We start from the raw sequence: 72089 nt of genomic DNA, 5'->3' as shown, positions 1-72089 counted from the left end.
AGGAAATGGGATACTGGGCAAGCTTTTTGAATAGGCAGTAGCATCATCAGATTGGGTATTTTATGTTTTTTTTTGTTTATCATGTTTATGTGTGTGAGTGTCTGCTTCCATGTATGAAAGCATGTGGTGTGTGCAGCACCCTCAGAGGTCAAAAGGACTGTTGGATCCTCTGGAACTGGCATTATAGACAGTTGTGAGGTTATGAACCAAACTTAGGTCCTCTGTAAGAGCAGCAAATGCTCTTCACTGTTGAGCCCTAGATTGGGGGTTCTATAATCCAATCTAGGTATTAGAAAAAAGAATTATTTTCTTTTTTTATGTATCTGTTGGCTGAAGTTGGTGGAAGCCTAATGGCTCATAATTAGAAAGGTTGCTGCTTTGTCAGAGGCACCTCTTTCTTTGCAAGAACTTAGAGCACTTTGCATTCAGCAGAGAAGCCCATTGATCCCCAGTTTCCATAGGAACAGCGCAGAGGAACCAAATGCATCTGTAGGGCCCACAGTATGGACCCCAGGAAATGACATGCTGGCGGTGTAAGTGACATGCCAGAAGAATCCCAGGTTGCATCATTTGTCAGCCTTACAGAGAACCCTGGCCCAGTGCTACAGGGAGAACCCAAGCAGCATTCCCACCCCACAGTGTCAATCAACATGTTGACTTTAGCCTCCCGGGATCACAGCTGCAACTTGTGAGCATTTTCACCAGTTCCCACAGAGTCCAATTGTCAGCTGCTTTGACCAGCTAATGCCCAGGTTTGCAAGTGTTAACAAACAGAAAGATATCCAGCTTCTATTCTGTGGGTTATGAATACTGTTGCTGCCTCATGGTACTGATAATTAAACCTGAACCCCTCGTCCCCAGCTCCCACCCACCCAAACCTCTACCCTCCTTTTGCTTTCCCTTTCTGCCATTCATTTATTTGAGACAGGATCTCACAACGTAATTCTTAGATTCACATTCACGATCCTAACTTGATAGCGGAGCAGCAATGGTTTGAATGAGAAGCCCCACAGGCTGATGTTTGACTTCTTGGTCCCCAGTCAGTGGAATTATTACAGAAGGAGGTGTGGCCTTGTTGGAGGAGGTGTGTCACCACGAGCGGGCTTTGAGGTTTCAGAAGCCCAAACCAGGGCCAGTCTTGGTCTCTCTCTGACTGCAACCCGCTGATCACCATGCTCCCTGCCATGATGGTCATGGACTAACTCTCCGAAAGAAACTGTAAGCAAGCCCTCAATGAAATGTTTTGTTCTATAAGTTATCTTGTTCATAGCATCTCCTCACAGTAAGGGAACAGTGACTAAGACAGGAGGCAACTCAGATCAGTGTGCTCTACTCCTGAAAACCCTGCCCTAGTCTGGGATGGGTTTAAGGGCAATCTCGTTACAGCCAGTGAGACACCCTGCGGGGTACAAGTTGGAATGGGGGTGGGACTTGGAAGTGTTTCCTGGACTTAGAAGGGCATTTGCTCCTTTTCATATTAGTCACCATTTTTGTCCCCATGCCTGGGAGGAACACCTTAAAGGAGTGAAGGTGGGCTTGGCCTCATAGACTCTACTCTGTACCTGTCATCTGGTTCCTGTCTCCTTTGGGCCTGTGATTCACAGCTTAGTGGCAGACATGTGAGGGAGATGAGGTCTGTTTGCATCATGACAGCCATACAGCAAAGACCAAAGAAGGGGCTAATGTCCCACTGTGCCCTTTGAGAGAATACCTGCAATGACTTTGTTTTCTTCCATGATGCCCCACCTCCTGAAGGCTCCACATTTGCCCAGAGCCACAGACTGGCAACCAAGCCATTGACTTTTGGGCCATGGAACGGGCATCTGAAATCCCAACCATAATACCATCCATCTTAGTTAGGGTCCTGTTACTATGAAGAGACACCACGATCACGGCAACTCTTATAAAGGAAAGCGTTTAACTGGGGCTGGCTTACACATCAGAGGTTTAGTCCATCATCGTCATGGCGGGAAAAGGAAGCATGGTGGCACACAGGCAGACATGGTGCTGGGGAAGGAGCCTGGAGTTCTACATCTGAATTCACAGGCAGCAGAAAGAGAGAGAGAGACATGGGCCTGGCTTGAACAACTGAGACCACAAAGCTCACCTTTAATGACACACTTCCTCCAACGAGGCCATGCCTACTCCAACAAGGCCACACCTCCTGGTAGTGCCACTCTCTATAAACCTATGGAGTCCATTTTTATTCAAACCACTACACCATTTTCCTCCAGATGTATATAGTGCTGGCAACAGTGGAATTACCTTTCAGGCCTGGGAAGGGTGAAGCCATGCCAGGACTCTGAAGACGGCAGGGCCAGAAGGTAAGAGGAATGATGGTTTTGATAACGTTACGAAGTCACCAACTTACCCAGCCTAGAGCTCTTCCTCACCAGAATCTCCTCTGTGTAATGATTCTTTTTTTTTTTTTTTTTAATCGCATTTTTCCCCTCCAGCTGGCCAACTTGGAGTTCATTTGTTTCTTGCAAGAGAAACACTACAACCAAGACAAATGGTCATTTCCTCACCGCCCCAGTGAAGGCAGCAGATGGGCGAGCCAGAACCTTCCCTTCACACAGCTCTTGACTCTGACATGGGGAATCACAGTGTCCCTGGAGTTGTGTAAAGCAGGTTCCAGAAAACAGGCAGTGAGCACCAGCTTGGGCACACAATAGAGAGTGAGGAGAAAGCCAGGAAGGGGTAAGCTCAGAGCTCAGCCTCTTCCTATAAGATAAGCTGACATTGCAGCCAACCTTCCTGCTCCTTTGCTGAGCAGCTGTGGGCACCTCACCCAGTGCTTCTCGGGTTCAACTGTCCTCATTCCGAATGTACAGAGTCGCAGGTCGCTATGAGAACACAGAACAACACATGCTAAATTATTAATTATTTCCCTGGATCCTTGACTGTGGCACAGAGCCTCTGGCCCATTTAGCCTGTTATTGGCACTTGGCACCACAAATGCAGATCCATTACAAGGAAGTCATTAATTCACGCCCAACATACAAATCTCATACATGTGAAAGTTCACTTGGGTCAGGAAGGTTCCTGAACCCAAACCTGCTGACCCGGTTTCTCAAATGATATTGCCATTAACAAATTCAGGGAACTGGGTCTACAGGAGGCATTTTAATTGAGTGTTATGCCGCTTACAAACACTCCTCATTAATTTATTTTTTCATAGCCACTTGTTAAGCTCCAGTTTGAGAGGAGAATAAAAAACCCTGGAATGTTCTTTCTCAGAATGATAATTGCTCATTAGAACTCTATTTTGTTATAATTGTACGATTCATTATGCTGAACACTTCATTAGAAGCATTGTAAAAATTCTGACAACTTGAATATGCTACGTTGAATATGGAAATGGATCCGATTTACAGCCTTCCTGCATCTTTAGGGCAGTTTCTAATTAACAGACATAGGAGATGCTAGGGAAGTGAGAGTCTCCATATTTTATTCTGGGGGCCATTACTGGAGATACGTTTTATAAAAATGCAACATTATTTTGAAATAGGAGGCTTTCTTTAGATCAGGGGGGAAACCGGCCCATAAATGTGGAATTGTCACAATGAGGCCACATCTGTCTTTACAAATTCAAGTGGTTCAGAATTATCTGCAATTAATACTAAACCAAATCTTTTTATAGTTCTGGTACAGTCTTTGGGGTAAAGATAGCAGAACGGGCGCTTTCATTTATCTTCTCCTCTCGAAATCCAACTCAAATGACAGTGACAGGAGCTTAAGTAGGGTAGGGATTCAAGAGCATCAGAACTCAGATGGAGAGCAAGAAACTTTTGGAAGTTAGCGGCAGCACAACAAGAGGGCTGGCTCTACACGCCCAAGGAAGTCTTAAGGCAACGCACTAAAATGTGAGAAGCTGCTGCTAGCTCCAAAACTGGGGGTCAATGTGAGGCTGTAAATGGGTCAGCTTGGATTCTGCTTAAGAATCTTTGCCGTTTCCAGACCGCCTCCCTAAACTGCTAGCTGAGACTGATTCTTGTCCACCCTTGTATAGGTTGGGAGTTATTAACACTGGAGAAGGTCTCTAGAGAGACAGAAGAGAGGTCTCTGAAGTGAGACCCTCTAAAGAGGGTCACAAGGACACCCTCAGAAAGCAAGGGGGTCAACAGGATAGTCACAATAGTTATCAATAAGACCTTCTTTCCAAGTCCCTGGAGGCTGCCGGAATCCTAGCAGCCAAGGTTAGTAGAGTCTATGTATGAGATTGAGAGACCCTTCATGGGATATGGCCAGCCCACAAGGAAATAGCTGGAATGATTTTCCACCCATAGGCTCATACTCTCAGGTCACTTGCTAAAATTCAAACTCTGGCACACTGCTCCAAATGGGAAGAATCAGAGGCACTGTGTGGGGGGGGGGGGAGAGGGAGAGGAAGGGGGCACACTGAAATCTAGCTCAATAAGTACACACTAAAATTTGAAAGTCACTGGATGTTTGTTTGTTGTTTTTTTTTCCCCCAGCAAAGCCCACCCTAGGCACAAACTTTCTTTCCCTTGTAAATATAAGCAATTAAGGTGAAGTAATATCATAAGAAGTATGAAATAAAATGTAAAGTAAAGATCTTAGAGGAGAAAAGAGGCTATGTAAGAAAAAAAGGGAACTTGGACAAAATGCTAACAATACAATCAGCAAAGCAAGAAAAGATCCATGAAGCCAGAGAGGAAAACTATTGTGTTAAACAATAGCTGATAAAGAAAAATATGATAGAATTAACAGAGAATTCAACAAAAAAGAAAAAAGGAGATAAATGGGTTGAAAATAGTAGAAAAAGTCTTAGGCTTCGTTTAGGAGATGATTGGAAACCACCAGGAGTAGGATGGAGGGGGTGGGGGAAGTGGAGGGAGTGGGGGGTGGAGGGTGAGTTCTCAATGAGACAGGTAAGAGATGTCATCTAGTGTTGACAAATATGGATTCTCAGATTGAATCAGCCCCCACACATACTCCACACCTGCCAGTGGCTGCCAATGGGTGAGAGTAGATTTGCATCTAAACACATCACTGTCAGGTTCCTAACACAGAGTAAACCAAGAGGATCCTGCCAACATCCAGAAAGAAAAGAGAACAGGCCAAGGAGGTAAAACCAGAATGGGTCAACTTCTCAGAAGACACAACCTTAAGGAAGTGATTTTGATCAAATGTGAGGACAAAATGAACAACCAAGCGTGAGGGTAAAGACATTGAACATGAGCTCAAGAGGTGACATTCTATAATAAGAATTGACACTCTTATAGTGCCAGCAACTGCTCAGAAGCATGAGCCAAGTGTATCAACCACAGACTTGGTGATGCTGTCCACATCTTCTTGCCTCCCTACAGCTGCACCTGAGACCTGAGAACCTTCTAAATAAAAGTTCTGTAGTGGTTTGAAAAAAAAGTGGCTCCTGCAGACACATAATTGAACGCTTAGTATGGAGCTGATGGATGTGTTTGGGAAGGATTAGAAGGTATTGCCTTGTTAGAGGAGGTATGTTACTAGGGGCTGGTTTTGAGGTTTCAAAAGCCCATGCCATTTCTAGCTGATTCTCTCTAGAGACTGTGGTTGTTGCCTCAAGACATGAGCTCTTAGCTATTACTGCTTCAATGCCATGCTTGCTTCCCTTCTGCCAGGCTCCCTGTGGTAGTTTGAATGTAATTGGCCCCCATAAGCTTATAGGGAATGGCACTATTGGGAAGTGTGGCTTTGTTAGAGTGGGTGTGGAAGCATTGTGTCACTGTGGAGGTGGGCTTTGAGGCTCAATTATGCTTAGCCACACCCAGTATCTCAAGTCACTTCCTGTTGCTTGCTGATCAAGATGTAGGCATCTCAGCTCCAGCATCATGTCTGCCTACATGCCACCATGTCTAAACCTCTGAAACTGTAAGCTACCCCATTAAATGCTTTTCTTTCTAAGAGTTGCCATGATCATGGTGTCTCTTCAGAGCAATAGAAACCCTAAGACTCTCCCCTCCACAATGGTCATGGGCTCTAATCTTCTAGGACCATGAGCCACCAGTTCAATGTTTTTGTTGGTTGCCTTGGTCGTGGTGTTTTGTCACAGCATTTGAAAAGTCACTATGACAAGTTCCTTCAGTTCTTAGCTCCTCTCAGAATGGCAGCTCTCCACCTTCATCTGGCCCTCAGCATTATCTCCTGGCAGCCTCTTCAGGTGGCATTCACACCTTCCTTATCATGTGCTTGTTAGCCTTGACACTGTGACATACATTATGGTTTCATGAGGTCAGCCATCACACATGCTCCCCACCCAGCTGATAAAAGTAGCAATAAGGAATTGTCACACCCAACAGGAAATGGTTGTCCCTGTGCTGCTGTCCAGTCTGCGGTTCCCTCAGATGTGGGTCTTCTGAACTTTGAGCCTTTCAGCTCCTCCAAGAAGACTAAGCCACAGCATAGACATTGTCTTCTCCCATGTGGGATCCTCGAGGACTGCTTTAGTATCTAGTAAGGTGCTGGCAAATGATAGGTGGCCACTATGAGCTTCGTGGATGCAGGAGCCTGGTGTACTTCTTTAATGGGGTATGCTGGAAACAACTCCCATATGGTTGTCAGAATTTCCTTCATCAGTACCTGAGTCTAAGAGGCAATAGGCCGTGATTCGGGTTACAGACATCATCTGATGCTGTAGATATGGCAGCAGAAAGACAATCAAGGAAGACAATCAAGGAGGTAGAGGCAAGCCTTTGATACTTTTTTTTTTTAATGCCAAGAGCATAATGTGGGATATACAGAATATGGCATCAAACGCTGGTGTTGGCAAACAGGTCCTCAATTTGAAGGGGGGAAAAGGTGATCGATTCAATAAATGCAACATCTTAATTATGAGTTTCCTTGTTCACTTTACAAACAGTTTTAAAATAATTTCAGACCTTTGTTATTTCTGCCTAACTCAGTAAACACGGCTCTTGATTACCAGGGTTACTCTTGCAGGAGTAGATGAGCCCTTGATTTCTGTGGCTACACTGGTAAGACAAGGAACAAAGTTCCCTCAGATGTGGGTCTTCTGACCTTTGAGCCTTTCAAAGGGTAGGGGATTAGAGACCCCACAACTCCATATACTGGCCCCCTACTAAATAAATGTATCCCCATAAAGCCCAAGTCAGTAGTTATTGTGAACCAGAGTCCTGGGCATTGTGGAGCATCCTGTGTGCACTCTAGGCAGATGAACATTGTAAATTGTCCCCTCTCAACTCTTAAGAATCCTTTAGTGTATCACTTGTTCATAAGGATCTTTTCAGTGTCTTCAGTAGCCACATCTAGACTTCTGAAATTTAAAAGGTTCGATTCATGGATAACTGATTGTCACGAAGTGTACACTTGTTCAGAGAGTTCAGCCATTTCAGAGGAGGCCGGCATACAAGTTCCCTCCCCTGACCACCAGGCCCTTAGACAAGTTAGTCACCTTTTGCTTACTGTAGCAAATGCCCTAGAAAAATCAACTTAGAAGTAAAGTTTCATTTGCTATGAGTTTCCTAAGTTTTGGTCCATGTTTGGGGTTGCTTTAGGCTATGGTGGCACTGTACATCGTTCTGCATATGTGGCAGAGGAGACCAGTCAACCATGTGGCTGCTGGGCAACAAAAAGAGAGAAAGAGGAACAGGCCAGGGTCTCGATAGCCTTTTAAGGACGGGCACCTCTTCCCTCTTAAGTGTTCTAGAGCTCCCAATAGCACCAAAGATTGGTACAATGAGTTTAACCCCTTGGTTCTTGAGGGTCACCTATGAATCCAACTGCAGTACATATTGTACACATAGGATTTCCTTCCCTGACCACCAGGCCCTTAGACCTGCCCCTCGCCTGTCTTGTCTTGGGTGTGTCATGGCTAACTCTGCCCTTTCTCTCAAGAAGAGCCAGGCTTGGGTATGCGATCTGCTGGGAAGGGACTTGCTCTCTCCCACACGAGGAGGGAGGGGAGAGAACACAGCAGAGCCAAGGACCGCAAACCCATGTTCCTTGGTTTCCTTCTCTTCCCAACCTCTTTACTAATGACCATTGTATCCATCTCTGCCCTTTCTTTTTAAAAGCTGGTTTGAGGACTTAAAGAAAATGTGTGAAAGGAATGTGCATTCACACTTCCCCAGCCCAGTGCGCCCAGCTGGCCTTATCTCTCCTGGAGTATCCAAGGTGAACATAGGTCTCTGTCCTGAATTTCTGGCCTAGAAATTGAATCAAGTCTCTAAATGAGAACCTGTTAGTCTCTGTCCTGGAAGTCTTGTCTCTTCAGCAGGCTCCATATGCTCTTGGGAGCTTAAGCCAAACTCCTGTTCTCAGTGAGGCTTCATCTTGACCGTCTCCAGAATTTCCACAAAGGAACCGAAGGACCAGCTGAGGGGTCATGAAACTGCTGGGACACAGGCACCAGGCATGAACAAACCAAGTAGGTTCTTACATTGCTTTAAATGAAAAATTTAGAGATGATTTTTATTTACTCTAAACCAAAGACTAGAAAGATACTATCTGCCATTATCAAGATACAGTTTCATCCTCTTAATTGGGGGTGGTTTAAAGGACTGATGGCTAGCAGAGATTGTCGAGCATATTGGGGCAATGGCAGCAGAGGCCATACAGATACCACAAAGCTGTGTAGATGTGCCTTCGTCTTTCTAGGAATGAACCTCTTCAGTTTTAAGCCTTAGTGAACCTCCCCACTAAAGGCCACTCTGGTGAACTGCCAATTGGATCCTTGGTGATATCTTACTGGAGCATTTCTTGATCCAAGAATTGCTCAAGAAGATTCATTGTAGGATACCTAGATCAGCCAGGGTGGGCATCCTGTGACATATTACCAACCCCCATCTCTGTCTCTCTGTCTTTCTCTCTCCCCCAGACTGTGCTTCAAACAGGCCACAAATCAAACCTTCCACTGACTTGATACTGAGTTTGTAGTTTGGCACAGAGGTTAGGAAAGAGCTTGTGCTTTAGGGTAAGATGAAAAACTGGAATCTGGCTGGGTGGTGGTGGCACACACCTTTAATCTCAGCACTTGGGAGGCAGAAGCAGGTGGATCTCTGTGAGTTCAAGGCCAGCCTGGGCTACAAAATGAGATCCAGGAAAGGCGCAAAGCTACACAAGGAAACCCTGTCTCGGGGGGGGGGGGGGGGGGGGGGACCCAAAAAAAAAAAAAACAAAAAAAAAAAAAAAAAAAACAAAAACCCAGAAAACAAACAAACAGACATAAAACTGGGTTCAGATCTGGCCTCCCCTGGTTCCCTGTAGATGATATTGGGCGAGCCATCCCAAGACTGGAATACGTTAATTATTCTGTCTCTGTTAGTACATGTGAGGATTAAGGAACACAATAAATGCAGAGACTAAACACCTTAAATTCTCAATCAATGGCATGTGGTTTAAAAAGAAAACTCACCAGAGTTCTATGAAATTTCCAGTTTCATCATGAATTTCCTCCCAGGGCTAACTCTAAGCACCCACACTTATTCCCTCTGAACTTAGGTATCAGGAGGGAAAGGCAAAACCTTCTTAATGATTTTATTGATATTCTCTCCTTCTCCTTTCCCTGGCCCCCAGATTGAGACTGGGAACATATCCACAAATTAAACTTCAACTGAACAAGGGCCATAAATACTCCAGAGCCTGAATTAGAAGAAAGTCTAATAGTGAAAGAAAATTTAAAAGAACAATCAAAATGTTCCCCTCCCTCTCTATTTTTTTCCCAGAAGTCTGTCCCTAATTTGTAGAATGATAGTTTCCATAACAGGTCTAATTTGTTGAGGGCTTCCTATATGCTGGGGTCTTTTCTAAGCAGTTAGTAAGTTATCTCTTTAGTCATCACGGTAATCTTATGAGGTGGGAACATCCCCTATTCTTATTCTTGCAAATGAAACTGGAGGTTATAGATGCTAACTAACTTACTTACACAGACAGCAGCTCACCACGTGGAAGCAGATTCCAGTGGGGGGGGGTGTGTGAACATGCGGTCAGCCTCCTTTGTTGACTCAACACTTCGTTTTCCTTCATGGCTTCTGAAAAAAGCTGGAGGAATGGCTAGTTCTCTTCCTACTTCAGTGTCACTCACAGGGAACATTTTATAAGTCCAGGATGTTTCTCTTGCTTCAACATCTAGGCCATGTAGCCTTAGTAGAGCCATGGGAACTTTGAACCAGAGTATTGGAGCAAAGTTATCTGACTTGTCTATACCCACTTTCCCACTCCTCAAACTATTCAGAAATGAGGACTTAGTTCAAGTTATTATTACTATTATTATTGTTATTATAGTTTTATTATTCCAAAAACCTCCAGTTTCTTCTTGTAAGACCATTCTATGAATCCAACAAATGTGTAAGCAGAGGAAACTGGAAGTCCCCAAAACCCTTTATGGTTACTGTTGCTAGAAAACTTGTAACCTAGAAAAGATAAATGGAGACACTGCATATGTCCAGGGAATCTGGAAATGTCATTGGATAATAGGATTCTGTAGAATTCATTTTAGGCATTGATACTAGGGGTCACCTGTCTATAAAACTGAGGAGAAATTGGGAGGACATGGCCTTGAACTAGCCTCTCTTAGGCTTCCCTATGGTGGGTTGAGCATGGCTTTTGGCTCAAGCCTTGAAGGTCCATGAATAGGGAGAGATATGGCCATCCTTACAGAAGATGTCATGAATAAAACACAAGCTTGCAAGTAAAATCTACTCAGTCCAACTCTCTGCTCTGCTACTGCCTTGGAATGTCACCTTGAGCTCCTGTTTTTCTCATGTATAAAACAGGAGCCATAGGGCTGTTGTGGGAATAAAATTCTTCTCTTACATGATGGCACATGTATGACGCCCACCTCACAGTAAGCACTGGCCCATTGGTAACTGCAATTGCCATAGTTAACGAAGTCAAATTGCCCTGCCGCTAATAAAGGCTCATGGTGTATAATGAATACATGAAGGGCACTCTCATGGACTTGGGACTTCATTCTTACCATCAATGAACAGGACTAATTTGCAGGAAACAGAGTAAGAGTAATTCAGGCTGTACCTACTGGTATATAGAAATCATATTTAATTTCATAAATTGAATTCATCTCCAATTTGATTAATTATTGTAGCCATAAAGAACTGTTTGGCATTGTGTGATGTCGCATGCCTGTAATGCCAGCATCTAGGAAGATGGAAGCTGTAGAATCATGGGTTCCAGGGCAGTTTGTGTTACATCATGAGTTTCAGGTCAATCTGGGTATAAGATCCCTGTTAGTGTCCAAGTTATCAGTGAATAATTTCCCATCCACATAGGAGGGGGAACGGATGATTGCTAGGCCTGTGCACTTAGTGGGACTGCTAGGCCTGTGCATTTAGTGGGACTGCTAGAGATGTGCACTTAGTGAATCAATGCCAGTTCCAGGCCTCGGGGGACTGTACTCTTAGATGCTTCATTTGGATTGCTCTAATATTGACATGGCCTTGGAAACGTGGAAAGTGAGCCTCTTCAAAGACTGGAAAGAAACAGGAGGTTTAGAAGAACATTTACATGAAGCATTCCCTTGGGTCCCAGCTGCCCAACTGCATTAGCATCAAACCCTTTCCCTGGTGTAGGGCTGTGCAAGTTGATTTTCCTGGCCCCACACAATGACCACAGTCAATATGGATGCGGCCTGGTTTTCATCTGGAAGAAATTTACATTTGATCCCACGCCTCTGCTTGACTGGATCAGTGAGGCCCACATATTTGTACAAATGCCTCCACTGTTCTTTCCCCTGATGGCTTGGCCATAAAATTTCCCTCCCTCAACATTTCTTCCCTCCCATGTAAACCTCAGTTTTGAGTTCAAACTTGGACCTATAAGGAGTTTGGAGGAAAAGGCTGAATGGCAAGAACTCGTACTCAAGAGTGAACATCTGATTGGTAGATGATGGTGTGGTCCTAGCTTGTTTGTTTGTTTGTTTGCTTGCTTGTTGTTTTAATATGAAGTCAGTCATCATAATAGCTGGGCAGTTGAGGGTATAAAGGTTAAATGAGGCCAGCAAGATAAGTCAACAGGTATTGACACGGCCTTGGAAATGTGGAACGTGAGTCCCTTCAAAGACTGAGAAGAAAAAGGGGGTTTTGAGGAACGTTTTCATGAAGGTTTTCCTTGAGTCCCAGATACCCAACTGCATTAGCATCAAAACCTTGCCAAGCTTGATGACCTGTGTTAGATCCCCAGGACTCATATGGTAGGAGGGCGGTGCTGATGGTACCGATTGTCTTTTGATCTACACACACACACACACACACACACACACACACATAAAATAAATAAAATTTAACAATAATCTTTTGTTTCATTCGAGACAGGGTTTCTACATAGCCCTGACTGTCCCAGAATCCACCATGTAGACCAGGCTGGCCTCGAACTCACAGAGAGCCACCTGCCCCTGCCTCCTGAGTGCTAAGATTAAAGGCATGCACCACCATGTCTGGATACCATTTTTTTCTTAAGGTTAACTGGCTAATTGTTTGAACTGCTTCACTATGACTGAGGACAAGGAAGACGGGTACAACTCGTAAGAGGTGCCTTCTAGCCCTTGTTTGTTACACTGTGCCAGGGAGGGAACTGCTTGGTGGTAGGAATGATTGTGCCTAGAAACAACAGGCAGCATTATTAATCTCCAGATGGCCCTTCCAGAACGTCTATAAAAATGGTGGTATTGGTACTGTCCCTGTGGGCTAAGGCAGACTACTACTCTCAAGCCTGGCACAGGGCTACCTCTGATTCAGTCAGTGTTACAACTGAAGGCTGGATATGTAAAGGCTGTTGATATGCATCATGCAGATTTGTGTTGAGGCTTTCTTGGAGGACAAGATAGGCTTCAATGTAAACAATGTGTCTGTCCTGTCTAGCTATAACCATCATGAACAGTGGCTGTGCCTACTGTCATTGGTTACACACAAGTTGGGTCTGCCCAACAGTCAGCTATGGATGGCAAAGGGGCTCACAAGGTCTGTATTAGTTAGGGTTCTCTAGAGAAGCAGAACTGATCAAATGAATATATATATATATATTAAATTTATTAACTCAGCTTATTCAATATAGTCAAAATAGTATCAACAGATATCTCACATCTGAGTGACTGAGAAACCAATAATAGTTGCTCAGTCCTTTGTAGCAAGTTTTCTTGTTGGACTATCTTTGGACTTCCAGGCTGCAAATAATGACCCAGAGACTTACTATTAATTATGAAATCTTGGCCTTTAGCTCAGGCTTGTCTCAACTAGCTTTTTTTGTTTGTTTGTTTTGCTTTTGTTTTTTGTTTGTTTTGTTTTTTGAAGCAGGGTTTCTCTGTGTAGTTTTTGCACCTTTCCTGGAACTCATTCTGTAGTCCAGGCTGGCCTTGAACTCACAGAGATATTCCTGCCTCTGCCTCCCCAGTGCTGGGATTAAAGGCATGCACCACCACCACCTGGCTCAACTAGCTCTTAGAATTTAAACTGACCCATATTTTAAAAACCTATGTTCTGCCACATGGCATTACCTCTATTTCATCTTGCACCTCCTGTCTCCTCTCCATGACTGGCTGGTGACTCCACCTTTCTTCTTCCCAGAGTCCTTTCTGTCTCTGGAAGTCTCACCTAACCTCTTCCTGCCTAGCTATTGGCCATTCAGCTCTTTATTAAACCAATCCAAAGGAGCCTTGGCAAAGACACATCTTCACAGTGTAAACAAATAGTCCACAACAGTCCTTGATGCTGGATACCTCAGTAATCTCAATGTGGCAATGGAGACCTGGGAGTTTTCTAGAGGGCTGCTGGTCTTCTCAGTCAATGATGGAAGCTTGGAAATACTGGTTCTCATATCAGTGAAGGGAATCAGCACTGACAGAGTAAATTAGCTTGGTGGCAAGAGAGAAGGTCAGATAAGCAAAAGGCAAATAATCTTCCTTTTTCCTTGTCCTAATCTGGGCCACTGCCTGAATGTGCTGCTGGCATTAGGAGTAGGTAGGTCTTGCCACATCAGTTAAGGCAATCAAGACAATTCCGCAAATGAAGGATCCTGCTCTGGTGATTGTCAACTCTGGCAAGCTGTTATCTAAAACCAGCAGCCACAGGGCCCTGCTACTTACTGCTGAGCTGGTGGCTGCTAGCAGATTTGGGGAATGATTGAGACATAGTATCCAGTCATAAGCCCACTGGTAAACCCACTTACCTCTAATGGATATTTCCAAATCCATCGTCACACAGATGGCCCTATTTATACCATGCAGGACACAAAACAAAACAAAATGTCATGAATGTGGGAAAGAGGTTAAGGAAGAAGAAAGGCTGGAGGAGGAAGAGGATGGAGGAAAATAATAGAGGGAGTGTGTGTGTTGGAGGAGTAATGAGAATGCATTGTATATAGAGAGGGAATTTCCAAAGACAACATTTATTAATAAAGCACAAGAATGTTTCTGTCAAAGATGTTCTTTGGGGCAACATGCTGGTATCAGCAGAAATGATCTACCAGTCAATGGAGGTATCTGGCTTCACTGCTCAATGACTGTATGGAACATTCCAGGCCAAATCAGTGCTGCTGTGACCCTGTGCTGGATTGCCACACAGCTCACATAGCCTGCAAGTTGGCTGAGTTGAAGAAGGAGATGCATCACCCTTCAGATAAGACACTGGAAGCTGGCCCTAAGTTTTGGAAATCTGGTGGTTCCTCCATCATTGATAATGTTCCAGGCTAGCCCAGATACATCATGAACTTCACTGGCTATCCTCTGGGTCATTCTGCTGTTCATATTAGACACACAGTAGCCATAGGTGCTATCAAAGCTGTGGACAGGAAATCTAGTGGAGCTGGCAGGGTCATGTTTCTGCTCTCCAAAACCAGAGCGTAAATGAATCTTAGCCCTAAGACCTGCCACCCTAGTCTGACCAGCAGAGGAAGAACAAGGCTAAGCCATCAAACAGATTGGTTCATGGTAGCAATGCACTATAGAACCTCCAGAAAGGATGGAGAATGCTCTATGGACGAGTGTGTGTGTGTGTGTGTGTGTGTGTGTGTGTGTGTGTGTGTGTGTCAGTTTTAAGTTATTAGCTTTTAAAATCAGTACTTTTTAATGAAAAACAACTCTACCAAAAATCTGCCACAGAATTTTGAAACTCATTAAGACAAGGTTAATGAGAAAAAAAAAAATGTTACCAATTGTTGACATTCAAAGTCACCATGGGAACTTCAGAAAGGACATATAAGAAACGCACCATTAATGTTACATATTCTTGGTCTGCCTCTTCCTGCTGCTGGAACTGGGCCTATCTGGGTCTTGGGGATTCTCAGGAACACTCCCCACCCCAGACAGACCTTCTATTTCCTCAGCTTTCTCTGCCTCCTACTGCCAGTGTGGATTAGGAGCTTTGTGCTCTGTGAGTTGGAAGGAAACTCCTTTAGGGTGGAGTTCTGACATATGAACAGTAATTGTGAAGGTGTCTTGATGTCTTCTTATGTACTATTACTGTTCTGAGCATTTCAATACATGTCTATTGAGGGCATCCTATGTGCCTGTCATTTCTGTCAAGTATTGTTTTAACTGCTTTCAATCATTCATTCAGAAAGAACTTACTAAGTGCCTCCTATGTGTTCGGTGATATTTGTCCCATTATTAACTTATTTGCCTTTCAGTGGGCATTTACTGAGAGTTCCTGTGTGTCATACACAAATTTAGGATCTGGAGATAAAATGTGAGCCAATCAGAAACTCCGTCTTTATGGAAATGGCACTCCATTGGAGGTTGCCAGGCAATACAGAAATGAAAACAGAAATAGTCTATAGTATATTAAATGTGATTAAGTTGTATGGAGAACAAAAAGGTAGATGAAGGGGAACACAAGTCAGACAGTATAAGCTGCTAGTAGTTATTTGTTTGTTGAGACAGGGTCTCACTGCATAGCACAGACTGGCCTGGAACTCACTAAGTAGCACCAGCTGGCCTCAAACTCAGTCTTCCTGACTCAGTCTCTCAAGTGCTGGGATCATAGTCATGCCCTCCTTGCCCGGTTAGTCCTGCTGTATTTAGGCATCTTCAATGAAGTGGCATTTGAGTGGAGACCTGAAGGAAATCAACAAGCAAGCCAGGGCAAAATCAGGTTCAAGAAACAGTTTGCACAAACCTGCTGAAGTGTGGGCACACCAGGTATACCTGAGAAAGAGCAATTGAGGAAAGTGGTCATGTGACCAAGGGGCCATGTGGAGCATGAGAACAGGCACAGCTAGGACAGAGATGGTGGTAGGGCATGGAAGACTCTAGAACACAGGCTTTTATTCTGAGTTGGATGAGGAAGACACACTAGAGAATCGTGACCCTAGGAATTAAAAGCATTTTAAAAGCATCCACTAGTGATGGGTATGTTAATCATCTTGATCAATAATTTTACAACAAACCCATATATACATATATATATTAATATACATATATCATGAGATTGTATCAAACTCATCAATGCATGCAATTACTCTTTGCCAATAAAACTGTTAGCTAGTCTCTTGTTGCTGTGCTGCAAATAGACTATGGAACAGCAGATGAACACCAGGGAAGCAGTTAACTAGCCACTGCAGTGATGGTGATTCTTGGCTTTAATCACACCAGAGGAGAGACAGGTGGTCAGTATCCAGTCACACTCTGAAGATCCGTATTTGCTGATGGGCTGGATAGGGTACATGAGTGGTAAATGGGAGTCAAAGATGGCTTCAAGGATATCGCCTGAATAATTAGTAAAATAGAGTTGATATTTCCTGAGATGGGAAAACTGCCAAAGGAGCCAGTTAGGAAAACGGGAGTTCAGTCCAGTACATTATTAAGACCGAGGTACTTCTGACCCGTCTGCAAAAGCAACTTGAGGCAGACATAAGCCAGTCCATAGTTCATGAGAGAATCTAGGCTATACAGAGGTGGGTATAACATTCGATGTCTCAGGACCAACAGATGAACCAAATTTGGAGTGAGGTTGAAGACGTGCCAGCACTGAACTCTGAACTGACCCCAAGAACAGAGCTAAAGATGGAAGACAGCCGCTATAAACTTGTTCTGGAAGCCAAGTGCTGTGGTCTCACTGGGTTGTCTCTGTGTTGAAAACTTAACTCTAAACTCATGTATTGATGGTATTTGAAGGTGGGGCTCTAGGGAAGTAATGAGTACTAGATGAAGTCATGAGAGAGAGGTCCCACGGTGGCATTGCTGGGTCTATAATTAGAAGTGGGACCCTCAAAAGCATCTTTCTGTCTCGGCATGTAGTGTCCTCCAGCATGTTATAAGGTAAGTTTCTCCCCACGTGTTAGGCAGGCTTTGGTGTCATGATCCTGCACTTTTCAGCCCCCAAAACCACAACCAAGATAAATCTGTGTTCTTTAGAAATTTCCAGACTATTGAATTATGCTCTTCAATAACTGCAGCAGAGATTGAGTGGGACATCAAGCAAAGAATTGAACAAGAAAGAGCAGGACAATCAACCACACCGAATGTCATGGATAGCCATTTCCAAACTGGCAGTAGCCTTCACAGCTATTCCAACAAGTGATGAGAGGAAAGATGGGTTATGTCATGTTGGGAAAGACACAATTTATGTCCTCAATTCTCAGGGCTGGTTGTCGGGTGAGAGAAGTGTGGCATAGGAAGGGCTGAATGCCCCTGGAGTTACAGGATGTGGCTTTCTTCTTCCATTTTTCCCTTGTAGGCTTATCTTTCCCAAACAATGATGTAAGAGCTGGACTTGTGGCTGAAACCTATGATGACCTTAGCATCCCCATGGTCAGCAGCAGTCTGCCAGAGTCAAAGCCACCTTTATTCTGGATTTGCCAGGACTTCCGACAAGATGGGGGCACCCGGTATACTGGTGGTCACTTACCTTGCAGACTTGGGAGACAGGTACTAGCTCAACAGAGTCCTTAGCCTGGGCCCCTCAGTCCAGAGGTATTGGCCTGGAGTCAGTGAGTTCTCCCTATGATAAATCAGTCTGGCGACCTGAGCAATTGATGAAAAAGTTCCCACGTCATTATAGTGAAGATGCATGATAGTTAACCTCAGCCGTCAACTTGACTGTATCCGGAATCAACTGAAACCCAAGCTGCTGGACACTCATGTGAGAGAATATTCTAGATGGGATTCTTTGAGGCAGAAAGATCCACCCTAAGTCTGGGCCACACCTTCCGGTGGCAGCTTCCATACAAGGACACAGAAGAAAGTTTGTCTCTCCTGCTGCTGCGGAGTGAAATCCAATTTCTTCGGGATTCCGGCATAAATGGAAGACTATCACAAGCCCGGGAATCCTCCAGGCCCCCAGCACCAGACTGAGATTGCTCAGACAGGCAGCTTCTTCGTGGGCTGAGCCGCAACCTTATTCTCCACCCTCTGTGAGACAGCCATCGTTGGACCGCCCAGACCCACATCCTGTAAACCATTCTAATAAACCCCATTCCGTGTGTCTATCCATCCTGTCTGTTCTCTTCCTTAAGAGAACCCCAATATCACAAACACGTCACTGTGCTTTTGTAGAACAGTAAGACTGGCCACTTATGCAAATTATGGACCTTAGATGACAGGATGTGCCAGTGAGCCACTCGGTGGGGATGTTGTTGAAGTGATGAGTTGGAGGTTGGAGGGACAGAGAGGGTAGAGAAAACCTCAGTGCCTTCTGCTCGATTTTGTTAGGAATCCAAAACGACTCCAGAAATTATAGGCTTAAAAAACCTCTTCACCCCCAGCTAAGGAGCTATTGGCGGTTGATAGCTTCGGGGAGAGGGAGAGCCAGCTTTCTTGAAGAATGTAACCACTGGTAAGTCAACCACACTCCAGTGGACGACCACATGGCCAAGAATATTTGGGCAGCGCAAATTGGGCTTGATTTTTTTTTTTTTTTTTTAAGGACACAAAGTTGGCTAGGTAGGGAAGTGGGAATGGGTATGGGAGGAGTTGGGGAGGGTGCACATGAACAAAACACATTTTAAGATGGTCTCAAAACTAGTTTTTCCAAAAAGTAAGACTAACCAAAACAGACAACATCTTTTGGAATTTACCCAGATGCTCTTTTTACTGTTTAGCCTTAGCTATCCGGCTCAGTGCTCATCCTACACACACACACACACACACACACACACACACACACACACACACACACACAATGTAAAGATCTTGCTTTCTTCATCTCCTGCAAGAAAAACTTTTCAGGAAAGGAACATAGTTTCTGAGGTCATTTTGAAATCATTTCAGTTGTTAGGTAAGTATTAATGATGCACACAGAACACCTCCAGGAGTCAAAGTTAGTATAAAACCAGGACTCAGGGCTGGCAATACAGATCTGTTGGTAGAGTACTTGTCTACTAGCATGAAGGAAGTCCTGGGCTTGATCCCCAGTACAGCATAAACCAGCCTCAGGCCTGTAATTCTAGTACTCTGGAGGTAAAGGCAGGAAATTCAGAAGTTCAAGGCCATCTTCAGCTACCTAGTGAGTTCCAGGTGGCATCATCTCAAAATAACAAAAAGCCAGAGCATTATTTGAGGCAGTTGAGGGTTCTACCAACCTTTCTCTTCTCTGTTCTCATCTATACAACATTCTCAGGAGGGTTTCAGCCCCACCCGAGTACTCTAAACCAGAGCTCTGTAATCCTCAGCACACAGAAGAGCCATGTACTCTGCCTGCTACTCTGTGGCTGAGATACTTCAAGTCCAGCGCTTCTGCTGGCAGAGAAAGAAGCAGTAATGGCGGCTGGGAGGAACAGTCAGACTCGCCATCCGTCATGGGGCTCATTTTAGGAAAGACTAGTCTTCCTTACCCCAAGATATTCACTTTTGCTGCCGTGTACCTCAGATCAATGGCTGACTGTTCTTTATGCAGAAGCCACAAATGAATGAATGGGGGCAGAGTTCAGATCACTAGCATCATGTGAACATGTGAATCTGCGCATTTAAAAGTACTGAAAAGCTGGTTTCTGAAAGTTAAGAGAAGGGAGAACTTGCTTAGACCTTTAAGAAAATGTGGATCTGGTCATTCTAAACAGCAGTGCTGGGGACTGCTAGTTAGGAGAGGCCCAGGGAGGTTCAGGAGACCCAGCAGACCCAGACCTTTATTCCATAAAGCCCTGCCTTGACAAATCAGTTATTCAAGGGAAATTGTTGGAAGACAGAATCTGTTCCTGCTGCTTAGAATCCCTTGGTTATTTCTTCTAAAAGACATTCTACAATGGGCATAAAGATTTGGACGTTGTAACTTACATACCTGTAGTTCAGGAAATGGCCAGTGTGTCATAGGCCCTAAAGTTTGTGATGAACTGATATACTAATAATAAATTTAAGCGAAACCAAAAATCTTCTAGCTGCTATATTGGGCTAAAATAAATGAACTTGATTATAATTGTTTATTCAGTTAAAAGAAAAATCAGTTGGGGACAGTAGGGCAGCCTCTCATGCCAATAGCTTTCTGAAAAAGTCTTGGGAATTTTAGTTTGTAAATTCACTAAGAGCCGAGTGGATGACACGGAGACTGTTTTAATAGATTTATTGGTCCTCTCTGGGCACCATTACACTGTGTATTCTTAGATGTTCATATTAGCCACCTTTACGTCACTGTGGCCAAACCCGTCAGAGGTCCCTTAAAGTGGATAGGCTTCTTTGGGTTCCAGATTCAGTCCATTGGGAGGAAAACCACGATGGAGCAGAGCTCGTCACACTGTGGCTTCCAGGAAGCAGACTATAACAGGAAGTGGCCAGGAATAACACCACCAAGGACCTACCCCACCCCACCAGTGGTCTACTTCCTTCAGCTAATCTTCAGAAGCCGTTCCAGAAACTTCCAAAAGAGTGTCACCAAGTGTTCAAAAATGAGCCTGTGAGGAACCTTTCGGATCGCAGCAGTTGAAACCTTACCCGAGTACCATAGCTCATAATTAGTTGTCACACTGGAAGAGAAACAGCAGCAGATGGGAGCAGATTCATAGGATAGAAAGTGGGTTGGTTAACTGAGGGCCCATTCTTCCTCTGCTTTCCCACCTTCCCCTTCCTTTCCCTTCCCACTTCCCCTGCTTCTTTCCTCCCTCAGTCCCACATCCTCCCCTCCTTCCTTCCATCTTTCAGTTCATCTCTCTCTCCTTCCCTTCCTCCCTGCTTCCTCCTTTCCTTCCTTCTTCTCTCCCTCCCCCTCTCTCTCCCTCTCTCCTTCCCTCCCTCCCTCCCTCTCCCCCATTTCCCTCCTTCCATCCTTTCTCTCTTTATTTAAAGCTCTGTCCAGACTCACTTCCACAGTCCCGACTGACCAACTCTTTGTTTCAGAGTCTACCCTTGGACCCTCCTCAGCCTCCTTGGCCCCTACCTTGTCCTGTCTCATGGTTCCCATACACCCTAAGAACTCAGGGATGAGGCCCCTCTGCCATCGACCCCGCAATCTCAGGTTGACCTCACCTCACTCCTATCCTGGACTTGTCCTGACCTTCTTTCCCACACTTACACACATTCCTTCATGGAGAGAGAAGCTCTTGGAGTGACCCTGGACATGCCATTCAGCAAGTGAGAGCATTTTCAAACTGTGAAGAGCCTGCCTCTGTCCAGTAACCCTATCATTACAAAATAGTCTCATTTCTAAAAATGCAATATATTTTAAGAGAGTATAAAACTGAAGACATTATTTTAGGGGAATATAAGTGATGTACCCTTGGATTTCAAAAGTATTAAAATGTTTTCTAAGAAAGAAAGAAAGAAAGAAAAAAATGGTCTCCAGGCATACCACCCTCAGTGAACATGATCTGGTCTGCTCCTGGAAGCTAAGCAGGCTCGGACTGATTAGGACTTGGGTGGAGAAAGAAAACTGTGTCTGAGAACCGAAGGGCTGCAGCTCTGTTTTAATATGCTTCCCACCACCTGCCTACCCATCCACTGGCCCCCTGCCACCTCTATTGTACAGATCATTGGATAGCCTGTGTTTAGTAGGACAAAGAGGAAATAATGTTGTTTCTCCCATGATGCCCTCCACCCCAAACCCATTCCATCAGTACTCCATTCACCGGCGCATGGTCTCATTTGGGACAGTACTTCTGGATCTCTGGTCACTTTTCCATGTTGTAAAGGCCAATGGGACCCAAAGCAAAGCTTTGCTCTGTCACATAGCGCAAGGTCTCCTCCCTCTCCTACCTGTCAGCCAGCTCCAGTCAGATGCACTCAGTCTTTCTGGCCCTGCCCTTGCCCAATCTCTCAGCTGAGTCGTCCATCAGGCCCTGGCCTTATTCTGGTAAGTGTGGATTTCTCCGGTTTTGAGATCCTCTCTCTCTCTCTCTCTCTCTCTCTCTCTCTCTCTCTCTCTCTCTCGGCTGGTATACACATACTGGAAATTTCTTATGGGACCCTATTTTAGATTCCTTATGGACACCTTTTCTCCATCATTACTCTCTGTACATCACTTCCAGTTCACAGCTCTTACAAGCATGTGTATTCCTGCATGAGGACATATCCTCAACAGAGACGGTACAATTTTAAATGACATCTTAGGATGCTGCCCAACTCTGCCTGTCTGCAGTTAGCTCCTGGGCTCATGCACTCTCTGTGGGACTTCCTAGCTGTAATTCTTTCCAAACTCAGGAATTAGAGGATGCTCACACAGCCATCTTCCTACCTCCCCTGGCCACCAGTGAGAGATTTGGCAGCTCTCTGCCTTCGGGAAGCTTGTGTGTGTGTGTGTGTGTGTGTGTGTGTGTGTGTGTGTGTGTTAAGGGGGTGGCATTCACACCCCTTAGGAGAATCTCCCCTGGGTCTTTGTAGTCTGTATAGCTCAGCCTACCTCTGGCTAGTGTGTGAGACACCATCTTTCCTTTACAGAAGTCAATGTTTGCAGAGGTCCTCATTCATCTGTCCTGACTGAACTGTTTGGGAGGCACCCAGACAGTGGGACCAGGATCTGTCCTTAGTGCTTGAGCTGGCTGTTTGGAACCTTGGGCTTACACAGGGACACTTTGCTCAGCCTGGAAGGAGGGGACTGGACCTGCCTGTACTGAATCCGCCAGGTTTAAATGAATCCCCAGGGGAGTCTTGGCCCTGGAGGAGATGGGAATAGAGGGGAGGGGGTGGGGGGAAGGTGGGGTGGGGGCAGGAGTGGGGAGGACAAGGGAACCCATGGCTGATGTGTAAAATTAAAACACAAATATAATAAATTTTAAAAAAAGGAAAAAAAAAAAAGAAATCAGTGGAGTTCGGAGACAGGGGAAATAAGAAAGGCCACAGTGCTTAGTGGTTCTACATGTTTGGAAGAAATCTGTCTTTTTGTCTAAAAGCACAAGCCTCCTATGCTGGTTGGTTTCTCCCCAAACCTGGACAGCGCTCTTCTGCCTAGATCCAGGCGTCTGGGTTCCAGGTGACTGAGCCCAGCCCTTCTCAATAGAATAGGGAAGATACCTTTCCTCCATTATCCCCAAACAACACAACACTTGCTTTGCCTGCTTCCCTCAGTGGGTTCTACAGACCGACTGACACGCTGCAGTTACAAAGATGAACAAAACCTACTCCAGACATTCAAGAGTCCGAGCTCCTGGAAGAACTCCACAAGGATGAGTTAACCATAAGTTAGTGGAGTGCTGTGGTTCAAAACCAAGTCTGCATCCCCGGTGATGGACTCAGAACTCTCCCTTAGCCATTTACTTACCGTCTGACTCTGGGAAAATTAATTTAACTCTCTGCACCCTCCTTTCTTCATCTGGAGTGCAGGTAGTTGTATTATCTAGGTTTTGTGATGACCAAGAGTTCAAACATAAGTGCTGAGGTTGGCGCCCTACACACAGCACAAAATCCTTGCAGCTTGCAGGCTGAAGCTAACCTGAACTTCACCTTCACACACACACACAAACACACACACACACACACACACACCCCTCCCTCCTACAGGCATGTGGTCTTCTCCATCTGACTCATATTCATATCCTTGTAGCACCCACCTTCACACAAAACATGACCACGGGGCTCTCTTTAAAGACCTGCCCCTTTCACTTTTGTGGACCCACCCCTATCACTTTTGTGGACCCACCCCTTTCACTTTTGTAGACCCACCCCTTTCGCTGTCATATCAGCATATTTGCCAGGAAAGTTCATGTTTCTAAGTGCTTTGAACTCTGCCATTGTGCTTTGTCGTCTGAAAGTTCATGTGGTGTGGTAGAAACTTAATTCTTCAACTGATGGGTACAGGATGTCTGAGTCAGCAGGAGCTCATAAATGGCTTCATGGCTTTTTCCTGGCTAAGGATGATGAGGCATCATCTTTGCTCTTTCGAATTTCCCCACTTGCCTTTCCACTTTCCACCCCTACTGAAGCAACACAGGATTTTCACCAAACATGGCTGTCCAGTCTTGGACTTAGCAGTTGTCACAGTTAGGTGTCTATTGCTGTGATGAAAACGCCATGACCAAAAGCAACTTGTAAAGAGAAGCGTTTGTTTCACCTTACACTTCCACAGCACAGTCCATCACTGAGGGAAGTCAGGACAGGAACTCAAACAAGGCAGGAACCTGGAGGCAGGAGCTAATGCAGAGGCCATGGAGGGTGCTGGCCTGCCCCTTGAGGTTTGCTCAGCTTGCCTTCTTATAGCCCTCAGGACCACAACCAAGGGGTGGCACTGTCCAAAATGAGCCAAGCTTCCACAGCAGTCATTAATCAAGAAAACACACACACACATAGACACACACACACACACACACACACACACACACACACACACACACACACTATAACAGTGGTTCTTAACCTGTGGGCTATGACCCCCTTGGGGATCATATGTCAGAATCTTGAATATTAGATATTTACATTACAATTCATAACAGTAATGAAATTACAATCACGAATTAGCAATGAAATAATTTTATGGTTGGGAGTCACCACAGCATGAACTGATTTAAGGGGTCGCAGCATTAGGAAGGTGGAGAACCACTGCCCTATAGACTTGTCTACAGGCCAATCCTGTGGAAGCATTTTCTCAATTAAGATTCCTACTTTGGAATGACCATAGCTTGTATCAAGCTGACATAAGAATGAGCCAGCACACCTGCCTCCAAAACTATAAGCCAAAATACACCTTTTGTAGTAAATTGCCCTGTCTCAGTCTGTTTCTGCAACCGGAAACAAATGCACACAACTGCCTTCCCTTTACTGTCTCCCTGTGGATGTATCTTAAATGTATCCTTCACCTTTGGAAACCATCACGCCTAACGTCCAGAGAGCACATCTGAACATGCCCCGGGTTTCCTACTGAGTTCTCCTATGAGGTCCAGAGCAGTTACCATCATGCCACCACCGTCCTCTCCTAAGAAACACCCTTGTGAGTAAACTCATCAAACGGTAACATATTTAGAGTTCTGGATGCTCGTCAACCTCAAAGGACTCTCCAACATTGCCTAACTTCTCTGGCGGTCCCCTAAGTCATAACGGTGAAGGTCTAGTACAACCATCATTCTTTCTGCAAAGTTTAGATGAAAAGCCGGTGAGCACTCAGAAGGAAGTGACTGAGCACTTTTGTGGGGCTGCAGGTGGCCCACAACTTTTCTGCCACCCACCTCAAGAGTTCAACAGAAGAGTCTGGGAATTTATTACTAAGGGAAGCAGCTTGGCAAGGGTTAATCGAAGAGGTTGGCAAAAGCTGGGTGTTCCCACTGCTTGCTCTCACTACTCTGGCACGGGGGAAGGGTCTGGAAAGGGTGACTTTCTGTTCACTTCAAGCAAGGGGAGGAAGGAAGGCTTCAGAGGTCACTTCAGAGAGCTTTACATGTGTGTATGAGGGCGGCGGTGGGGACTGGCACCTGCCTTCCATTTGCAAAGCCTCAGGTAAGACTGTGATTGGCACCAGGTAAGAGTGTGATTGCCAGGAGCCATGCAAAGATGAAGGCACCTGGCCTAGGGCACCCCTGGAGCCCACAAAAGTACTGCGCACAAGGAAGAATCGGCCTGTCACCAACTGGCATGGTGACAGCCAGGTATGTTCTGTTTTCATGCTCACTTTTCTTCTCCTCACCCTTTCCCACTTCTGGAAGATCTGGAAGTTGGGGTTCAGTGAAGATAGGGATGAAGCCAACTGTGACTCCCTATCCCACCGCTAGCGCCATGGCTTGGATTGGGTCCAATGTGTTAGGGCAGAAAGGGTTTAAATTATATGATGAATCTGAGTTCGGGACTAAACTGGACATTTTTATTACGTGATAAATGAGGCTATTTGTTAATTTTGTAGGACCTGCCTGGGAATTCATCCAGGAGCCAAGAGGCAGCAGCATTGGACTTAGCACAGAAAAAAAAAAAAAAAAAGTAATAATTGCTTTTTGCTTGGACTGTATTGGGTCCAACTCATTTAATAGGGCAGAAACTCAGTTATGAAGTAGAGCCTGTAACCTCCCTAGACGGGCTGGAGACCCCTGGGGTTGTTGCTTTGAAACAGTCTCACTATGTAATCCAAGCTGGTCTTGAATTCACGAACCTTCTGCCTTGAGCTTCCAAGTAAACTGGGATGACGTGCTACCACGCTTAGCTAGACACATAATAACCTAGTATTCCTTGACACAGTTTAATCCAGTTCTCCGCGAACCCCTGTGCCTCTTTCTTCTGACTTTCAACTTGATATACAGCCCACAGTGACCTAGAACTCAGCCTCCGGGATGTTGGGAGCATAGGCATCCATAGATTTGGAATGTGGGGGTTGGGGAGGGAAGAGAGGGGGAATAGGAAATAGGGAAAATTAAGCCTGAAAAGCTAGGAGCACTCTGTGGAGGGTTTCCTGACCCAACAAAGCTGAGCGGTACATGGCCGGTCCCCCTTTGCTTTTTCCAGCTACCATTCCCCCAAAGGTCTGTTAGATGGGGAAAGAGGGGCAGAGTATCATTTGCTGTTCCATCTAGTAGAGTTATCCGAAATGAAGAGAAGGAAGCTGTGGACGTAAAGGTGTACACGTGAATCCTAGAGAGAGAGAGAGACGCTTTGACAATACTAAAATGGATCCGCTGTTGTCGCCAGGAGACTCAGCTATGGCAAACATACTGCATGCTTTAGGGATGTGAAGGTCACGAGAGATGACAAATTTATATTTCTTGCTTTGAAGAAATGTGGGCCTACACCAGGATGATTGAGTGATTAAGGCCCTGGACTTTAAAAAAAAATATGGCTTAGATAGACTAGTGGAAAGCATATTAGAAAGTAGGAGCATTCAGTCTTTAACTTTTGAACCAAATAATCAGGGTGAATTTATTCTTGGTGCAACACATAATTTTAAGCTTTTATTATGCAAAGCTGACAGTTCAATTTAAGTCGCCAGAGTTTGTTTGTGTGGCACAGTTAATTTGAATGATATTTACCATTTGCCAGATCTCCTTAAATGCAGAGCATCTTGCAAAATTTGCTCAAGTTATTTCAACCCACTCTTGAATCCTTATTGTCCCAGAAGAGTCTAGAAGCCATCAGCAGAGGCCTTTGGAAAACTGACAGGCACGGTGCTGAGGTGGTGGCAGGGACAGAAGAGACATTTTCCCATCAACAGACTCATGGGCTGATAGAAGGAAGCATCTGCTGCCATCTCCTGTGTCCCATCACCAACACCTCCCAGCTGTAACCATGGGAAGCCAGCACCAGGTACGTCCTTACGGCCACATAACATGCCTTGTTTCCTCAGTGTTGGAAGGTGTAAGGTGATGTGTCAAGTAGGGCCTTCATTATCCCCACATTGTGTCCCTTCTCAGGCGAGCTGTGAGCACCCTGAGGAATAATGTTGAGTGTTCTCTGATAACAGGGATGAATAAATCAATAAACATTCCAGAAACGCTGGAGTGAAGGAGGGAGGGAAATCTATCCCGGGCAGCTAGACAGAAACCGGAAGCCCAGACACATACAGATTTTCACAACATGGGTGAGACAGGCTGAGAGGGATTCCTAAGATCTGGACCTTGGGCAAAGCTAGATTTTGAGTGAATCTTAGCACCTGATTTCAGAGTTCAGGTCCTGCTTTATTTTGATATAGAGTTTTCTGAAACCCGGGGCACACCTTCCTTTCGTTGGCAACAGTTCCTTAAATTTTAAGATCTTGCATAAAAAATAGTAAAGGTTGATTGCTTTTGAAATTTCACACTGGGAGTCCCAAGCCTCTGGCTTTTCACAACTCCAAAGTCAGTGGGGGCAGTTCTCTCTGTGGTGGCTTTGTCCAGCCTGGCCTGCTCTTTTCTTTGTTTGTACTCCAAACCCTCTGAAGTGGGGCAGAGTCCGTCAGGTCAGGAGAGCAAGCCTTTCTCTTCACCCACACGTCTTCCTTTGGAAGAGACTTTCTCTTTACCCACACGTCTTCCTTTGGAAGAGACAACGCCTTTCTCTCTTCTGCTTGGGACCCCATGTCAGGTCAGGAGCCCACCTTAGCCCCATGCACCAGCCTGGGACAGAGAGGCCCCGCGCTAGGAAGTAAGTGCCAACAGAGGCGAGGGCCATTTCTTCCCTTACAGTGACACGTAGATCTGACGTTTGTGAAAAATCTAGGGTTGGAATCCTAATGTGAAAGAAAATAACAGGATTTGTAGGTGGGGGAATTGGGCTATCAGGTAAAGAACACACCGGCTGTTGATCACCTCCTACACACACACGCACACACACACACACACACACACACACACACACACACACACACACACGCACATGTGCACACAGGCACGCACACGGGCTCACTGTGCTGCCCAGAGAGGACTCCTCACTACTCCCTGCAGTACTCTGGGGGTCATTCACATTCCTGTTTCCCTGTTTGGTTCCCCTCCTTCTCTCCTTCTTTCAGTCTCCGTGACTGCTCTTACAGTCTAGTTAAAGGCTGGATCATGCAAGCACATGGGGAAAGAGGTAAAAATATGAAAAGAATACATCAGAATTCTTCTTCCATGCTGTCCCTTCACAAAAGCTCCTCTCTGAAGAGCCAGCCAGGGTTTCATTTCCCGGATATCTTTCCAGAAAAGTGACGGCCCGACCCCATCAATAGTGTCTGTGTTATCAGTAAATACAAGTAAATGCTTGCACATATTAATAAACACTGCATGATATCGCAGCCCACACTGAGGCTGCTGTATTTCCAGCACTGTCTTAAGGAAGTCCTTTATACATTCAGATGTACTATTACTATCCCCATTCTCTAGGGAGAGTGAGGTCCTGAGTAAGGAGGAGGCAGAACTCTCTCCAGGTAGAGACAGAGTTCCTACCCTGGCAGTCTGGTTTGGAATTCATCTTCCCAAACATCAGGCTCCACCACCACTCCCCAGCAGCAATGGAGGGATCTTCAGCAAGCTCATTGTCAGGGCCAGGAACGGATGACTCACTGTCCCAGAAAGCACGCTCACATATCAAAAGCTGATGGATGATAGGCAAATTCTCGTGCCTGGCCTGCCCTTGGCACCCTTTTGTCTGGAAATAACAATTTGCAGAGTTTAATTAACAGCACACTTGCAGGAAGGCCAAGAACAACAGGAGCTCCATGGGTACATGCCTTGGGGTTGAAAATCAGAATTGAAGGCCTTTGTTGCCATCTTTCAAACTACAATGATTAGCAGCAGGCGGAGCCGGGCTAACTCTGGGCAGGAGAGGGGTATAGATTAATTACACAGATGGATCGCTTTGCTCAGAAAAAGCCAGTGATGGTTTGATGGAGTGGCTTCTGCGGCCGTAAAATCAAGAGATAGATGGCTCGCTCTGAGCCAAATGGGAGCCCTGAAGAAATTGACCTTATGTCCAAAAGCAAAAATGAGCTGAATGAATTTCACCAGGTGGAGGGAGACTCCTCCTGATGATCTCAAATAGTGATTCCTTGCCAAAGTTGCTGGACCCAACTGTCAAACCAGGAAAGAGTTCTCTTGACAGACTGCCTGTGGAGCTGTGGGAGAAGCGCTGGTTTGGGACACACAGAAGATTAAAATGAGGGGTCAATACCTTGAAAAAGACCTTGGTGTACCTGAGTCTTAAAGGAGAAGTCTGTGGAGGGTGTCTGTTTAGTTTCTAGTCAAGATATATCCTCAAGCCGATTTATCTCATGTCCTTTTCCAGAAGCAAGCTGTGATGTGCTCTGTCCATGGAGGATATGAGGAGACCCACTGGGGATGCAGACAGGCTACTGTCCCTAAGGCTTCTCTCTGGCATTAGCTGTAGGTAGAGTTTTCCTGTCCTGGCAGCCACTCTGGAATAAACACTCAGCATCTTAATATTAATTATAAATGCTTGGCCAATAGCTCAGGGTTGTTACTACCTAACTCTTACACTTTAAATTAAGCTGTATTTCTTATCTACCCTCTGCCACGTGGCTCATGGCTTGTTACCTCATTTTCTACATGCCCTGTTTCCTCTTCTTCTGCTGCCATCTCTCCTGACTCCACCCTTCTTCATCCTTAGTTTGGTTGCCCTGTCTATACTTCCTGCCTGGCCACTCTGCTTTTTATTAAACCAATTTGAGTTAACAAATCTTTCCAGAATACAAAAAGATTATTCCACAGCAATTAGCCTTACCTGGATTGCTGGGCACGTGCTGCGATTTTTTACAGTGTGTGTGAAGGACACTGAAGTTGGGCATCAACTAAGATGCAGCTCTGTGCCAGTGAGGACCCGGGTGAAGGCCACAGCTGGCTCTTCTACTTCGGAATGACAAGAACTCAATGAGTCAGAGTCTCCGAGCCTCATTTAAGTCAGGTTTTAGGAGCGCTAATAATCCACCCCCCAAAACATGATATAAAGATAGAGACAGAGATTGGATGGTGTTTGTAAGCCACAATGCATCTTGAGATGTTGGCAAAGTCATTAGCACAATGCTGGGGCATAAAATACCTGATATGCATCTCCTGCCTCTGGTCCCACACATACTCCTTCTGGATTTATTGTTTGATTTTGCTATGCTAATGAACATAACATAATATTTAACACTGTGACCACCTTTTCATCCGTGGCCCAACCAGGTCTTGTCAATTCTGAAAAAGGTCACATAGAAACTCTACTTTGTAGCATTCCTGTTACTGCATTAAAAATTATTAGCCTGTGTTATGGCTTGACTATGGAACAACCTTGGTAGGCTCATGTGCTGAACTGCTGGGCTCTAGCTGATGGCACCGTGAAAGGTGATAGATAGTTTAGAAAGTGAGATCTGGTTGGAGGAGGTAGGCTCCTGGGGGAGGAGCCTTTGAACATGGTTGTCCACAATCCCTACCTCTCTCTGCTCACAATATTCTGCTCCAATGCACGGGGCCAAGAACCAGGAACTAAAACTTTGGAAACCATAAAGCAAGCCAACTTTTGCTTTTTAAAAGTTTGTTCTTTAAAATGAAGTTTAAAAATTTATGTGTGTGTGTATGTGTATGTCTCTGTGGGATATGCCATGTGTTGCACATGCCCACAGAGGCAATCAGAAGGCATCAGAACCCCTGGAGCTGGAGTTACTGGCCTTTGTGAGCTGTCTGATAAGAGTGTTGGGCCAGGGGGTGGTGGCACACGCCTGTAATCCCAGCACTTGGGAGGCAGAGGAAGACGGATCTCTGTGAGTTCGAGGCCAGCCTGGTCTCCAGAGCAAGATCCAGGACAGGCTCTAAAGCTACACAGAGAAATCCTGTCTCAACAAAACAAAACAACACCAAAAAAAAAAAAAAAAAGAAAGAAAGAAATGCAGGAAACCAGATCCAGGTCCTCTGGAAGAGCAGCAAGCACTCTTAACCACTGAGCCACATGTCCAGCCCCATAAACTAGTTCTTCGAGGTATTTGGTCATAGAACGAGAAAGAATGACTGACAAAGTGCTTGTTAATTGTCTAAAACAATGGTTTACATCTGATTTCAGGCATGCACTTGGGCTATGTTCACTGGCACTTCATTCCTCTCTTTCCTTCCTCCCCTCTTTAACAGACTCCGTTCACTTTCACGTCATCTACGTTTATCTACTTTTCCTCTAGATTCCACATATGAAATAACATTATAATATTTATGGGAGTCTAGCTTACTTTGTTTATATGAAGTCTTCCAGTCTGATCCATTTTCCTACAAATGGAGCGATTTTATTCTCTGTTGCTCAATAATGCTGCGTTGTCTGCCCATTCATCTGTGGATTTCGTCACTTCAATATTGTGCATCGTGTCACAGTAAGTGTGGGTGCTGTCAGTCTCTCTGCTATCTTGCTGATTTTGAATTCTTTGGGTATACACCCAGGAGCAGTAGAGCTGAATAGTACAGTAGTTCTATTTCTAGCTTCTTGAGGAACCTCCCCATTGGCTCCACAGTGGCTGATGTACTTTACATTCCAACCAACAATGTAGGACAGCCTCTTTTTTTTTTTCTTTTTTCTTTTTTTTGAGACAGGGTTTTTCTGTGTAGTTTTGTGCCTTTCCTGGAAACTCGCTTTGTAGACCAGGCTGGCCTCGAACTCACAGAGATGCGCCTGCCTCTACCTCCCGAGTGCTGGGATTAAAGGCATGTGCCTCCACCGCCCAGCAGGACAGCTTCTTTGAACCCCCATCTCCCACAATCTTCCAGGATTGGTTGCTATTTATTTTCTATATTTTAAAATGATTGCTGGAATGTGTGCAATGTTTAGTATTTCAAGAATCTGTATCTTCAAATATTTATTTTTAATTATGTGTATGTGTGTATGGCTGTGTGGGGATATGTACTTGTGATTGATGGTACCTTCAGAGTCCAGGAAAAAGCATTGGATCTCTTGGAACTGGAGTCACAAGAGGTTGTGAGCCACCCAGTGTGGGTGCTGTGAACTAAACTTAGGTCTTCTGGAAGAGCAGTGTGCTTTCTGAACTACCAAGCTATCACTCCAGTCCCCCATTTCTTTCCTTATGACAACTATTTTAACATGCGACATGGAATCTCAATTTAGTTTTTATTTGCATTTCCCTGACAGTTAAAGAACTTGAACATTTCTTTACAACAGTGGTTCTCAACCTTCCTAAGGTGGTGACCTTTCATACAGTTGCTCATACTGTGGTGACCCCAGCCATAAAGTTATTTTCATTGCTACTTCACAACTGTAATTTTGCTACTGTTATGAATGTAACGTAAATACCTTAGATGTGGGATAACTGACATGTGATCCCTGTGAATGACTGAGAACCATTGCTTTTAGATTAGTAGATTATCACTGTGTGCTTTTTTTGAAAACAACTTAATTCAATTCATCAGTTCATGTGCCCATTACTGACTAAATTGAGGGTTTTTGTTTTGTTTTATTTTGGTTTTTTTAATACTGTATCTAACTCTTTATATATTTTGGATCTTAAGCCTCTGTCAGTTGAATAGGTAGGAAATTTTTCTCCCACCTTTTAAGCAATCTTTCCACTCTGTTGTTTTATCTGCTGTGCAGAAACTATTTAACTAATGTAACCCTAGTGACCAATTCTTGCTATTATTTCCTGTGTTACTGGAGTTCTACTTAGGAAAATTTTTCCAGTGCCAAAATCTCGATGTGTTTATTATTTTCCTGTAGCACTTTCAAAACGCCAAGTTGTACATTAAGATCTTTGACCCATTGAGTTGATTATTGTGCAAGGCAAGAGTATGGATCTAGCTCCCCTCTTCTATGCAGATGTTCAGATTTCCTACCACCATTTATTGAAGACCTCCAGTGTGTGTTTTAGGCACCTTTTTCTACAGACACACTCATGACTGTAGGTGGTGAGTTTTCTTTTTTTTATTCTATTGTATTGCTTTAAATGTCTATTTTTGTGCCAGGACCACACTATTTTTGTTATTACCACTCTATAATTTGAATTCCAGAGCATGAAATGCATCCAGGACTATGACTATTTTTTTCTCAGAATTGCTTTATCTGAGTATTTATTTATCTTTGTGTCTTTTATGCTGCAATGTAAATTTCAGGTTGTTTTTTCTCCAGTTCTGTGGAGAACTTAGTGGGTTTTGAAGGATCTCACAGAAGCTGCAGGTTGCATCTGGTGGTGTGACCATTCTAACAACAGTAATTCTGACAATCCATGAACATGGGATGCCTTGCTGTCTCAGATTCTTCAAAATCTTTCTTCAGTGTCTTAGAGTCTTGTAGTGGAGATCTTTTCTCTCTTTAGATATGCTTGTTCATAGGTATTTTATTTTAGAAAGGAAAATGGTTATACTTGGGGCTTTTAAAAGTTCTCAGTAATTTCATGGTCAGTACAATTTTAGAAGTTTCAGATTTTGTAGGTTAATGCTGCATCTTACTGCTGACTTTACACAGCATTTCCAGGAGTTTCCTCTCTAAGTGTTCATAATCATCTTCTGTTCATAACACCATATCATCTGCAAACACGGACATTTTAACTTCTTACCTTTGTATTTGTATCCCTTTTGCCTGGTTCTCTTGCCTGGTATCTCTGACTGAATCTTAACTCCATAATCACTGTTAAGTCTACAATTCTAGTGTATTAGCTGTATTGTGTAGACATTACTGTTATCCATACCCAGAACCCTTCATAATTCCCAACTGAGACTCTGCATCCAACAATAGCTCCACCTTTTTCTGTTAGCCACTATTGATCCATCTGTGACAATTTTCCCATGCAAACTTATATATTAGTGGGGTCATATAATATTTGTTTTTATATGCATAGTTTATTGCATGTATTGTTTTTTTTTTCAAGAATTATCCACGACATAGCATGTATTGTAATCCCCTTTTAAGGCAGCATAATATTCCATTGCATACACAGGAATAGAGATACACCTGTGTGTATACATGTGTATACTTACATACACAGACATTTTTTTTCCAGCTACTCAACTATAGCTGGACATTTACCTTGCTTTCACCTTTTGACTACTGTGAATAATGCCGTTAGGAACACAGTACAAGGAGTCTGCATGCATCTCCCTCTAATTCTTCTGGGTAACCAGGAGTGGAATTGCCAGATCATATGCTCATTGCTAGATTCTATATTTAACTTTTTGAGGAACTGCCAAACTGTTTTCCAAGCAGCTGCACCGTTTCACATTCCTGCCAGTGATGCACAACTTCTCCATACTCTCCAGACCAGTTGTTATTTTTCTTTTGAGAATAGCCATCCTAGTGGGCATGAAATAGCAGCCCCATTTGTTTGGAAGGATATCAGATCTGTCTCTGTGTGCTGAGGCTCCAGAGTAGATGAAATGGGATGCTTACAGATGGACCTTGTGCACATTAAGAAGTAGACCTGACTGGAAGTTGTTTTTGCAAGACCTTTCTACAGAATAAAGTTCTTTTCCAGAGAGGACCCGGGCCCTGCACCTGGGAACGTACACACTGACAATTTTAACTATGTAGCCAATTATTCATCCATTTATTCTTTCCCTCATCAATGAGTCCACATTTATTGAGCACCTACTTAGGGTACTAAGAAGTAGAAGGAACTTTATTAAATACTGTGCCAACATCATTGCCTGGGTTCCTCCAAAAGGACCCTTAGAAATGCTCTTGCCCGACATCTGCCCTATCTGGGGATGTTTTCTAAATCTGGAGAAATAGAAATAGGTTCCAGGCTTCGAAATCAGCAACCAGTCAGAAAGGATGTAGCCCAAGTCAGGAGACAAAGCCCCTCTAAGTCATGGGGGGATGAGTTCAAAACAAGGGCAAGCTTTTGCAAGGTGGCTTTCTTTTCTTACAGCTCACTCCATAGTCCAGTCACTTGGTCAGACAGCAAGATTTGAACACAAGGAGAAAAAAAAAGTATCAAGTAGACCTGTTTAGATACTCCCAGAGCACTTACTCAGTCCTTTTCCTGAGATAACCTCCCACAAATATGCGACACATAAACATGGGACTGTGTGGGAAGGGGGATACCACTGACTTGGAGTTTGAGAGCTGTGTACAAGTATCTTTGATTTCATGTTGTGGAATAAGCTTTTTGTATACTGTGAAGATGTGTCCTTCTGACTGGTTTAATGAAAAGCTGAATGGCCGGGGCTGGGCGGTGGTGACGTATGCCTGTAATCCCAGCACTCGGGAGGCAGAGGCAGGTGGATCTCTGTGAGTTTGAGGCCAGCCTGGTCTACAGAGCTAGTCCAGGACAGGCTCCAAAGCTATAAAGAAACCCTGTCTCGAAAAACAAAACAAAACTGAATGGCCAATAGCTAGGTAGGATTTCCAGGCACAGAGGATGCTGGGAAGGAGAAGGGTGGAGTCACAAGGAGATGCAGAGCAAGCAGGGTGGGCAGTCCTGAGATGAGGTAATAAAGCCTTGAGGCAGAAAGTGAACAAATAGAAATGGGTTGATTTAAGTTCTAAAAGCTAGTGGGACGAGCCTAAGTTATAGGTTGAGCTTTCATAATTAATAATAAGCCTCCATATCATTTTTTTGGTGAGCTAGAGACCCAAAGAAAAATCCATCTACAATTTCATTCTGGAAAAATTCCAAAGGACAGAATTTGGAGGATTTATGAATACCATAATGTCTTCGCAATTGGATTTCATCTAGAAACACAGACTCATTTTCAGGCTCACGCTGGGATCTTTCAATTATATTAAGAGGCGAAGAGAAGGAAATGGAAACGGTAGCTGGAGAGCCATTTAGAGATAGAATTTCCACATATGTTTACTTTTTTCTCTGGTTAGTGCTCAGACCCGAAGTAAACTGGACTGACAAGCAGCTCCATTCCCCAATGTCACTTTCTCTTGTAATGCCTGGGAACATTCCAAAGCCACACAAGAGAAGAAGACAGGCCCCACCCACTGCCATCAAGGGCAGAGTTGCATTTTCCTAGAGCTGGGTGGGGATCTGCAAGAATTCTCTTTCTCTCTCTCTCTCTCTCTCTCTCTCTCTCTCTCTCTCTCTCTCTCTCTCTTTGCGTGAGCCGTGCCAGCATCTGAGATGACAGCTGGAACATAAGATTAAGTACAATTGCACTGAGCTTTCTGTAACTTGGATGCCAACAGTCTCAGCTCCCATTCCATCTGTATTCTGGATGCTCTATCTCAATCCATATTTTACTGTCACATTATGTACCTGCAAGTACTTTGCAGAAGTAGTTAATGTCTTCAATATATGTAAGGGCCTCTGCATAAAGAAGATTTTTTTTCCCCTCAGAGTGCTTTAAGACCCTAGCAGTGTGCTAGGACCATGAAGGGAAGCAACGGGCTGCAGATCGGTCAACAGCCAACATCCAAGCTAACTAAGTGCATCACACAGGTCTCTCTGTGTCAGAGTGTCCTGCATCCTGGCTCGGGGCCCTGTTTGGAAGCCTTTCCCATCTTCCATCTTGTTCCTTTCTTAGCAATCTGGATCTGTCCCTCCAGTGGTCTCTACCTGGCTTCTAGATGCAGCCCCAAACAGCAGCTTCATGTCAGCCTGCTCTCATCAGCTTAACCCAGTCTCAGGTTGATCCCACTGCAAGGGCTAATCAAGAGCCCAAGATGCCTTCTTTTGCACAGTGACAGAGCTTACATATTTCAGAAAGATTTGCAACACACGGGCATTTTAAAACAATGAGTCTGCCAGTGGCTAAGCTTAATATTAAATGAAATACAACCCTGATGGAAAACACCCAGCCAATTGAGATCACTGTCTTTCAACTAATGCAGGATTCAGCTGGCTTAGTAGAAAGCGGAGCAAACACATGAAAGCAATTGGTAAACAGATCTTGCAGGAGAGTTGGAGATTGTATAATGTGACCTAACTAGGGGTCTGATGCTTGCTATCTCTTTCAGGATCAGTAGCAATAGGAACAGTTATGATCTAGCTCGGCCAGTTTGCAGCATGCAAAGGCAGGTGGGCCAGTCACTGAGCCTTGCATACAGCTGAGCCCAGGGCCATTCTGAGAGGTACTGTGCATGGTTTAGGAAATTTCTGTCCCTACCTGAAATAGAGGTGAGTCACTCAGGAGCCTGTGACATGCCTGAAGACCTTTGGGGTGCCCTCTTGACCTGCATAGGCAGGTTTCTTCTGGTTTTGTTTCTCAAGATTTATCTCTGAGCCTGGAAAACTGAGTCCTGTGGCAGCAGTGGGGACAGTGGTATTTGGAACCTAATCTATGGACTCTAACTGCTTTTTGCTTGTTTGTTTGTTTCTTTCTATGCCTCTCAGAAGCGTGTATTTTACAGCCCAAGAAAAGATCCAAGTGGTACCTCTAAAAGGAAAGAGACTAACTCAGAAAAGATAAGATTGATCTTTCCTCTTCTGGATGGTTCTGTGGGATTGGACCTGGGACCTTGAACATGTATGAGACAGGTACCCTGTTATACACAGCCACACAATGGCTAGCGCACATGTAGGCCACACGGAGCTAGACACACAGACCTACAGACTCATTCAGGCAGGTTAGTGATGGTTAAGGCTCGGGCCTCTGACCCTGAGGCCATATTTATACAGAGTCACAAAAGAATGGCACTTTGTCAGGAATAATTTCACAATAGATTACATCACTCTTTACTTTGGGAGTTCCCTAGACATTTCATGTCAGCCATTTTGTGCTGGCTCAGAGCCCCCCTCCCCCCAGCCTATGTCAGTCACATTTTAGCTGACTCATAGCCCATCTTTGCATCAGCACCATGTGGTCTAAACATAAATTTGTCCTTAGGTCCTCTTGTTTCTACAATATGTGAGGCAAGTGTCCTCCCACTGAGCAATGGGAGGGTTCCATGCTTTGTCCCTGTGTTTATATTCCATGAGAAGAAAGCTCACTCAAAAGACTCTCTCTCTCTCTCTCTCTCTCTCTCTCTCTCTCTCTCTCTCTCTCTCTGCCAGCCTCCTCTGTCCTCGCTCTCGTTCTAGGGGGAGAGTCACCTGTCTGGTTACAGCCTAGAGAGGAACATCTGGCTGGATTGGTTTAGCACCAGATGGTTTCTTCTTGCTGTAGGTCAGCCTTCAGCAGACCCTTCCTGCTGCCCTAGCGCTGAAAAGAGACCCAGCTTTGTAGAGGAGGATTGGCAAGCTCTGGCTTTGCCTAGAACCATGCCAATCCTGAGGGGTGGCATGCTAAGCTGCAGATCTAAAGCCACACTCCCTAGCTGGCGGAGTGTTCGTAAAGCCAATGTGTTGACTGCCAGCTGTTGGCTGCTGGCTTCTCCTCTCTGTATTTTGAACTCAGGCAGTGGGGCTGGGTGTTGTATATAAGCCCCCTAAATGCAAAACAGCTTCAATATTCAGAGGAAATCATGTACCCTTCTTTATCCAAATCAGCCTGTAATCTAGTGCAGTCACACATAGCATATGCAGCTCTTGGGCCCCTACCAGGTCGAACTATATGTGACCCGTGGTGGCTCTGGGCTTCTTCACACTGAGGGGTAGGATGTCATTGCTGTGGCTGCCGTGAATTATGTCCCCTCTCTGATAATAAGGTTGTGAATTCCCCCATTGCCCAGGCAGACAGACTTCATGGAGCCTTGCCCTCTGCAGAAGGTCCAGGGCTTTCTAGTCACACCCTCTCTGTGAGGTACCTGTCCTCCTTTCTATTCAAGCCCTGTGGGCCAGTTACCTTAAGCCTTGGTGCTGGAGCTCTGATCTGCCTGGGGAGCACAGGGCAGCTGCTCATAAAACAAGTATCTCCTGGCACGAAATTCAGCACCTAGGAAACAAGACTGGCTCCTAAACCAGGTCGGTGTAGGGTGAGATAATCACAGCCTGGAATTTTCAAGTATCTCCCAGGTGGGTGCCACGGTCTTGTCTGTTTTTCATGCCGAAGGAGAGGCTGGGGCCCCATTAAAGACAGGATGTTAATACCGAGTTTATCTCCACCTGCCTCCCTCCCACCATGATGGCATGCCCTGTTTACACATGCCTCCTGACACTGGGTTCTGCTGCACTCCTTCTGATGTTGAGGCCCAAGGGACACCTGGCCTGCATTTCCTTGGTCCCTGGCAATGAGAGCTGCCAAGAGCTCCTGAATACACGGATGTTTAAGTAGAAATGCATCAAAGGGTTTCCAGATGCACTTGTACCTGTTGTACTAGGTGGTGATACTCACAGAGTGTGCAGGGCGACAGCCCTTGGGTGATGCAGGGAAGCCAGCTGGCTAGGGAACACTTTCTTGAGGAGTGGCTCCACAGGATGATTTTGGCATGGTTGTACGAATCACCTGCTTGCAATGTTTAGCCACATTGTCAGGAGAATAGAGACTTCCCTTTAGTAAAGAATCCACTCTAGCTGTGCTCACATGGGGCTTCTGGAACTAAAGGTGAGAAATATAGCAGCCACTGGACGTGGCTGATGGGTGCTAAAAATTCATACCCCATGATGTCTCTAGTTCTGGCAATCCTTTTACAGGTAGTCATATTGTCCTAGTTAGGGTTCCTATTGCTGTGATAAAACACCATGACCTAAAGCAAGCTGGGGAGGAAAGGGTTTATTTGGTTTACACTTCCACTTGGTAGTTCATCAATGGAGGAAGTCAGAACAGGAACTCAAACAGGGCAGGAACCAGCAGGCAAGAGCTGATGCCGAGGCCATGGAGGGGTGCTGCTGACTGGCTTGCTCCTCATGGTTTGCTCAGCCTGCTTTCTTATAGAACCCAAGATCGCCAGCCCAGGGATAGCACCACCCACCATGGGCTGGGCCCTCCCCCAGCAATCATGAACTAAGAAAATGGCCTACAGCCAGATCTTATGGAGACATTTTCTCAATTGAGGTTCCTTCCTTTCAGATGACTGTAGCTTGGGTCAAGTTGACATGAAACTAGCCAGCACACGTATCTTCCTCTCCCTCCCCCGACTTCCTTCTCTCTCTCTCTCTCTCTCTCTCTCTCTCTCTCTCTCTCTCTCTCTCTGTAGGTATGTATGTATGTATGTATGTATGTATGTGTGTGCGCGCACACACACGGGTGTGTACAGATTCAAGCCATAGGACATATGTGCAGGTCAGAGGATAAATTTTGGAAGCTCTCACCTTCCCCTTGTTGAGGTAAGATCCATCTTGTTTTTGCTGCCGGGTTGGGTTCTCCAGACTGGCTGGCCTGTGAGCTTCCATCTGCTGCTTAGTTGGGTTCTCCGGGCTGGCTGCCCTGTGGGCTCCCATTGGCTCTCCTGTCTCTGCTTCCTTTCTCACTGTGGAAGCACTAGGATTGTAGATGAGCATCCCCACATGGGCATTTTACATGGATTCTGAGTATCAGAGTCGTGTCAGCTTTCCTGGACAAGTGCTTTTACCTACTACATACACCATCATCTCACCAGCACCCACACTCCTTCTTAAGACCCCATTCTACTGTGTCTTTCAGGGCTCGAAGCTTTCTCTCTAAGGTAATTTCACTTTTCTCATCTTGATTAGACTAAGGGGATGGATTTGTTTGTTTGTTTGTTTTGTTTATTTTGTTTTGTTTTTGAGAGAGCGTTTCTCTGTGTAGTTTTGCGCCTTTCCTGGAACTCGCTTTGTAGACCAGGCTGGCCTCGAACTCACAGAGATTCGCCTGCCTCTGCCTCCCGAGTGCCGGGATTAAAGGTCTGCGCCACCACTGCCTGACCTCTAAGGGGATATTTTATCATGCAATTTCAATCTCAGATTCTCTGGATGGCTTTGAGGGATCCAGTTTAACACCCCAAAATAGGGAAGGAACTGCTAAAGTCAACAGCATCCCTGATTGCCCCCACTGACCACAAAGAGTGAGCACCAAGTTCTCCCCATGTCCTCTTCATTGACAAATGTTACAGCCTCCAAGGCATATTGCAAGCCCCTCCCCCCTCCCTAAGGAAACTGTGCTGGACCACAGCACCTCCAACTGATGGCTGAGGTTCTACAGTACTTTGAAGTATCTGTGACAGCTTAAGGTATTAATTGGATGTTGATCAGTATTAATAAATCATCAGTTTTTGTAGGTCCTTTTCCATCAACTGAACTGCAAGACTCTAGAAAATATATTTCTCTAACTCCTTCTGGCCCCATCAGGTCTAGTGTATTGAAAACACTTGAAGATATTAGATAGGAAAATGTGTATTAACAAGCCTTAGAGCCATGTGTGATGGCTAATGCCTCTAATACTAGGATGTGGAAGCTGAGGCAGAAGGATTGCCATGAGTTCAAGGTCAACCTAGGCCTTGCCTTCTCCAAATACTACCTGCATTTTCTATGTATCTCAAAAGGCTGCCCTCTAGGAAATCTTCCCCAGCCACTGTGGCTCATATGGATTTCTTCTGCCCTTCATGACCACCCCTGATTCTCTGAGTCATGAAGTCACCACTGAATTATGCCTTGTCTGAATTCATACACTGTTTCATACATAAGAAGTCTGTAGCCAGAGTTTCCTGAGTTGGCATGGGCCAAGGCCCTACCACAGAAGTCTTCACCAGTCAACCTGAATGCTACACTCCACAAAAATCTGGAAAGAAAATGGCCCCCAAAGGGAGCGGCACTGTTAGGAGGTTGGTGGAGGAAGTGTGTCACTGTGGGGGTGGGCTTTGAGGTCTCTTTTGCTTAAACTTCGCTCAGTGTGGGGGCCAACTTCCTGTTGCCCGCAAGATGTAGCACTTCAGCTCCAGTACCATGTCTGCCTGCACGCCACCATGCTCCCCATCACAACGATAATGGATTAAACCTCTGAAACCATAAGTGAGCCCCCTCAATTAAATGTTTTCCCTTATAAGAGTTGCCTGGGTCATGGTGTCTCTTCACAGCAATAGAAACCCTAACTCAGAAATCACCTTTTCCACCATGGCTACTATTATCTGTTGAAGGGCAGACCTCTGTATCAGAGAGATCTAAGCATGAGTCTTAGGCTGTCATTTATAAGGTTCCTTCACCTAAGCCACCAATGGGGACAAGAATAAAGCCACCGGGCAGAGAAACATCCTCTGTAATGTGGAGTAGGGGATAAGAACGGATCCTCTGGCATCACACTATGTGACCTTGACCCAAGGTAACTTCGTTCCCTAATCTAATCTCCTTATCTGTAGAACAGGGACATGGGGGTGGGTGGGTTTCGTGTGATTTCCATGGAAGTTTTATCAGATGACTTGTCTCCCCGATGGATGCGGATGTAATGACAGTGTTCAGGTGACCCCAGTCATTTTCACAGGGCAAGTGCCCAGTCAGTGTCACCATGCTGGGAGTTTGGGGTCTCTTTGTCTCCTTTGCAGTTGGTGAAAGTCTTTTCCCACATCTGCCGTCTCTACAGAGCACAAGGCAGGATTTGCAGCCACATCAAATTCTTCTCGAACCTTCCAAGGCAGTCCTAGAAAACAGGCCTGAGTCCCTAGTGAGGTAGCTTTCTCTCAGTCCTCCAGCCCACAAGTTACCCTCATCTCTAGCTCATTAATCCTACAGAGGAGCCATGATAAATTCTTGCCTGAGAGTAGCATGTAACGATTTATAGTGCTATTAAATCTGCAAGCCTCCTCCCATAGCGGGGAATTTTGACAGCAACACCTTCCCCAAAGCACTGTACAAGAAGACACCTATGCTAAAAGAAAACTCCACTCTCTGAGAGAAATTCACTCCAAATCCCACAAAGCTCAGCTTCCCAGATCTGAACCCAGGAGCCACCAATTGTTTTCACGTGCTAATGGTCACCTTGGTCTTCACACAGATAATCCAGGTGATTCTTCAGAGGATGACAGACTCTACTCTTTGGTCCTGACCTGATTCTAGAACATTCTCTGACCTTTTAGCTCTTTACAGTGTATAGCCAACAGGGACACCCACAAATCAAAGTGCTGCATTCAAAGCCCTTAGGTTGAGCCCTGTGGTATTTAACATCTGAAATCTCCCTTCGGCTCCTGTCTCTTCTGGTATGTGATTTAATTAGTACTGGAGCCATTTAAACTATGATTTTAATGCAACTAAACAGGTGCCGTAATTTACCCCTCTAAGAAGCCTGGATTTCTGAAATGATAAAGAGATTCTGCCCTATTCCACATTCATCACATTACTGCATGCTCCAGGTGAAGAATCGGGGTGGGCAGCTATTATCTCATTGGAGCTCATTCTCACCAATTTGGCTCTTGGATTTTAGAGAATCAGGACCATTTACTTATGTCAAGGGCACAGAAAACTTCAACAAGGCTGTAATTGACTCGGCAATGGGGAGAAGCAGCAAGCTAGGTTATTATAGGGATGACGGTAGGACGCGCCCCTCCCCGCCTCCCCGCCTCCCCGCCTCCCCGCCTCCCCCGACCCACGGCTGAATGTAAGCACTACAAATCCAGCGGGAAAAGGTAACTTTTTAGATGTCACACATGAAGCCATGCTATTGAATGTGATGTCACCATAAGTCTCAGGCATTTGAATACCTGGTTCCCAGTTGGTAGCTCTTTGAAGATGACTGGGTCGTGTAGCCTTGGTGGAAGAAGTGTGTCACTGGAGGTGGGCTTTGGGGTTTCCAAAGACCCATGTCATTTCAAGTTAGTCCTCTCTGCCTCCAGCTTGTAGTTGGAGATGTGAGCTCCCAGCTGCTGCGCCAACCACCTGGCCCTGCTACTCCTTTCTGCCACCATGAACTATTATCCCTCTGGGACCATAAACCCAAAGTAAACCCTTGCTTCTGTATGTTGCCTTGGTCACGGTGTTTTATCACGGCAACAGAAAAGTCACTAAGATGCATGCTTAGCTGTAAGTAGAGGAAGGGACAAAGATGACATTGATTCCATAGATACTCCAAAACACATTTACATATGCCTGTGAAATACAGTCATGGGGTCCTTAGAGCCACAGAGTAACATTCATTGCTCGAAGAGGTTTCTGTCATCCCAAATGTATCACTGAGCCACAGTCAGCCTTGCAAGTGGTGTGGGAAGCTGGTGTAGAAAGTCTGGGGTGCCTCCCCCCATTTCTGAATTTTAACAGACACCTCAAAGGGTCTGCAGCAGATGGTTTGTGGACCACACTCTTTGATGCTCTGGAACAGATTATGCCATGGCCTCTTAGCTGTATAGTACATATACAACCTCAAAATTTTCCCTGTTTGTATATATTCTGCATGCCTAGCCTGCGCGTGTCTGTGCAGGTAGACTATACACCATCTGTCTCTCTCCTGAATATATGGAGTCCACATGTGCCTCATTTGTAATAGAACAACTGAGTTTTGTGTTTTCAGCAAAATCAAATAAATACAGTGTATGGTTTTGAGTGTTTTCATCTCTTACTTGGCCCGGGAGAATAATTTAATTTATAGGAGATGACAGGAATCCATTGAAAACTAAATACAGAAGCATGGGCTTGACTTCAGCTACAAACAAACATGGGAGTCTTTTATTTTTTTATTATTTTTTTTGGTTCTGATGTCTCCCCCATCCCCTTTCCTTCTTAAACCTGGGCTTCAACCTTCAAAGTCAACCCCTTGGTGAGGCCTTTAGCACCAGGAAGTTATTGAGCTTCTTGGCCTTGCCTCTACTAAGTAAAAACTGATCCTTGTTGTGCTCTGTTCATCGCAAACCTTTAGGGCTAACAAGGCTCAATTCACAGTGAAGTTGAAGCTGTAGCCGCAGGAGTGGGTGGGCGGGGCTTATAAAGGGCCAAGTGGCCTTAGATGAAGGGACACTCTCTAGATCCCTGTGGGGTGGAGGGACATTGCTTCTCTGTCACCTACCTGCCCGTCCAGCCCTGGCTCACTCCTATGAAGGTGTACTCTCTAACAAATACAATTTCAGAAAGTGGATGTTTGAGAGCAAAGGGTTAACACTCCTGACTTCTGGCTCCAAATCTTACGTTTGTCTCAATAGCGTCATTCATAATAAATCATCCATCCAAGTGGGGCTTGCAGCTGTTGGTGGATGCAAACATGTCACCCCCGAGTCTCATTCTTCCAGGTGGCCTGTTCATATTTACAGTAGAGCCCTTTTCTGTCTAATCCAGATAAGCCTTGCTAACACTAGTGTCTGGGATGGGACATGAAAAATTAGGAATCCTGGGCCAGGTGGCTGGGGCCCTTGAGGAGCAGGCAGGCCATGCCTATCTCCATGCTACTCTCTCTATCTCCCTCCCTCCCTCCCTCCTTCCCTCCCCCGTCTGTCCGTCCGTCCGTGTGTGTGTGTGTGTGTGTGTGTGTGTGTGTGTGTGTGTGTGTGTGTAGAGGTCAAAGTCAAAGTGAAATCTTGCATGTCAGTCTCTGCCTTCCACCTTATTTGAGACCTGGTCTCCTGTTCATCACCACATGCACCAGACTAGCTGGCCAGGGAGCTAGCAGGGATTCTCCTGTCTCTGCAGCCTGTCTCACCATAGACATGCTGGACTCCAGGCATAGTCTACCACATCCGGCTTTCTATGGGATCTGGAGATCCACAGTCAGGTGTTTGAACAAGAGCTGAGATCTGAGCCCAAACTGAGCCATCTCGTCCAGCCCTGTCCCTGCTTCTTGGTGACATTCTCAAGCCTTCAGTGACTTGCACACAGAGATGCCCTGCTTTTGGTGGACCTAACCCACACATTTGCCACATTTGCTGACTCTAAGTTTTATACTTAGAGTATAATGAACTCTTGTGCACGAGGAAGTGTGGGACTCTTGCTCGCATTATGAGAAGCCTGCTGGGCACAGATCACCCGAGGGATCTCAGACTTCTTTTGGCAGGAGGAGGGGAAAGAAGGAGGCTTGAGGGAGGATGAACAAAATGGAAGTGTATCCTCTGCACGGCTGGCACTGAACTTCTTTGATATCAGACAGGCTGACAGGACGGTGAGAATCCAGATGATGGTGTAACATGGAAGACAGCGGGCATGGGAAGCAAGCGCCAGCTGATGGAGCTGAAGCAAAGCAGTCAGTTGCCAGACTGATCTCCAAGCATTCTTGTTGAACTATTTTGCTGTAGAGAAGAATTAAGATGAAGACAATGCTTGGAGTTTTTAATTTAGTGGATCTCATCTGAGACCAACTACATCCGACAGCAGCCTGACTTTTTAAAATGCAGACGCTGTGCTCAGATTTATTAATTTTTATGTTATGAATATTTAAACACCACCATCCCAGTGGTATCATTTTACATGGTGCGAATGCACTTACATTTTTAATGAAATGAGTAGTCAACCATTAAAGATAAAATATGGGTGTGAACTGTTAGATTAATTGATTGGAGGAAGAAAGCTTTTGTGCCAGCAATCAGAGAATTTAGAAAAATGAATCGAAGTCAAATGGCCTAATTATTGATGGCCTTTGACATCCAGAAAGGCACTGTCCAGTTCATCTCCGTTCCTTCCTGAGAAATTGCTTTTTAACATCTCCAAAGAAAACTATCACTATAAATCAACTTGGAGGAAGTGTGAGCCCCAAAAGCCAGCAGGAGGAATTAACTGTTCAGCTCCCGCTGCAAAAGAAAAAAAAAAAAAAAAACATCAGAAGTGGATTATTTTCTTTCCTTCAGGTCTCAAACCTGATGTTTTCAGGGTTTCTCGACAAAATGCAGTAATTTCAAGATATGGGTGTGCTTCTCAGGATGTGAAGAAAAGTCATTGTAAAGTCTCCTTCAAGATTCCCAGCTTAAAGACCCCCTTGAAGTCTTTCTAAGTGGAGGAATTATGGGTAAAGCAAACCCTGGCATTCATTTCCTGAGTGTCGTTTTCTGTGTTTGATTGTCTTAAGTGAGGCACACACCTTCCTTGACATCAAAGGCTTAGGCTTAAGTAGTGAGCCCTTTTTGAAGCCGGTAGAGCCGTAAAAACTGTCATTTCCTATCTGCTGTTGGCTAACAAATTCCTTCCTTCGGTGTTGAGTGAATTGATCAAGAAGAGAAAGAGCAGATAGCACTGTAGCACATCTGACAGACAGCTGAGTTCATTTCTTTCTGAATATCAATCCCATGGCAGTTTGATGTGCAAGACACATATGGAAATCCTTCGAAGAGGAGGCTCCATTGTATGTCCGCGACACGCACAGTGCCAGGGACTCAGAGAACAGCAAGGAAAGGGTAGAGGAGGTGAACCATTGGCACCTTGTAGGCAGGAATGGAGTGCAGAGGAGAAAGAGGATTGAGGACACAGAACAGGAAACAGTTAAAGCAATGCACTAGGAAAGCTGGGGGATGCAGGAAGAGGCAGGCATACAGGAAGCAAGAACGGAGGGCAGAGGGAGAAGGATGAAGACTGGACCACTAATGTCACTGACCACGCCACTCTCCCGACTCTGACACCATGAATCATGCATGAGGATGCAGAAGTGTGGCAGTGCAGACAGATTCAGTGGGCCCAGGACTCGGCCTGTGAAGTCTGTATTTCCACAAAACTCTTTAAAAGGTGGTGTTGCCGCTTGCTGGTGGGCCGGACCACACATTGAGTAGCCAGACCAGAGGATCCTGGTTTCATCATGTGGGAATGTGAATCACGTCTGCAGCAACAAATGAATGATTTATTCTCGGTTGTGTACCTAGCAATCTGCTCAGCCCTATAAAGAGTTCAAAGGACTCTGCACACTCTCTTGTCCAGGCACTTAGTCCCTGACAGGAGATAAGACATGCAAACACAGACCTACTAGAGCGAGACCGAGAAGGCTGTGTGTTATAGAGTCTACGTGTGGCCAGAAGGTTTGGGGAACAGGGGGTGGAGGGGGGCCTGTCTAAGCATGCCAGAGCTTAGACATGCAGAAAAAAGATGGGAGTGGCTTTAAGCCCAAATTGAACATGGGGGATGGTAAGTTCAGGCGCCAAAGAACTCAAGAGACCTATGTGAGCCTTGTGTAGTCTGCCACAAGCTATACAAACACCTCTCTGGGGCTGAAAAGGTTGTGTGTTGTCGTTAGGCATGTGTTCTGTAGTCTCAGCACCCGGCACATTGCTAGAGAGGTAACCCTCATTCAGTGAGGGATTGACTTGTCAGAGCCATCCAGTGTGTTAGCTCTTCAACACAGCCACTTGGGTTCCAGAGATGAAAAATTTAAAAATAAAATAAAATAATAAAACAGACTCCACATATAACTGTGTGGGGGATGTAATCATGACTGTACCATGAAAATGTGTGTAAGATATTCATTTCTTAATACTCTTCTTGCTAAATGGATCCGGTTTGAAAGTAATGCTTCCCTCTCCCACTGTCCTCTTAAAAGAACATGATGCTAAGTTCAGATTCTGGATTGTGGAGGTTGTGTAGAAACAAACCTTACCTCAGCTTTGGGAAGAGTGAACCCACTACTGATTACTCAGAAGTTGCCAGCGGAGCTATGGAGTTATATCAGTCACATTATAACATGACGTGTTAAGCATGGCTGTCCTAGTCAGCATCTACTGCTCTCACAGGATGCTAATTTATAATCAGAAATTTATGTGGCCTAGGGATCGAGAGGCTGGGAAAGCCAACATGAAGGAACCATCCCTAGGAAAGGAGCTTTTTACATGGCAAAAGTGTCAGTGTGCGCTCCCTGCAGGGAGAAAGGGGGAAGGCCAAACTCACTGGCATAGCAAGCTCACTCTGGTGATGAGGCCATTGCCTCTGTGACCACTGACCCATCGGCATAGCAAGCTCACTCTCATGATGACCACTGACTTTCAACCTCACTATTGTAATCTCCGCTTCTGAAGACAGATGTCTCAGGTCAACGGTTCCTTTGAAGAAGGATCGGCAAAATCAGCTGGATCTATGATGTGTGTCAAAGAAAGCTTCAGAAGACCTCAAACCTCACTACAATCTGATTTTCATCCTAAGGGCACACCTACCAGTGCCCATAACAGAAGCCCCCCAACTATAAAAGGAGCAAAAAGAGGTGTTGCCTGTGTTCCAGAGACTTGACAAATATTCCAGGAAAATCCATGAACATATTCCCCTCTCTCTAGCCTATCCTTCCAAGCCCATTTCTTTTGCTCTGTGCCTAAGTTCCTCACTCTGAGAAGTTGATTGGCAAGCCAGAGGTCCCTAACTCCATTCTTTGGCTACCAAATAAATGCTTCCTGTTGGTTTCCAGCCTTGGTTTCATCTTTGGCTAAAGGCCACCAAGTGCAAAAATATAACAACCTTTTTAGGAGTTCCTTTTTTTTTTTTTTTTTTTTTTTTTAGGGGAGGGGCTGAATGAATTCTGTTAAGAATGATGACATCAATCAATACCCAACAGCAGACTTCTCACGCCCCCCTAATTACCTCTAGATGGGAGATCATGCTTCCAATAAAACCAAACCAGGGCACTTAGTAACTCAGCCAGGCCTGGAAGTAATAGATATTTCTAGAAAGAGGAGACTCTTTTTATGCCCTCCCCCACCCCAAGAAGAACAGATTCCTTAGCTGGGCTTTGAAAAGCCAATAGGAAGCTGACAGGTGGCCCCAGGAACATCTTCTAGGAAGCAGCAAACCCTGTAGGCTTATGGGAAAATCCTTGTTTTGAGAAAGATGTGCAGCGACTCTGTGGTTTCACACAAAGTCTCATAGTTCACCCCTGTAGTAGCTAGTCCTTTGTATTTTAATCGTATTTGTAATTTAATAATAAGTTTAATAACAATGAATTATATTTATTAATTTTTCATACTCATTAATATTTATCACAAGATTTTTTGTTTAATTGAATAGTGAGTGATTGATTTATTCTTTAATTAAATAAACATTTATTATTAAAGAAATCATTAATGTTTGTTAAATATCATTATAAAAAATGAATAATAGCATTTATGATTTAATAATAATTGGAAACATAGCTTAGGATTTCTTACACATCCATTTGTTTTCTCTTCCTTCTGGTGAAGATTGTTCCTTCTGTTTCAGTTGTGATCTCAGTATCCAGATGTCACAAGGATGTTGAGATAAGCATCACAGGTGCTTCTCAGAAGCCTGGACACAAGCAGACATTGAGGAAGTTGACGGACAGGTTCTGCTGGTTCGTGTGAAGAGGTTGTCTTAGTTAGGGTTTTTTAGTGCTGTGTAGAGACATCATGGCCATGGCAACTCTTATAAGGAAACCATTTAATTGGGGAGGGGGGCTTGCTTACAGTTTCAGAGGTTCAGTCCATTGTCATCATGGGGGGAGTATGGTGACTGGCAGACATGGTGCTGGAGCTGAGACTGCTACATCTTGCAGGCAACAGGAAATCAATTGACATAGTCAGCAGTATCCTGAGCATAGGAAGCCTCAAAGCCCACCCCACAGTGACACACTACCTCCAACAAGGTCATAACGACAACAAAGCCACACCTTCTAATAGGACCACTCTCTTTGGAGGCTGTTTTCTTCCAAACCACCACATTCTACTGCATGGCCCCCAAAAGCTTACAGCCATATCATAATGGGAAAATACATCCAGTCCAACATCAAAAGTCCCCATGGTCTGTAACAGTCTCAATGTTGTTTTAAAGTCCAAAGTCTCTTCTTAGATACACGAAATCCCTTAACTATAATCCCCCGTAAAATCAAAACAAATAAATAAATAAATAAATAAATAAATAAATAAATAAATAAATAAATAAATAACAGACCACATACTTCCAACATATAATGTCACATTACCATTCCAAAACATAGGGAAGGGAGTATAGTGAGGAAATGCAGGACCAAAGCAAGCCTGAAAACCAGCTGGGCAAATTTCAAACTGTGCAGCTCCCTATTTGATGTCCAAACACTCTCCACATCTCCAACTCCATTCAGCTTTGTTGACTGCAACACACTTCTTTCTATTGGACTGGTTCTACTCCCTGTTAACAGCTCTGCTTGGCAGGTATCCCATGACTCTTGAATCTCTAACACCTTGGGTTCTCCAAGGCAATCCAGGCTTCAACTTCATAGCTTCACACAATAGCCTCTCTACTAGGACTCCATTCAGGGACACCCCTGACATATGCCTGGCCTTGGTGGCATTCCTAAAGCGCAGAGGCTATTTCCATAACTCATATCTTCTATCCTTATCTCTAAAGCCAGAACCATGTGACTGAAGCTTTCAAGTTCTGCTGCTCACTGGGGCTGGAACATGCTCCCCTCTTTCAATTACATCTTCACCAGCTTTCTGTCTTCCACCTTCAGTTCCTAAGCTTGGCTGTCCTGAAACTCGCTTTGTAGACCAGACTGGCCTCAGACTCGCAGATCCACTAGTCTCCGCCTTCCCATTGCTGGGATTAAATGTGTGCCTCACCATACCCAGCTCTTTTTCTTTAGTTCCTTTTCACAAGTAGGGAACTTAGCTGGGTGGGATCTTACCCTGAGGTCACCACTCCTTTATTCCATTTCTTAATCCATTTATTTCCTTGAACACAGAATTTAGCTCCCTTCCACTTCCTGCTGCTCTTTTCCTTCTCAAAATTTACATTTTGTGACTTACACTGCTCAGCTTGCTCCTTTTCGTTATAAATCTTCATTACAGTCACCATTAACATCCACATGACAGAGTCTATACCGGGCTGTTTTGAGATTTCTTCTGCCAACAGAATTAATCTCTTCATTTTAGCCTCAAGCAGATTCTCTAGACAAGGGCAAAAGGCAGCCATGTTCTTCACCAAAATATCACAAGAACAATCTCTAGGCAGCATATTAAAATTCCTCTCCTCTGAAACCTCTTGAGTGGGCCCTCAACAGTTCAAATAACTCTTAGCATCTCTGTCTTCCATGCTTCTGCTAGTATGGCCCATTAAGCAGTATTTAAAGCATTGCACTGCTTTCATAACCCAAACTACCAACACCCAAATTCCTCCCAATAAATACATGGTCAGGTCTATCACAGTAATATCCCAGTCCCTGGTAACAGCTTGTCTTAGTTAGGCTTTTTATTGCTGTGAAGAGACACCATGACCACGGCAACTTGTATAAGGTCTTTAATTGAGGGTGCTCACTTATAGTTTCAGAGGTTCAGTCCATTATCATCATGGGGGGAGTATGGTGGCCAGCAGATGTGGTGCTGGAGCTGAGAGTGCTACATCTTGCAGGCAACAGGAAATCAACTGACACACTGGGTGGTATCCTGAGCATAAGAAGCCTCAAAGTCCATCTCCATGGTGACATACTTCCTCTAACAAGGCTACACCCACTCCAGCAAAGCCACACCTCCTAATAATGCCACTCCCTTTGGGGGCCATTTTCTTTCAAAACACCACAGAGGTTTTGACATGTGTTTACTTTGGGAGAAGTGTTAGGGAACTTTGGGGTCTCTCAAGATTAAGTTATAAATGATATTCTTTAAGAGAAAGTCTGGTGACCTTAAGCCCCCAAATAGGCTAGTATAATGTGGTATCAAAAATCTTAAAAATTATTTATACTCTTTAATTTAATAATTTACTCCTAGGAATGCACTTCAGGGATACAATTTTTATATAATTTATTTAATTTTATGTTATACGCATTGGTGTTTTGCCTGCATTTGTGTCTGTGTGAGAACATCAGATCTCCAGGGGCTGGAGTTACAGACAGTGGTGAGCTGCCGTGAGGGTGCTGGGAATTGAACCCAGATCTTCTGGAAGAGCAGCCAGTGTGCTTCTAGCCACTGAGACATCTCTCCAGCACCTCCAGGGATATAACCTTAAATACAGAAATAGAGGCATGAGAATGCTCACATCCGCATTCCTTGTAATTATTTAAAAAGACAAAAACTAGAAATAATTTGTTCAAACCTTAGGGGAATGTTCACGAAATAAAATATTGTAGAGCAATTAATTATTGCTTGTAAATGACTTCAGTGGAACAAGGGGATTGTTCATATAACTTTGATGGGAACAAAGTTTGAAATAATTTAAACAGTGTGATCCCAACACTTTAAAACTGCAAAAAGGATGGGAAAATACACAAAAATACTGACAGTATTTTTCTGTGAAGAGTGTTATTGTGAGATTTAGAATAATTTTACCCTTTTCTCTAAATTACCTTTGGCTGCCAGCCTACAGAGTAGAACGAACACATGCCTGCCACTCCAGTACCTCAAGGGGCTAAAGCAAGGGAGTTGAAAGTTGGAGGCCAGCCTGGGCTACATAGTGAGACCATGCTTTGAACAAAGAAGAAAACAAAGTTCTTTGAAAGTCAGTCTACTACTAAAAACTAAAATATTAAATCAGGAGAAAAAAAAATTCGTTAACTAATGAAAGGAAGGAGGGCATTGTCCTGGTTGGTTTTTGTTTGTTTTGTTTTGTTTGTATTTTGTTTTCTGTTTGTTTGGGGTCTTTTGTTTTGCGTTCGACAACCTGGCATAAGCTAGAGTTACCTGGGGAGAGGAACTGCAGTCAGATGGCCTGTAGGCAAGTCTGTAGAACATTTTCTTGATTAATGATTGATGTGGGTGGGTCCAGCCCACAGGGGGCGGTGTCAGCCCTGGAAATGTGTTTGGTCCTGGTGCATCCTAAGCAAGCTGAGCAAGGCAGTGAGCAGCATTCTTCCTTGGTGTCTGCTTCAGTTCCTGCCTCCAGGTTCCTGATTTGAATTCCTGCCCTGACGTCCCTTCGCTAAGGACTACAACCGGAAGATGAAGTGAGCCCTTTCCTCCTCTGGTTGCTGTTAGTCCTTGTGTTTTAGCACAGCAATAGAAAGCAAACCAAGACAGGCACTCTACTGTCACAGAGCACAAAAATGCACAAAGACTTTTTCCTTCAAGCAGGTCAAGTGCTATAGGGAAGAGAGTTACAATAATTGCAAGATGTTATGTGTGTGCTGGGAACTGTGGCATGTGCCTATAATCCCAGAACCTGGGAGACTGTGAAAGACTGACTCTGAAGTCAGCCTGGAGCACAATGGAACCCTGTCTTAAAAAATAAGGACTAAAGCCAGGCATGGTGGTGCACGCCTTTGACCCCAGCACTTGGGAGGCAGAGGCAGGCAGAGCTCTGTGGGTTTGGGACCAGACTGGTCTACAGGGCAAGTTCCAGGACAGCCAAAGCTACACAGAGAAACCCTTTCTCAAAAACAACAAAAAGGGCTGAGGCTGGAGAGATGGCTCAGTGGTTAAGAGACGTGGCTGTTCTTCCAGAGGACCTGGTTTGGTTCCCAGCACCCACAGAGTGGCTCGAAACATCTGGAACTCCAGTTCCAGAGGATCCGATGCCTTTTCCTGGATTTCACGGGCACCAGGCAGGCACATAAGTGGTGTGTAGGCATGCATACGGGCAAAACACCCATACAGGTGAAATAAAAATTTTCAAGTGAGAGCTGTCATAACTCAGTGTTGAGTGCCTGCATAATGTGCTTAAGACCCTGGGCTTAACATTCAACACCACAGACAAGGGAAAAAGACAGGAAGGAAGTTATGTAAGGCAATAGCTGAAAGTTTTTATTTATTATATTTTATGTATGAATGCACTACATGTATTCCTGCATGCCAGAAGAGGGCATCAGATCCCATCAGAGACGGTTGTGAGCCACCATGTGGTTGCTGGGAATTGAACTGAGGACCTCTGGAAGAGCAGCCAATGCTCTTAATCACTGAGCCATCTCTCCAGCTCTGGCAATAGCTGTCTTGCATCAGCTGCTATCATTTGAGTCTGAATTATCCCATGAAAGCCTACACGCTGAAGTCTTGGTCTCTAGCCCAGAGTACTCTTGAGAGGTGGTGGAACCCTTAGGACGTGGGACTAGCAGATGGCAGTCACATCATTGAGGGTGTGCCCTTGAAGGGGATGCTGAGGTTCAAGGCACTTCCCATCTTTCTGTACTCTCTGTCTGATAGGAGGTGACGAAGCTTCTTCCACCATGATGACCATCATGACCCAAAGCAGCAGGACCAAGCAATCGTGAACTGAAACCTCTGAATCCATGAATCAAAACAAACCTTTCTTCCTTTTAGGCTGACTGCCTCGGGTATTTTATCACAGCAGTAGGAGGCTGAGACCAGGCCTACCACGTCATCCCAGAACAAAGGAAGGTGTTCCGTCTAGAAGGGTAACTGGCCACACAAACATCCTTGTTTTGTTGCAGTTTGTTTGCTGGGTGTGGGAAGCTGGTGGGAAAACTCTGTTTCTGGGGGTTTCCAACTCTGTGTTTTATCTTTCCATTCACTCATCTGAGGTATTAAGAAGCAACACTGGAAAGCTGTAGCTGCAGACACCCGGCCAGGAGAAGGAACTCAAGGCAGATCCATTTCTTCTTTAGAAATGTGGGTCCCAAACAATCATAAAACAGTGCAGATCTACAAGTTCCATAACTCAGATAACAAAACAGTGGGTTTCACCAAAGTGTCTAAGAATCCATCAAGTGTGGGAGATCCGTTCCCGCTTTTCCCCAGGGTACTCTTGAGGAGGGAGGAGGGAGAAATATTTAGATAGAATTATAGACGGGAGAGAGACAGATAGGAACACAGGGTAGCCTCCAGAGTGCCTGGATCCTTATCCATCAGACCCTTCTGTCTCTTCTAAAGGGCTTTTTAAAGGAATACCAAGGGGCAGGGTGAAAGACCTCCCCTTGCTAGACCAAAGCACACGGCACATCCAAGTGCAGACCCTTCCAAACATCTGGTAACCACACACGTGGTCAATCTATCCCTTTATGCAGCCCTGCTGGGTAAAGCAAACTCAGATCTCACTAGGAAACCTTTATGGGTTCCCACAATCAATTAGCCATATATCCAAGAGAAGTGAACGAATTCTGACTACCTTCGTACACCAGCCAGCAGGCTTGTAAAAACTCAAGGCCTGGCCTCCTTCCTCACTGTCTTCCTCAGATGGAACCATTCTATCTTCTTACTCCCAGCCCAGGGTTTATACAAGATGTCTTACACATATTGGGAGTCTTCGGCAATATGATGATATTTCTTCACTTAAATCTGTTGGTGGCTGAGAGCCTGTGGCTTTCCCAGCCCCCTATCCCCACCCCCAGCCTCTCTTCTGCCAAGACGTTGAGCCAAGCCACAGTCAAGACCCAGAGTTGATGAGGTGACTGATGGCCCAGAGAAGCATGGAGTCATTTGACTCCGTCCACAGGCCACTCACATGGACAGAAAAACTGGGTCTGTCAGCTCCAGGCCCTTGGAGAGTTCTGTCACTGACTCTAGGTCACCCCACGCAGTAGAAAGCAAGTCCCCGGTCACCTCAGCTCCTTCAGCAATCCGCTGAGAAAGAGCCAAACTTGTTTCTTTTCTAATGACTCATGGCTACACAGGCAACTTCAGCCAACAGGGAAAAGCACACATGCACGCATGCACTCTCAAGGTAAGAGGGGTTGGAGGAAAGCTGTCCCAGAGAGCCCCCTGCCCCAGTTCTGCTCGTCTTGACCAACTCTGACCCTTGCTCTTTGCCCTTTACTCTAGGCACTGGACAGTCTCAGCCAGGCGGCCTATGTGCAGTGAAGAGACTAGAAATGTCAAGTTATTTTCAAATCACAGGAATTGTCAGGAGGCTGGCTGTGGAAAGCAAATTTTATAAGCCAATAAATCCAATTTCCCATTTGTCCGTACTCTGACCCCAAGAATTTGCCCCAGAGGGTGCTGCCCTGGACAGGGACTTGGGTGCTGCCTGGTGGGTGTCCTTCTGCTGCAGAACACCCTGAAAGTTAGAAGCTGGGCAGGGAGAACCTGTGAGGCCAGGGCTATTGGTCAACGTTCACCTTGACTGCCATCTTTTCTTTCTTTCTTTCTTTCGTTCTTTCTTTCTTTCTTTCGTTCTTTCTTTCTTTCTTTTTTTTTTTTTTTTTTTTTCCCGAGACAGGGTTTCCTCTGTGTAGCTTTGTGCCTGTCCTGGAACTCACTTTGTAGACCAGGCTGGCTTCAAACTCACAGAGATCCACCTGCCTCTGCCTCCCAAGTGCTGGGATTAAAGGCGTGCGCCACCACGCCCTGCCAGACTGGCATCTTTTCATGTAGCCCAGCTGGGGCTGCAGCAGGACCCAGGATCGAGTGATGACATTCATCACATAATCATCCCACCTCTGCCCAGCGACCAAGGACACAAAAGTAAAGTGTGACTGACACGCCTGGGAACTGCCCCCCCCCACGCCAGCAGGGAGAGATGGTAGATTCAGGAGGGCTTTTCATCAGCATCTTAGCCGTGATTCCCTGTGAGTGGCAACATTCTCCAGTTCTTTCCTTTTCTTTCCTTTGGATATTTTCCTTGATTATTTGATAATAAACCTGAACTATTTAATGATTGGGAAAGAGATATAATACCCACGACTGTGGTTTACCACTCTCTCTAGAGACCTCAGTAAAAATGCAAATGTGGGCTCGACTCATAACAAGAGAGCCGGAGGAGACGGTAGAAGAGTGGTCTCCGTGTCTGTAGAAGACAGGGAGAGAGTAGAAACTAGTTTCTGGATTCCCAGATTGTGCCAGCATGGTCTGCATTCAGGGCTGGGGGGTCTGGATTCAGGGCTGGGGATGCAGGGGCAGGTTGCAGAGGGAGATGTCCAGTTGCCTGAGGAAGAAATGACCAATGGATGGGGCCTACATCCTCCCCTTCCATCCATGAGTAGTTTGGGACCTTCATGGCCAGCTCCTAGGCAAAATAATAATAATAATAATAATAATAATAATAATAATAATAATAAATCAGAGATCCCTGATTTTTAATATATTAATTAACTTTAAAAATTACAGGCATTGCTTTATGAGAATTCAAATGTCTAGATCCCTGTAAACATTTGGGAGCTTCCTGGACAGAATCCCCCTCTCTTCTTTCACCAAACTGAGTCTGTCGACTCAACACACCCCACCAGGTGCGATGCACAGTATCTGAACACGAAAGGAATGTGATGGAGAATCCACTTAACCCAAGGACACACACACACACTTGTGACACCCATTGTATAGTACCTCAATGTTTACAGAAAGAATTAAGGTATACCTTTACTTCCCTCATTTGACACCTAATTTTGGGCATGTTCGTATGCTGCAGAGTCGTACTGATCAGTACTGATCAACACATTGCGCACTTACAGAATCAGGGCAATCATCATGCCTTATCATCATTTCTTGGGGGGGGCTGCAGGGGCTTACACATGTGTGTATATATGGGTGTCTTCCTCAACCACTCTCTACTTTGTTTTTTGAATAAGTGTCTCTTCCTGAACCTCGGGCTCACCAGCTTTGTCTAGATTGACTGGACAGTGCAATCCAGAGGTCCCCTTGCCTCTGACTCCTCATGTTACAGCGCTGGAGTCATAAGCACATGCTGCTATGCCCAGCTTTTGCACAAGTGCTGGGGATCCGAACTAGGATCCTCCTGCTCCTGCGGCAAGTACTTCAAACACTGAGCATCCCACAATGCTTCTTACCATTTCTTCACGCTTGGCACCTTCTGGCTCCCCTCTAGTTTTTCATAAAACACACAATAGCTCATTGTAAACTCTAACCATACTATTGCACTGCAGAACATCAGAGCATGTTCTTTCTCCCAGGTTGATGGATGCCTCTAGGCCTTAAGAGCACTAAAGGATCAGGCATGTTCAGTCAACACAGATAACCCAGGAGATAAGACTTCCAAGAAAGCTTCTACACTGGAACCAAGAATCAGGCAGCCAAGAGTGAAAACAATGTAGACTTCATGACCAACTAAACTTTTCACATCCTAAATATGCTCCTGCATCCCCTTGACCAGACCATTTAACATCTCTGACCCTTTCATATTATGTGTAGAGTGAGGATGATATTACCTCTGCTTGGAGAGGATTAACTGAGAGCATGTCCATAAAGACCAGCATGCTCCTGGCTTGCTAGAAGTGAACAGGTTAGACCCCTTCCCCTTCTGGTCCTCTTCTTCCCTTTTCGACATCTCCATAAAGACAAAAGCAGTGATGGGCTTGGCAGAGGACCACCGTCCTAGTTAGCTGTCTGTTGTTGTGATAAATACCAGGACCAAAAACAGCTTGGGGAGAGATGGGTTTATTTGCCTTTTTTGTCCATTCATAGTTCACTGAGGGAATTTAGAACAGAAACTCAAGCAGGTGCACAGGCAGGAACCATGGAGGAATACTGCCTACTTCCTTGTTCTCCTTGGCTTTCTTATGCAACTCAAGCCCACCTGTCCAAGGGTGTCACAGCCAGCCGTGGGATGGCCCCTCCCACATCAATCAAGAAAATGGCCCCACAGATGTGTCCACAGGCCAATCTGATGGAGACACACCTTCAATGGAGGTTCCCTATTCCCTGAGTGATTAGTTTATGCTAGGATGACAAAACTAATCAGCACAATCACGTGTAAGAGTGAGTTGTGCTGGGGTTGACAATACTGCTGCTTTGCTAGGCTGCTCATCAATGTTCTTTCCAGGAAGTCCCTCTTCCAGGCAGCTGGCCTCTAGGATAGGGAAGGCATCTGGCTGCCAGGGTACCTTAGGACTTAAGGTATTAATGTTTTGAAATATAAGAATTGGTGGGGCCTTAGATATTAGCAGTGCTTAGCCATAATTTGCCAAGAGACCCAGAGCTTGAGATGCAAAGCAGTTAAGTTGTTTAGTTAATGTTACATACCAGCTAGTGCATTTCTATCCACCATTCTTCTGAAAAGAAAACTATTCCAAGAAGGCTCAGTTTTGGTGTCCAAAGAATATGTTATACAGTAAAATCAGCTTGGATACACAAAGAAAAACACCAAACTAAAAAGAAGGCAGGTATTTTTAAAGGCTTTTTATTTTAAAATGTAAACACAGTAACACTGGTTTAGTGCCACTATACTCCATGGGAAAAAAAAAAAAGGCCCAGGGGTCAAAACCATTGAGAGACAGTGAAATCATAGAAAAGTACCCACTGAGGTCAGGTGTGGAGGTGCATACCTACAAGCTGCTTGAGGAAGGTAGAAGCTAGAGAATGGCAAGTTTGAGGCCAGCCTGGGCTATAGATGGAGACTGTGTCTCAAAAGGGGAGGGGACTCAGAAGCAAAAGGATGAAGAAGATGTTATATTCTCTCATTAAAAAAAAAAAATCTCCCTAGGAAATAACATAAGGCAAATATACGGGGCTGGAGAGATGGCTCCACATGTAAACATTCTTGCTGCTCTTGAAGAGGACCTGGGTTCCATTCCCAACACGTACATCTGGCAGTTAACAATGACCTGCAAGTCCAGTTCCAGGGACTCTGATATCCACTTCTGGCTTCTATGGGCATTGCATGTCCATGGTGAGCATAAGACAATCAGGTGTACATACATACAGACATGCAGAGACACATACATACATACATAAATACATAAACATAAATAAAAAGTAAATAAAACTTTAAAAAGAAGGCCTTATATGATAAGAAAACAATAAAACAAAACAGTTTTCAAATTGCAATTGCTGGGACATACAGCCTTTTGTAAGACAGGAAGGTACTCCCTGAGGAATCAAAGAGAGAAACTGGCTTATATGGAGAAAGTCCCCAACAAGGTTCCCAATTAGGTCCATCTATGTAAATGACACATGCAGGCTTTCTCAATGCCGATTGGTGAGTTTCATGTAAATGAGGGAGGGATTTGTGCTCATTCCTGATTGGTTGAGATTTACATACAACTTTAGGCTTCCTAGTGGCTAGGAAGGGTGGCTGTTTATCGTAGCAGATGAAGCAGGAATGTGCCCAGGAAGGGTTGTGAAGTCATTCTGTGGTTCTTCCAGGAATCCAGTCACCTGGGTGACCCCACAATCAGCAAATGGCTCTGGGGATCTATTCTGAATTCTAACTGGCATCCTCCATGGAGACTCAGTTTTACTTGAAGCTCACAATCCCGAGTGGAAATAACCAGAAACCTTGTCACTTGGTGTGATGACTACATCACTAAATATCTACAGCACATGCTGTGGACAAAGGGTAAGTAATTTCCAGTGTTCTGTGCTCTAGCTGAAAAGCTAGATACTTATGTGTGCGTGGAGTTGATTGGGATTCTGTAGTGGGTAGCCATCCCAGCGTGGCCTGGAAGTTCCAACCCCCATTGAGGCTTTGGTAATGGTCACACCCACAAGGCAGGGCTGAGGGAGGAAGCGGAAGACCCAGGATCAAGAGGAGAGGCCTCTCTTGGTTCTGGGACCCTGGACGTTGGAGGTGGACCGAGCAGAGTTCTCCAGAGAACACCGCCAGACTGCGCCATACCTTTGCCAGACCCTACAACCTAACCCTTCATTTGTAAGTTACCCCACAAAATAAACCTCCCTTTTAACTACGTGGAGTGGCCTTAATAGTTTCACCAATAGGATTCAGGTTAGAAGAGCATTAAGGTAAACACAGTATCAGGTTGGCTTGCTTTATGATGTCAGAAGGGTCTTGCTAGCTTGGTCACAGATTGGTCAACCTTAGCACAGTGAGAGGCCACGATCTATGGCCTACCAAGCACTGATGTCAGACTTATTAAGAAATTTAGTAAGGCAATGTTTGTAAGGGCATAGACTTTAAGCCCACTCCAGCATTCTGTTATTCATCCACAGTTGTTCAGTGCTAAAAGGTTAGGGCTAGAAAATGTCAAGGATATAGAAGCTCACACAGAGCCTTGAATGGGTCACTGTGTGCCCTGCCAAAGGTTCTGTGGTTGGCATATCCCACTGAAGCGCAGAGCCCCTCTTCTACTATGTTTCAGGGACTTTTGGACTATCCATTGAGGAAGTTAGAGCTGGAGGGTGTTTTGAATTGTTGAGATTGACTTGTTCGGATGTTCTCACACAAAACCCTTCATCTCTCTTCTCCCAAAACTAGACCATTTACAATAAACTTTGGAATACATTTATTCTGGAGGATAGCTGGTAAGAAATGTAAGATTCAATTACTCATTTCTAAAGAAATTACCTCTAAGAAACTCATTTTGTCGGGAGCAGTCAGGGTCACCTCCCTATGCGGGAATGAACTCTCAGAAATGAAAAAGAAATAGCTGGAATGGCATTCTTAAAATTGTCAATTTGAAAGCTGTACAGCAACAAGCATATTTCAAATACAGTGAGGAGGAAATAGTACTTGTGAATTTACCTACATCACTTAATCCTGAAGGATAAAGGAAGAAAAATCAATTGACATTATTGAAGGTAGACAAAACTATGGAAAATGTACTGTGACAATATTGAAGTAACAGAGGTCTCAAGGTGAAGTGCTTCTGTCTAGGTCCAGAGCCCATACCCTCAGAGGAGACACTGACATCAAATAGAGAGAGAAGGGCCTTAGTTTCCCAGGCTTATATCAGAAAAGAACTGAACTATAAAACATTTATTCATTCTGTATTCCTTATGTCAAAGATAATCAATAATACACATATTTACATCTAACTTTCTAGCATGGGCAGTCAATAACAAGCTAAGCCTGCATGCCATAATTTTTTCCTTTTTTGTTTTTTCTTTTGGAGGGTTGGGGTTTTTTGTTTGTTTGTTTGATTTTTAAAGATTTACTTTTATTATTTTTTAATTTGTGTATGTTATCTATGTGGGAGTGTACGTGCATGAACCTATGTATGTGGGAGTACGCTCATACATGAGCGTATACCCTAGGAAGCCAGAAGCCTAGGAACTCCTGGAACTAGAATTACAGATAGGGTTGAGTCTCCATGTGGGTGCTGGGAATCAAACTCAGGTCCTCTGGAAGAGCAGCCAGTGCTCTTAACCACTGAGCCATCTCTCCAGCCCTTGTTTGTTTTTTTGAGGAAGGATGTCTTTGTGTAGTCTTGGCTGTCCTAGAATTAGCTCTGTAGACCAAGCTGGCCTTGAACTCACAGAGAGCCATATGCCTCTGCCTTCTGAATGCTGGGATTAAAGTCATGCACCACCATGATCTGGCTTTGTTAATTTTTCTTAATTTCACTCATCTGTTACCCCTGTGCTAGGTAGGGCGGTGACTCCCCCCCCCCCCCCCAGACAGGGTTTCTCTGTAGCTTTGGAGACTGTCCTGGACTATCTCTGTAGTCCAGGCTGGCCTTGAACTCACAGAGATCCACCTGCCTCTGCCTCCCGAGTGCTGGGATTACAGGCGTGCACTACCACCGCCTGGCTTAGCGCGGTGACTTTTAACACTCGACTTGACTGGAGGGAAGACTTTCTTCTGGCTGTCATAGAACTAATAATAGCAGGGGCTGCACATGCAACTTCAGGAGTGCATTCTGCTTGTCCTGGGCACTGCCACTGAGTGAACACATATTCTTGGACTGTGTCACACTAAGTTTTGTCTGCTTGTCCTGTGACCCAGACATACTGAGGCTTTGGATGACTATGAGAAATTTCAGTTACTCCTATACCTTGTCTTTGACATCTTTGGACTGGTTACCCCTGAGACACAGGAAGGAATATTATTTGAACAAGAAATGGCAGCCATCAATGAGGAGATACTCGGCTTCCTACTTACAGGACAAGTAGAAACTTAAAGCCCCTGAATGAAACAATAAGAGATTAATATACACTTTGTTATATACTAATATATACAATAGACCTCCAGTCTATAGAATTGGCCTCACACAACTCTTGACTAGGGAACACTTTCATCATGGCTTTCCTTCAGGGTGAGAATGGATGCATCTAGTTATTTGGAGACATGATCCAAAAGCACACTGCAGAATACTGAGGTCTAAGGAAGGGGAGATGGGATAAATGATGGTAATATCTGCTTCTTTCCAGGTGCTGTACTGTACTGCTCGCACACACTCTGTGATCAACTCTTCCAGAGCTGTCCCAGGCGAACCTACTTGCAGTTCACACCCCTGCCTCTTACACCCATTACTGTAAACGGCCTGGTCCAAAACAGAATTGCCGTTGAGTGACAAGAACATTTCGGAGTAATATTCTCAGGTGGTTGGGTGGTTTGATGTTGGGCGACTTTCAATTTTCACAGCTGAACTTTAAAATCTCATTAAAGCAGCTCTTTGTTGCTATTTGCTGGGTTTAAGTCAGCAGCGATTCGCCAGATGAGCAGGCCCAGCGGGCTGTCTCTCCTTGCAAGACTAATAAACACCTACAAAAAACATGATCAAGATGGAAAAGTGTGATTTCAGAGTGAAAGCAGTGAGCTCCTCCGTGAGAATTGTCTATATCAGGCCTGACTGATCTTTATAGGTGGGTAACTCTGAAGGCAAGAGACGCCTTTCTTCTCTCCCATCAATGGCAGTTGTTTGCATTGGAAAAAACCTTGGATGGGCAGATTACTAAGGAGTTTGGAAATTTCGGTGTCTGATGCAACCTGGTGTCCTGAATAACTTAAGAAAAAAAAAAAAAATGGGCCTGTAAAAATTCTTTTCAGCTCAGGTGGCTCTATTCCCTACTAACAAATTACCTAGCATTTTCAACGTTTCTGTTAGCACCTGCCTAGAGGAATCATGGGGTAGTATAAAGCGGTCCCTACTCGTGGCATGCTGTCTAGTGGGCTAGGGCACTGTTTGGTCCCGCCAGTGAATCAGATAGTGACTCCGAGTCCCAGCGTCCTCACAGAAGGAAGACAAGATGTGAAGAAACTGGACTTCCAAGAAGAACGGGGACTGCCAAAAGCATGAGGCAGGAAAGAACACAGCCCACAGAGAAGAGAGATGATCTTCGGATCTTCATCCTACAAAGAGAGCGACAGATTGGGAACAGGGACATGCCAAAGGGCGTTTGGGCCAGCAAAGAGAGGGGAGGCCACAGAAACAGAGACGGGAAGGCACAGAGAAAAGGCTGGGCACGCAGCTCAGTGAGTAGTGTATTGGCCTACCATGCAGGGAGCCCTGGGCTTCATCTCCAAACCTCATGAACTGGGTGTGGCGTCACATACTTGTAACTCCAGCACTCAGGGGGTAGGGTGGGGTGGGGTGGGGGTTAGGGAGGTGGAGGGTGGGGGTGGAGACTCAAACACCAGAAGTTCAAAGCTATGCGTGGCTATGTAAGGAGCTTGGAGGTCAACTTGGGATGCAAGAGAGCTTTTCTGAAGGATTTGAAAAAAAAAAAGGAAGGAAAGGGGCATAGGTAGAAAGAAAAAAAGAAAGGAAGAAAGAAAGAAGGGACGGAGGGAGGGAGGGAGGGAGGGAGGGAGGGAGGGAGGGAACATACATGCTTTTACATGACTGTGGAAAGAGCAAATCTGAGGAAGTCCTGGAGAGCAAGGGCTTCCAGCAGCCAGGCCCTTCTGGGCTGCATCCCCTGCACTGTTAGACTCTCCTGCAAACAGGAGAGGGTAGGTGCTCTCTTGGGAACTCCAGGCTTCCCCCGAGTAAGTAGACACCCACTCAACTTAGAGACTGGCTTCCTCCTTTCTTCCCTCTTCTGTTCTTCAAGGACTCAGTTGACTCTCTGTCTGCTAGAAGGGCCTGTCTCTAAGAACAGGTATCCGTCCAGTTGCAGCAGACCAACAATGGAGAGAGTCAAGGACTAAGAATTTCAGGTCCCTTGAAGAGTCTACAGTACCTGGTTCCGACTCCTGGTTTTGTATTAGAGCTCATTAAATGGTCTTTGAGAGGCAGGGAGCCTAGCCTTGGAATCTTGGGTCCCTCCTTCTTAAAGGTGACTCAGAACCTGCCCCTGGACACATCTTGATTTCAGGACTCTCCTCAGTAGCTTCCAAGGACATCAGGCAGGAGCTGGTTTGCATTAACTGATACAAAACCCCCCTGTTCAGCCCTGGGGCAGCGGTGGGGGGCCGAACCGAGTGTCTGTCAGACCTTGCCTGGGTTGGTAAGGAAAACAAGCCACTACTCAGCCTGGCCGGCTGTTTGTGTTGAGGACAGAGTGCTGGGCACTGGCTGCTCAGGGGCTGCAGTGGGGAAGCTGAAGACAGGCTTGGCGGTGGATAATGTGAGCATTCATTCACTCCAGCTGCTGTTTGTGTGGAGGCGAGGGAACAGGATAAGCCGGCCGAGAAATGGAGGGCCATGAAGGCCGCTTGTTGGAAGCCAATTTCACAGCTGTCCAGGCCACCCTGCAGGTAAGGTCACTCTGGAGGGTTGAGACACGGTATCTGCTTGGTAATGTGAACTTTTGTTGCCCAGCTTGCCCAAGTCTATAATAAGGCTAGTTAAACATTTCTAGCATTTCCAAATATTCTTCATGATATTCCCTCCCCAATGAGCGTCTCGCTAAGAAAGGGTGGAGAGACCCAATGCCCCCCAGTCAGTTTGGATGTGCTTCAGCCTCTTCTGCCTCCTCCAAAAGAGCTGGGTCAGTCAGTTTTGTCAGCCACCCACTCTGCCATCTACTGATAAGAGGGCCAACTAGGAGTCGCTGACCTGTTCCCACCTTCACCAGCATGAACGTGACCTCGGGGCACTTATGTAACTGTTCTGGTCTTCTGTTGCCTTACTTGGAATATGGGCATGATATCCACTGCCCCGCCTCCCAGGGTGACTGAGAGGGAAATGAGCAAACAGCCACCCATCTCTTCATATGACAGTCAGGACATCCCCAGGGCAGCCTTCGGCAAACATTTATACAAAGGGCCAAATAGTGAATACTGTAGACTCTGGGGGCCACATCAGGACTCTGTTAAATGTTCTTTGTATTGTGTTTTATTGTATACTCCTTGAAAACACTGACAATTATTGCCAAGCTCGTGGATGGCACACAAACCCATAGGCTGGACTTGACACACAGGCCACCATCTCCCAAGCCTGGCTACCGCGGCCTGTGGTGAAGCACAGCAACCTGGGGAGAGGGCAGAGTGGAGCTGCTTGCCTGATGGTAGCCAGGAAGCAGAGAACACCAGGAAAGCATCAAGAACAAGGTGTAACGTCTTAGGGCACTTCCCTCAGGGAGGCACTCTCTCCGACTAGACCCTACCTCCCATTAAACACCATCAAATTATGAATCCATCGATGGATAGGTCCTCTGAAGAGGTCAGAGACCCCATGATCCAGTCACCTCCCAACGACTAGATCTTCCAACTGGGAACCAAGCCCTCAACTCCTGAGCCTTAGGGGACACACTTCATATCCAAACCATGGCAGCCATTTTGTTCCAGGAAACCAGACTGAGTTGCTGGTTTCTAAGCACTTCGCTGCATAGATCAGAGCATCTGTAAATCAAGTCTGGAAGCTAGGCCTCTGGCCTCATTTGTCTAGTTCTCATTCCTAAGAGGCTCACTGAGTCCTCATATAGATGAAGCTCCCAATAGGCTCTTCTAGACTGCTTCTGGTTCTGTGGTAAACACCATGACCAAATCAACTTGGGGAGGAAAGGGTATGTTTCAGCTTTTACTCCAGATTACAGTCCATCACTGTGGAAGTTAAGGCAGATGCCAAAGCAGAATTCTGGAAGAATACTGCTTCCTGACTTGCTCTCTGGATCACGGTCAGCTACCTTTCTTAAATAGGCAGGCTTACCTACATATGTATGGTGCCACACAGTGGGACCTTCCTCCACCGATTAACAATCAAGAAAGTGCACCCACAGGCTTGTCTTCAGGACAACTTGATGAGACACCCCGCTTCATGGAGTGAGCAGAGTTTTCCAGCCTCTCCAGTTTGCAGATGGCCATTGTTGGACAACTAAGCTCATATCCTCTTAGGCAGCCCAATAATGTCTCTTTGTAATATAAATTAACTCCAGAAGTTCTGTTCCACCATAGAGCTCAGTCTAACACACACCAAAGCCAATACTCATGGTTGCATAGGTAATGGTTCCCTGTGTCTCCTATGTATGTCTCTCTTTCTTCCTAACCTCATTCCTTGTTTTAAGATACCAAAAGAGCCACAGAACAAATCTCTGCTTGAGTATGGAAAATAACAAGGAATGCTGATTTCATTCTCTTTCAACATATTTCCAAAGAGAATGAGTGGATCAGTAACTCTTATCTGGACTAGAATAATGAAAGCAGCCTTGTGTCACACACACACACACACACACACACACACACACACACACACACACATACACATACACACACAAGGCAAAGTCACCTGGCTACCTCTTGCCTTGGTTGACAAGCACTGAAATACAGTGCAGTAAATGCAGCCAAGGCAAAAACAAGGTTCTAAAGTGGCAAATGAGCTCCTGTCTTCTTTGACAGGAAGGATTATGGGAGCTAGAAAAAATGTGCATCTTTCAACAAGAGGGCTCAGCCTAGCAGGCACGGTCCTGTTCATTTTCTATTACAGCCTCCTCTTGTTGAGAGTGTCAGCTGTCCTGAAGGTCACATGATTTTCCTAGAGCCTCGCTTGTCTCTTCATGTCATCCTCCGTGACAGTATTCCCAGCCCAGATGACCAGTGCTGTCATTTCTATCCCACGTTTTCTCTCTGGGTCATGGTGCCGTTTCAGCATCATGCAGAGCACACTAGAGGAAAGCACTGGTGTTCCGGCACAGGCCACACCTCCAACGTGAGGAAGGAACTTGTAATTGCCTGACCCCGCTCACAAGAGGGAACTCTAGATGGTTTAACGTGTCTGGTGTCCCTCCCAGGGAAAAAAAAACAGAAGTACCCATTGCAAAGATGCAAAGAGAAAAGTCATTTGCACTTTTCCCTCAGAAGGAGTAACTTGTAGTGGGTAGCTGTTTGAGCTTTGACCTGGAAGCACTACCCCTAGTGGAGGCTTCTGGTAACTGCCACACCTACCTATGACTTGACCCTGGGCTGAGCCGGGAGCCCTAAGACCAGATGTGCTGGCTTCTTGGTTCTTTATGCTAGATGGTAGACCGAGTCAGAGTTCCCCAGGGAACCCTGCTGGACTGCACCTCACCTCTCCTGGATCCCGTAACCAACCCCTTTAATGGCTGTAAGTTACCCCAAAATAAACCTCCTTTTTAACTATGTGGAGTTGCCTTGTTAAATTCCCCACAACAGTACCTCAGACATGAAAACCCAGCAACAGCAGTGCCTGGCAACCATTACGCACCAGACGGGTTAATGAGCCTCCAAGATAAGTGTGTTCCCTGGGAATACTGCACAAACATCAATTTCTTAATAAAAGTACAAGGAGAGAAAATGGATGGCAGTGCCTCCTTCCCGGGAACTACGGAGATACAGGTTAATAGCCCCATAGGAAAGAGCCGGGTTTGACACATCCCTGACTCACTGCTAACTTCGGAATGAAAGCTGAATGCAGGGACACAGTAGAGAAGGTCCTCTGCGATCTGGCCTCAGCTTTTCTCTCCAGTCCTTGTCTGTGTCACTGCATTGCTTGTCCCACGTGTCCTAGTGACCTGTGGGTACCTTCCCAATACACTGCCCCCTCTTCCTTTCTCCTCCTCCTCTTCCTTCTTTCTCCTCCTCCTTCACCTCTGTGCCTTTGCACTCACCATACTGGAAGGTTCCAGTACAAACTGGCCCTGGTGAGGTCTATCCTATCACAGGCAGTTATTTCTCTCTTGTATGTGCACAAGCTTCTGTAACGAAACATATGAACTCTTTGGGAGCTATTTTATGTGTTTCTCTCTTTCCCTAGACTGAGCTCCTGATCAACTGAGGTTGGGCTTCCTTGCTGTTAGCTCATGAGCCCAGCTCAAGGCTGAAACACAGTAGCCTCTAGGAAATTTTTAATGAGTGGATGGATGAACGAATGTGGTAGTTTGAATGTCATTGGCCCCCATAACCTCATAGGAAGTGGTGTGGCTTTGTTGGAGTGGGTATGGCTTTGTTGGAGGAAATGTCTCACTGTGAGAGTGGGCTTTGAGGTTTCCTATGCTCAGGATACCCAGTGTCTCAGTCAACTTCCTGTTGCCTGCAAGAAGTAGGACTCTCAGCTGCCATCTGCCTGCACAGTGCCATGCTCCCTCCATGATGATAATGGACTAAACCTCTGACACTGTAAATGAGCCACCCCAATTAAATGTTTTTTTCTTTATAAGAGTTGCCATGGTCATGGTGTCTCTTCATAGCAATAGAAACCCTCACTAAGACAATGAGTAGCTTGGAACCAGGTTTGAGAAGGGTTTGACAGCCCAGCCAAACAATTGGGTACTGTGCTCCGTGATATCCACTGCAGAGTCTTTAAAATGATCTAGTGGTGGACAGGGAGAAAATATCCCTCCTCTCCACATTTATTTGTCACATTATCCATGAAAGTAAGCTTCTTTTTATTTTCTACAAATGGACAGAGGCACGTGTACTTAGTCTGTAAACAACAGATGTGAATTTAAAATGGCAGACGACAATTATAAAGAAAGGGGATGGATTCAAAGAGTCCGAACAGCAAAGACATGAGCAAACAAAGGGGTGAGAGACTCAGTCTTGTGGGCAAGGAGATAGCGACATCAATCCTGAATGGTGATCTAAAGGTCATGCATAAGGGGTAAGAGACTAGACAAGTATGGGCAATAGGTATGAGAGGAAATGAAGACCTACTAGGGATCTGCTGGTGTGGGGCAATGGGAACGAGGGGAAATGAAGACCTACTAAGGATCTGCTGGTATGGGGCAATGGGAACGAGGGGAAATGAAGATCTACTAAGGATCTGCTGGTGTGGGGCAATGGGAACGAGGGGAAATGAAGACCTACTATGGAACTGCTGGTGTGGGGCAATGGGAACGAGGGGAAATGAAGACCTACTAAGGATCTGCTGGTATGGGGCAATGGGAACAAGGGGAAATGAAGACCTACTAAGGATCTGCTGGTGTGGGGCAATGGGAACGAGGGGAAATGAAGACCTACTAAGGATCTGCTGGTATGGGCAATAGGAATGAGGGGAAATGAAATCTACCTAGGAATTTCTGTTATTGTCGCCATTATTATTACACTAATGGCCAGCAGTTAGGAACGCTGCAGAGACTCTCAAATGCTGTTATTAACTAGGAAGGAGGCTGAACTCAGAGGGAAGGTAAACCACTTTACCCCAGGCTTACATCCTATAGAGTCTCCTTAGAAGTGCTTCCTTGCCTGTTTGAAGGGCAACAAATCAGGACTCGCCATCAGGTCTGTCCAAGCCCAGCATGCAGCTTCTTGGAAAAGTCTATTTATAGCCCTCCCCCCCACACACATTATTGCAGCACACTGTGCAATTGCCCTGTAGGTGGCCTGCCAGCTGCTGGGAGCCACTGCTGGGTGAGTGACCATCTCTGGCTGCTGCCTGTTAGTTTAGGAACCAACAAAGCAGGTGGATTTGTTTGCCAGTTGAGCAACCCGCCGATGCCCTGCCTAGCTCTCCCTTTAATCATTAATCACCTTTTAAAACCTGTGTTTTATGCTCAAGGCCGGGGTCGGGGGGGAGGACCTAGCAAAGGAGGGAAGAAGGAAAGAGAGAGGGGAAGAGATCCTCTAACAACAATTCATCCACTTCACAGCATCTGCTAAGTGTCCCTGGGCTCTGGGGGCTGGGAGATTTCCATCCTCAGAGAATGACCCTGGGTGAAGGAAACACATCAGACCCGTAAAGAGAAAAAGAGTGGGGGCATGTCCACTGATGTCACTGGGCCTTCTTCTGGGCCCCTTTGCTCTCTAAAGAAAAGCTTTAATGGAGGAGACAGGAAAAAAAAAAAAGATAGAAATCTGAAAGACACCAGGGTCATCATTCCAAGGACAGTGGGATCTTAAAATTTAGTGAATGAAACAGAGTCAGGGGAACTGAAGGCTTTGGGGTTGCTTACTTGGTAGATGTCAAGGCTGAGATTCTGCCTCAAGATCTTGGGGGAAGAGCCCCAGTTCTTCTTTGTCTAGCTCTCTGAGAGATCCCAA

This window comes from Onychomys torridus, chromosome 17, assembly GCF_903995425.1.
Source record: "Onychomys torridus chromosome 17, mOncTor1.1, whole genome shotgun sequence".
Lineage (NCBI taxonomy): Eukaryota > Metazoa > Chordata > Mammalia > Rodentia > Cricetidae > Onychomys > Onychomys torridus.
The sequence above is the reverse complement of the archived record's forward strand: the minus strand, read 5'-3'. Positions refer to the sequence as shown.